The sequence below is a fragment of the Phyllobates terribilis genome, unplaced genomic scaffold (genome assembly GCF_046119375.1).
Source record: "Phyllobates terribilis strain yellow unplaced genomic scaffold, ASM4611937v1 Scaffold_7__3_contigs__length_470593459, whole genome shotgun sequence".
Taxonomy (NCBI): Eukaryota; Metazoa; Chordata; class Amphibia; order Anura; family Dendrobatidae; genus Phyllobates; species Phyllobates terribilis.
Window position 1 is genome coordinate 236,208,957 of NW_027362767.1, and position 72,089 is coordinate 236,281,045.

General features: G+C 45.0%; 1 protein-coding gene across 1 annotated transcript; it reads right to left on the minus strand.

The window, feature by feature from the left end:
• Nucleotides 1-21,373: 21,373 nt before the first annotated feature.
• Nucleotides 21,374-29,688, minus strand: TKTL1 (transketolase like 1). The gene is made up of 14 exons (XM_073637772.1): nucleotides 29,476-29,688; nucleotides 26,331-26,448; nucleotides 25,939-26,052; nucleotides 24,547-24,644; nucleotides 24,276-24,467; nucleotides 24,068-24,195; nucleotides 23,784-23,977; nucleotides 23,545-23,709; nucleotides 23,286-23,442; nucleotides 22,867-22,997; nucleotides 22,653-22,736; nucleotides 22,465-22,561; nucleotides 22,143-22,262; nucleotides 21,374-21,776 (listed from the first exon to the last, which is right to left on the minus strand). Exons 1-14 carry the CDS (start codon nucleotides 29,580-29,582, stop codon nucleotides 21,604-21,606), a joined length of 1,878 nt encoding a protein of 625 aa, XP_073493873.1. The 5' UTR covers nucleotides 29,583-29,688; the 3' UTR covers nucleotides 21,374-21,603.
• Between the last annotated feature and the right edge of the window lie 42,401 nt (nucleotides 29,689-72,089).

Here is a 72,089-nt window from a genome sequence, read left to right on the forward strand (position 1 = left end):
TCCCATCTAATCCTTTATCTCTCAGATAACTCTCTTCTCGACCCTTTACAATCCGGTGTCCGCTCCTCACACTCTACTGAAACTGCTCTCACTAAAGTCTCTAATGATCTACTAACAACTAAATCTAATGGTCACTACTCCCTGCTGCTTCTCCTGGATCTCTCTGCCACTTTTGACACTGTGGATCACCAGCTCCTCCTCACTATGCACTGCTCTATAGGTCTCAAGGACACTGCTCTCTCCTGGTTCTCCTCCTATCTCTCTGACTGCTCCATCACGGTACATTTTGCCGACTCTTCTTCCTCTAATCTTCCCCTTACTATTGGGGTTCCGCAAGGATCAGTACTAGGTCCCCTCCTCTTCTCCTTGTATACTGCCCCTATCAGACAAACCATCAGCTGATTTAGTTTCCAGTATCATCTCTATGCTGATGACACCCAACTATACACCTCTTCACCTGACATCACTCCCACTCTAATACAAAATACCAGTGATTGTTTGTCCGCTGTCTCTAACATCATGTCCTCCCTCTATCTGAAACTGAATCTCTCCAAAACTGAACTTGTTTATCCTCCCTCTACTAACCTACCTATACCTGAATTTTCAATTTCCTTAGGTGGCGCGATCATAACCCCCAAGCAGCAAGCTCGCTGTCTTGGAGTCATATTTGACACACAACTTTCCTTTATTCCCCATATACAATCACTCACTCGCTCATGTCACCTGCACCTTAAAGACATCTCCAGAATCTGACCTTTTATCACCTTTGATACTGCAAAAACTCTCACTGTCACTCTTATTCACTCTCGTCTGGACTACTGCAACTCTGTTCAAATTTGTCTCCCTCTTACCAAACTTTGTCCTCTCCAATCCATTCTGAATGCAACAGCCAATGTCGTATTTCTATCAGGCCGCTTCACCAACGCCTCTGCCCTGTGCCAGTCATTGCACTGGTTACCTATTCACTACAGAATACAATACAAACTCATCTCTCTCACCCACAAAGCTCTCCACAGTTCTGCACGGCCCTATATCTCCTCTACCATCTCTGTCTATCGCCCTACATGTGCCCTCCTTTATGCAACTGATCTAAGACTAACATCCTCCTTAATCTGAACCTCACACCGCCGTCTCCAAGACTTCTCTCGTGACGTGCCAGTTTTCTGGAATGCACCGCCCCAAACTATCCAACTAATATCTATCCCCCATGTCTTCAAACACGCTTTAAAAACACATCTGTTTAGACAAGCCTATCACCTCAACTCACCAACCTACAATGGGTACGGAAAGTATTCAGACCCCTTTACATTTTTCACTCTTTGTTTCATTGCAGCCATTTGATAAATTCTAAAAAGTTCACTTTTTTTCTCATTTAAGTACACTCTGCACCCCATCTTGACTGGAGAAAAACAGAAATGTAGAAATTTTTGCAAATTTATTAAAAAAGAAAAACTGAAATATCACATGGTCATAAGTATTCAGACCATTTGCTCAGACACTCATATTTAAGTCACATGCTGTCCATTTCCTTGAGATCCTCCTTGAGATGGTTCTACTCCTTCATTGGAGTCCAGCTGTGTTTAATTAAACTGATAGGACTTGTTTTGGAAAGGCACACACCTGTCTATATAAGACCTCACAGCTCACATCGCAGGTCAGACCAAGCGAGAATCAGGAGCTCAATGACAGAATTGTGGCAAGGCACAGATCTGGAAAAGGTTACAAAAGAATTTCTGCATTACTCAAGGTTCCTAAGAGCACAGTGGCCTCCATAATCCTTAAATGGAAGAAGTTTGGGACCACCAGAAGTCTTCTTAGACCTGGCCGTCCAGCCAAACTGAGCAATCATGGGAGAAGAGCCTTGTGAGAGAGGTAAAGAAGAACCCCAAGATCACTGTGGCTGAGTTCCAGAGATGCAGTAGGGAGATGGGAGAAAGTTCCACAAAGTCAACTATCACTGCAGCCCTCCACCAGTCGGGCCTTTATGGCAGAATGGCCCAATGGAAGCCTCTCCTCAGCGCAAGACATATGAAAGCCAGCATAGAGTTTGCTCAAAAACACATGAAGGACTCCCAGACTATGAGAAATAAGACTCTCTGGTCTGATGAAATGAAGATAGAACTTTTCGGTTATAATTCTAAGTGGTATGTGTGGAGAAAACCAGGCTCTGCTCATCACCTGCCCAATACAATCCCAACAGTGAAACATGGTGGTGGCAGCATCATGCCATGGGGGTGTTTTTCAGCTGCAGGGACAGGACGACTGGTTGCACTTGAAGGAAACAAGAATGCGGCCAAGTACCGATATATCCTGGATGAAAACCTCTTCCAGAGTGCTCTGGACCCCAGACTTGGCCGAAGGTTCACCTTCCAACAAGACAATGACCCTAAGTACACAGCTAAAATAACAAAGGAGTTGCTTCAGAACAACTCTGTGACCATTCTTGACTGGCCCAGCCAGAGCCCTGACCTAAACCCAATTGAGCATCTCTGGAGAGACCTGAAAATGGCTGTCCACCAACGCTCACCATCCAACCTGACGGAAATGGAGAGGATCATCAGGGAAGAATGGCAGAGCATCCCCAAATCCAGGTGTGAAAAACTTGTTGCATCATTCCCAAGAAGACTCATGGCTGTACTAGCTCAAAAGGGGGCTTCTACTCAATACTCAGCAAAGGGTCTGAATACTCATGACCATGTGATATTTCAGTTTTTCTTTTTTAATAAATTTGCAAAAATTTCTACATTTCTGTTTTTTTTTCAGTCAAGATGGGGTGCGGCCTCCTGCTCTATCTGGGGAGGGGGGTGGGCGCCGTGCGGCCTCCGGCTGTGTCTTGGAGGGTGGGCGCCATGTGGCCTCCGACTGTATCAGGGGGGAGTGGGCGCCGTGCGGCCTCCGGCTGTATCTGGGGGGGGCGCTGTGCGGCCTCTGGCTGTATCTGGGGGGGGCGCCGTGCGGCCTCCGGCTGTATCTGGGGTGGGAAGGGGGGGCGCCGTGCGGCCTCCGGCTGTATCTGGGGGGGGCGCCATGCGGCCTCCAGCTGTATCTGGGGGGGTGCCATGCGGCCTCTGACTGTATCGGGGGGGACTGCCGTGCGGCCTCCGGCTGTATCGGGGGGGCTGCCGTGCTTCCTCCGGCTGTACCTGGGGGGGTGGGCGCCATGCAGCCTCCGGCTGTAACTGGGGAGAGGGTGGCGCCGTGCGGCCTCCGGCTGTATCTGGGGTGGGAAGCGGGGGCGCCGTGCGGCCTCCGGCTGTATCTGGGGGGGGGCGCCATGCAGTCTCCGGCTGTATCTGGGGGGGGCTGCCGTGCGGCCTCCGGCTGTATAGGGGGGGCTGCCGTGCGGCCTCCGGCTTTATCTGGGGGGGTGGGCGCCGTGCGGCCTCCGGCTGTATCTGGGGAGAGGGTGGCGCCGTGCGGCCTCCGGCTGTATCTGGTGGGGGGGGGCGCCGTACGGCCTCCGGCTGTGTATAGGAGGATTATGTGGAAGCTCATATTATACAGTATGAGACCCTACATACATAGGGGGATGTCAGCATACTTAATTGTGCTCAATATTAAGTCATGCAATTAATTATAAAAAATAATTATTAATATATTAATATTGTGCAGAATTAATTTCACATGAACTATCACATGATCTGGCTGTATCTGGGGGGGGCGCCGTGTGGCCTCCGGCTGTATCTGGGGTGGGAAGGGGGGGCGCTGTGCGGCCTCCGGCTGTATCTGGGGGGGGGCGCCATACGGCCTCCAGCTGTATCTGGGGGGGGCGCCATGCGGCCTCTGACTGTATCTGGGGGGGGGGGCTGCTGTGCGGCCTCCGGCTGTATCGGGGGGGGGCTGCCGTGCTTCCTCCAGCTGTACCTGGGGGGGTGGGCGCCGTGCGGCCTCCGGCTGTATCTGGGGAGAGGGTGGCGCCGTGAGGCCTCCGGCTGTATCTGGTGGGGGGGGCGCCGTGCGGCCTCCGGCTGTGTGTAGGAGGATTATGTGGAAGCTCATATTATACAGTATGAGACCCTACATACATAGGGGGATGTCAGCATACTTAATTGTGCTCAATATTAAGTCATGCAATTAATTATAAAAAATAATTATTAATATATTAATATTGTGCAGAATTAATTTCACATGAACTGTCACATGATCTATCAAAGGGGGATCATGTGACAAGTCACATGATACATCAGGGGTGTGTGTGTGAAGGGGGGCCCACGCCTTCTAAACTGCCCGGGGCCCTTGCTACTCTTAATCCACCCCTGGATATATTGTATTGTTTATATTGTCTGTATATGTCCCTACTTAAATGTAAAGTGCTGCGGAATATGTTGGCGCTATATAAATAAAAATTATTATTATTATTATTAATAAAGTAATGATGATAGAGGGAGAATCAGCTGACGCTCCCTTTCCCATAATTTCCCCTCAGCGTCTGACGTCTCAGCGCAGTGGGCACGATGACGTCTCTACATGGTGCCCGCTGCCCTGAGATGTGGGGCACTTCAGAACGCTCGCTGTCGAGACCGGAGCAGTGGGGGAACGAGGAGGAGAGGTGAATATTGTTTTTTTTTTTAAATCAATGAGAACATTGTGGTGGCCATAATACTGTATGGAGGACTATGGGGTGCATTAATCTAGTTGGAGGACTATGGGGAGTGCATTATACAGTATGGAGGTATGGAGGACTATTCACTGTGGGGGTATCAAACTGAGTTTGGGGGGCACATTGGTTGGCATCATAATTTATACAGGTGCTTCTCACAAAATTAGAATATCATCAAAAAGTTAATTTATTTCAGTTCTTCAAAACAAAAAGTGAAACTCATCTATTATATAGAGTCATTACAGACAGAGTGATCTATTCCGAGTGTTTATTTCTGTTAATGTTGATGATTATGGCTTACAGCCAATGAAAACACAAAAGTCATTATCTCAGTAAATTAGAATACTTTATAACAACAGCTTGAAAAAATGATTTTAAAATCATTGTTGTTTTAAATCCCTGGTTTAAAACAACAGTATCACTGTGCTTGATTGGCAGCAAACTCGCCTGACCATAACCCCATAGAGAATCTGTTATAGAGAATCTATGGGGTAATGTCAAGAGGAAGATGAGACCCCAGACACAACAATGCAGACGAGCTGAAGGCTGCTATCAAAGCAACCTGGGCGTCCATAACACCTCAGCAGTGCCACAGGCTGATCGCCTCCATGCCACATTGCCGCATTGATGCAGTAATTGATGCAAAAGGAGCCCGACCAAGTATTGAGGGCATTTACTGAACATACATTTCAGTGGGACATTTCAGATTTTAAAATCATTTTTCAAGCTGGTGAAATAAGTATTCTAATTTACTGAGATAATGACTTTTGTGTTTTCATTGGCTGTAAGCCATAATCATCAACATTAACAGAAATAAACACTTGGAATAGATCACTCTGTGTGTAATGACTCTATATAATATAGGAGTTTCACTTTTTGTATTGAAGAACTGAAATAAATTAACTTTTTGATGATATTCTAATTTTGTCAGAAGCACCTGTATGTGCAATGAAAGGAGAATCTAGGGCTTCAGTAGGAGAAAAAATACTTTGTAAGGACTGCAAGGTTGTGACATGCTCCTCTGTGACCTCGCCAAACATTGATTTTTTTTTTTTTTGGTGGGAAGGGGAGTAAACGCCCCATTTAAAACTTGTTTGACAGCTTTATTACATGTGAGGAATGTGTAAGAAATAGACATTCCTCACATGTAATAAAGCTGTCAAACAGTTGCAAATCATGCACACGGGAGCGATTCAACCATATCACCGAGCAGCTATAAATACTCGGAGCTCGGCCCAAGCATACTCGAACAGAACATACTCGCTCATCACTACTAATGATGTTTCCAGTCATGAGAACCAAGTATCATGCAAGGTGGTGATTTGGTTTTCTTCAGTATTAACTCCATCTGCCCTGAAGGTTAATTGATTCTTTTATGACCAAATTCAGACATCCATATATTACGGTCTGAGTGCGGACTGTGATGCTCGGACTGGCTGCTTGCCTCCTGACCTTAATTAGACAGCCTCATAGACATATACTGTATATTAGACAGTTAAGTTCAGATTAGGGGACCCGCGGCCAGTCCGTGCATCGTGATCTATACAAAGACCATGATACTCTGAATTCTGCCTTAGTTTAAGTAGACAGATGTTTTTTGCATAGCTGTTTTTTTTGTTTTATTTTTTTTAATAAGTGCTGTTTAGAATTTAAAAATCTTGTTATGCATGTTTTCAAGTCTATTATTAACAAATTTGCAAGAATATGGGGGTAAATTTTACCATCCATACTGATGATCGCATTTTAAATACATATCAACCATGGGGCACAGTTCATAGTATGGTACGGCCATATATTTTACAACCTTTCACTGTTTCTGCTGACTCCAAATGTAATACAGCAGCTGTTCTCCGCCAGGAAAAAAAACAATACAGCTTTAAGTTTGCAGTGAGGAGGACTGTACAGAGAGGAAGGTTTATATCTGCTGCTTGTATGAATTGGAGCACTGTGTGAGGATGTCCCTGTTGTGCCCTATATTCCTCAATGTGTTTCACTAAACATATAATGCACAGTTTGACACTATTTTTACAATTTTTATGGAAACAAAACAGTCCATCTGTCAGGAGAATACACCATACTGTACAATGGTAATTCACTCCTTTGTTCGCTCACAGTTCCTTTATATGTAATAAACTTTATAAAATGATTTCCTGGAGTCTTCTGAATTCTTCTTACTGTCGATAGAGTGACTCCTCTTCACACTATTCTTTTGGCCTGGAGTGGACCGATAGCAGCAGCAATAAGCCTTACCATGTGTTGTGCTCAGTAAGGTCAGCACCCACTTATAGGGGATCATTTTATCCTCTTTTACCCAAGTGCCCTATGAAGTGCCTTTTCCTTGTTTTAGTTTGTGATCTGTTCTGCTTGACCGAAGCATTTCCCTTTCTTTCTAGTGTCGCTCCATCAGAGCAAAGCTCATCATGCACTTTAGACGCTGGCTGAACAGTTATTCTTGACAGTTAAACAGACATGCAGACTTGGCCAAACCAAGCATGCATGTTGTCTCAAGGGAGAGTAAACTGCTGCCAGACACTTCTGGTCGCAGTTTATCTCCTTAAAGAAAAAAAGGCTCAGGCATATTGAACTTCATTTCGGATTGGGCAGTATGGTGGCTCAGTGGTCAGCAATGTTGCTTAGTTGTTGGGCAGCGCAGTGGCTCAGTGGTTAGCACAGTTGCTTTGCAGCGCTGGGGTCCTGAGTTAAAATCCCACCAAGAATGACATCTGAAAGGAGTTTGTATGTTCTTCATGTGTTTGTGTGGGTTTCCTCAGGGTTCTCCGGTTTCCTCCCACACTCCAAAGACATACTGATAGGGATTACTACTAGATTGTGAGACCCAATGGGGACAGTGATGATAATGTCTTTAAAGCAATGAGGAATTAATGGCACTATATAAGCAAAGCATAATATAATACATTTTGAACACTACTATACACATTAGATGGTTGTCGGGTCGGGCCAACATTCACCTAATGAGTATGGCCAATTTAAGTCTACATTTTTACCTGCCAGTGAAGTTAGGAAGCATGAATATATAAAAATGGAGAATGTCAGAGCTGTCTGAAGTTAACTCAGGAAAAAAAAGTTAATACAAACTTTCAAGTTCTTATTTTTTGGCCAATTTGTTACCATTGACATTTGGGGAATAGTTGGCAAAAAAATTCTAAGCCAACTGTGGTTGTATCAATGCAGAACTGAATAAAGATTGATGGAGGTTCCTCCCTAGTATCAGATAATGGACACATTTAAAGGGGCTTCTTTACTAGGATCATCCCTCTAATAGAGCATATGGACATTATAATGGTACATCAGATCTCCAAGCAAGGAGGACACAGCTCTGAAGGCACCACACATATTAGACTAACGTCAGCTGAACCTGCCGTTATAGATGGGTTCATCTCCTTGTCTAATGTGGATGGGAGACCCCGACGGATGACTGTCAGGAGACATAAGAATCCAGCATGTCCGATTTCGGATCATCTATTGTTTTGTTCTCTAGAAATAAGCTGACGTCAAAGATGACTGGCATCGGTTCCCCCATATAAAACACAAGAGCGCTCAAGAGAGTCGGGAGACATAGCTGCTGGTCGAACGATTGGCTGTACAAACAGCTATCTAAAGGTGTTATCATGTGTAATGCAGACATGATCCCAGCTCAACAAGGCCTCTACTAACGCAGATGTGAACACAGTCATCAGATTTCCATCATGGTATCCATAATTTTTCCTAAAAAATTGCAGCATGTTCTGTTATTTTTTTTCCGATATAAATTACATTAACCTGATGAATGTGAACAGGCGAAGATGTGAATTCAGTTCTTCTGTTCCTATAATGGATTTTAAAAAATGGAAATCCCAGTGCTGGATATGGACGAGCATCTGAAAAATCTTTTACCTGTGTGCTGTCTTGTATGTTAATATTCCAAGCGTGTATGTCATCCATGTGTCCCTTTTTGACACCCTCACGACATCTAATATTTACAAGCACAATTAAAAAAAAAAGTTTCCGATCAATTTCCAATGTAACCTGCACAATGATCTTGTAAAAGTGGGATGCCACATAGATAGTGTCAGTGGGTTCCATATTCTATCTGATTTGTGCCATCCACTTTGCACACAGGCCGAAAACATGGTGGTCTGAACGCAGCCTTATGCAGAAGTGAATAAAGCTTGGTACTTATTAGTATTATTAGTAGAAGTTGCACAATTGTGTCTTCTGCCGCATGGCTGATTAATCTTCCATGTTGTGCAGGTGAAAGTGTTTGGATTTTCGACCCATGGGATGCCTTTCCTACAGTCCGGCACGTTCATTGCTCCTTTTCCCCCTTCCCACTTTTTTTTTCCTAACAAGACTGACATCTATGCCTTCCATTTACTATGTGATCCTTAGCCCTAAATAAAAGAAAGGGATCTGTCTGCAGGGGCAGAATTGATGGTCGTCCTCTTGTTTACGCAGTTGGACGTGTCTCTCAATGTCATAGCTAGAGCTATTTATGACATTTCCACATGCCTGGTTAATTTGTCCTGACCGCTTGTGAATTCTTGAATTATCACATTCAGAGAGTGAAATCCATTTACAAGCTGAAAGGAGCAGGCATGTACTTAATATTTCTATACTCAGTCCCTTTAAAGAGTCGCCACCTAACTGTACTGACTTACAATTTCATGTGGTCATTATTAAGAGGCATGTTACTTTGAGTCGATAGATAAATGAGCAAAATACAATATATAGTGTGAAATCTACATTACACAGATGCAGATTTCCCTTTAAAGGGAACCTGTCAAATGAAAAAAACACTATTAACCTACAGATATGGGGTTGCGCTGCTCGTCCTTCGTAGATGACCATGGCTTCAGGATTTAGAGGAGGATCAGTGGCTGTGGGTCCGGAGGTCACTGATGAGGCCAATCCTGGCCCATATGTGACTGTTCTTGAGAACGGAGAGGACTTTTAATAAGAGGTAAATTGCAAAGTTGTCTGTTTTTACTTAAAGGATGTAAATACTTTTATGCCCGAATATGACAAAAGTATTCTAGGAGTGATACTTTATTTTTACTTACAATTTTACCTATTTATGATGAAGAGACACCTCCTTTAAGGATTAATTTCTGATGATTTCACCTTATATTTTTTTTATTTTTATCTTTTACATGATAGTACATGGCTGGTTATTTGTAACAATTAATATTAACAGGATACATTGTTATCAGGTGCTATATACATTGATTACATGTGCTTCATTGCAATATGTATGTAAATTCCTATGTAATTATCTTCAATTATAAATAAAAAAGATTAGGGAAAGATGGATTTCACATGGGAAAAAAACAGAAATGTATTAGGAAAAATAGCTTTGGACGTGATCACCCTGTGTATACAGGCTCTGAATTTAATAGAGGTCTGTATTTCGGTAAATGCCGTTCAGGGTATGTAGAAAGCTTAGTGACATCCCCTATGGGCACGGCGTCTGGTCGACACCTGGCATATGTTAGCAGACACCAAGATATCTGAAAACAGCTGAACAGGACATAAATGAAAGGAGAAAACTCAAGGAGTTGGATCCATAGGTTCTGTAGAAACGGTCATCTAATAATACTGATATCAGCCCTGCAGAGTCTATGGCTGGTACACACGGGTGTATTATAATCTGGGGTCAGTCTAAGTCCTTTTCTGTAGAGCCTCCTGCTGCTTCATCTTCATGTAGTCCACTTACTTGTCACCCCCCACACAGCTGAAATCAGACAGGTGAAAAGTGTCCTAAATTTCCTGGGAAAACATCTAATTATGGACCTAAAGGGCAATCAGAAGTGATACTTGATCTCCGCATGTCAGTCCTTGCTACGCTTTCTCCCCTGACTGTCTCAGCCCTTTTAGGACAGGGAACGTCTAATGTCTGAAGACTGTGACTTAATTAATAGTAACTTAATTTAAAACTAGGAAAAGCAATCAGTGCTTTACAAAGTTGAGGAAAGACAACAGGCGTGCCATGCCATCAGCATCCATTTATTGTATTTGTCATATAATATCAAGTGTTTATATGTCTGGTTAGTAGTAGTTGGTGGCAATTCAAATGAATAGAATGCAGAAGTCTCATAGGGATTGGCCCATTATTATTATGCTTGCTTATATAGCGCCAACATATTCCATGGCACTTTACAAACATCATCATCACTGTCCACATTAGGGCTCGTAATCTAAATTCCACTTTGTCTTTGGAGTGTGAGAAAAAAATGGAGGAAACCCACACAAACACGGGGAGAAGATACAAACTCATTGCAGATGTCATCCTTGGTGTGGTTTGATCTCTGAACCCCGGCCATGCAAAGCAATAGCGCTACCCACAGAGCCACCGTCCATAATTCTCACTGTGTGATGTCCATGTATCTCTGCATTCAGTTCTTTTTTGTTCTCAACGCATTGCGATGTTTTATTTTTTTGATCTTCACCTTTTGAAGCCCATAACTTTTTTTTTAATTTTCATTTGATGCAGCCATTAAAGGGCTTTTTTTATGCAGCATGTGCAATTTTAATGACATTAGTTTGGAGTAGATATAATGAATTTAAAAACTTTGAGTGTTGTTTTTTGGAGTTTGTTTTTATGGCATTCACTCTGCAGTATAACTGACACGTTCTCTTTCCTTGTCATCCTACAGCAGCAGCACCAATGGGGATTTTATCTTCCTGGAACAAAGGAGGACAGGTGATAGTAATTAATTTAAATAGTCTTCCATCTATATATATATACACCTACTAGTTCCCCTCCTTCCCTTGTGTTTTTTTCTTCCCATACCTGGACGATTGGCTTATAAAGGCCTCATCAGAAGTGACCCTCTTTATTAATCTGGATTTGATATTCATACATATCCAGACACTAGGATGGATAATCAATAGGGGAAAAATCTCATATCTCCATCCTAAGAGAATATTCCTGGGGTTCATTCTGGACACCAGAAGTATGTCCCTGTCTCTTCCTGTGCAAAGACTCCGAGCACTCAAGGCTGCAGTCGAATTATTGAGACAAACCAGACCGGTGTCCCTTCGACAAGGGATGAGGACATTTGGACTGATGGTAGTAGCCAGTGAGGAAATCAAATGGGCCAGATGGCACATGCAACCTTTATAGCTGGAGAAACTGCAAAAAGTGGACAGAAACTTACGTTCTCTGGATGAGTTGACGTTCCGCTCCAGAGAAACGAGATCCTCCGAGAGATGGTGGCTTCACTTCAAGAACAGTATACTCTTTGCTCCCCCAGTATGGACAGCGATAGCAACGGATGCATCTCTAACAGGATGAAGTGCCCACATGAAGGGCAAGAGAGTGAGTGGGACAGGGTCTCCGAGAGAGAAACTCCTGTCATCCAACCTCAGAGAGATGACAGCAGTTCAGAGAGCTCTTTCACTTTTATCCAACCATTCAAGGGAAAGAGGTAAGGATCAGGTTCAACAATTAGATGACAGTATCCTATATAAACCACCATGGAGGCACAAGATCTGGGCAGAGACTCGACTGAAACGGTTGACAGCTGTACATATCAAGGCTCACTGAAATGCCTTAGCAGACAGGCTAAGTTGCAATCTACCCCTTCCAAAAGAATGGTCTTCGGACCAAAGCATTTTCCATCAAATTATGGAATCATGGGGGAGCCCTCAGATCGACTTGATGGCTACTCAAGAGAATTTGAAGGAAGATCATTTTTTGCTCCCTCTACAAGAGCGACAGACCTGGGGCACTGGACGCTCTATCAATACCATGCACGTTCCGGTTATCATATGTATATCAACCTATACCGATGATTACCAGAGTCCTGCAGAAGATCAAGAGAGAGCAGCCCTCGATAATATGCCCTTATTGGCCCAAAAGGGCATGGTTCACACCTCTGATGGTTGAGTAGGGGAATGTATTGGAGACCTCCCATCATCCCTCATCTGGTGACTCAGGACTGCCGATGTTGTCCTCACCTGGACCACCTTCATCTGACAGCTTGGAGGTTGATGGCCCCCTTTTAGATAAGATGGGGCTACCAGAGGCTGTAGTCAATGCCTTCCTCCATTCCAGAGGTGCAAGCACCAACAAAACCTATCCTTGAATCAGAATTTTTTTTCGGGAACCAGGTGCCCTCTCATTCTTCTACTTTGCAGAATGTCCTGGAATTCTTGCAAGACAGTTTTGAAAAAGGTCTCAAGCCTTATACTATTAGAGTCCAGATATCTTCTGCCATGTCAGCAGTACTGGGGAAAAGCTTGTCCCAGAAACCACTTATCTAGAGGTTTATGGAAGAGGTCCAAAGAATCCAACCTACTATCACAGATCCAGTTCCCAAATGGTACCTAGGGACTGGTCATGGAGCAACTCGATAAGGTTCCTTTTGAACCTCTGGAGTTGGCAGATGTAAAGTATCTATCCCTCAAGACTTGGTTTCTTATGGGTATGAGACATGCAAGGAAAGTAAGTGAGATCCAGGCTCTGGTTTCCAGAGAACCTTATATTTCTACAGGATCAAGTCCTGTTAAGAATACTACCACCTTTTACCCCTAAAGTGCCTTTCTTCCCTAATATAAACCAACAAATAGAGCTGCCAGTTTTTTATCTGGATTTCTTTTCCGATGAAGAGAGAATCCTGCATGCCCTGGACGTTGGTAGGGCTCTAAAGGCATATGTGAGCCGCACAAAACAGCACCGGAACATCTCCTCCTTTCCTTCTCAGAGAAGAAAAAGGGTCAGAAGGTATCAAAAGTCTCCTTATCCAGAAGGTTGAGGCAGACTATTACTATTTACTATGAGCAAGCAGGCTGCGGTCAGGCTCCACAGGCTATAAAAGCCCACTCAACTAGAGCTACAGTATGTCCACATCATGGGCGGAAAGAAGCTGCATAACAATTGAGCAGATCTGTAGCACAGCCTCTTGGAGTTTGGGCCTTACCTTAGTGGAACATTATAGGCTGGACATCCAAGGTTTAGGAGAGTCAGCATTTGGCACAGCTGATCTACTGTCCGCGGTTAACACTATCCACCCAAAGGATGGTTAATTGCTATATTCCCATTGGTGCTGCTGTTGTAGGACGACAAGGAAAGCATAATTTCTTACAGTAAATTCTCTTTCCTTTAGTCCAAAGCAGCAGCAGGAACTTTCCCTCCCAATAAAGTTGTGTGTTTTCTGCAGTTTTTCTATGCCTAAGGCATTTTGATTATACGTGATAACTATACAAGGGAAGGAGGGGAACTAGTAGGTGTATATATAGACAGAAGACCATTTAAACTAATAGCTATCACCTGTACTTTGTTCCAGGAGGATAAAAACCTCATTGGTGCTGCTGCTTTGGACTAAAGGAAAGAGAATTTACGGTAAGAAATTACACTTTATTTTGCAGGTAGAATGATTTTTTTTCTCTTTTTCTTCCCTTAAGATGGCAACCATGGGGACCATTGTTTGACTGCTATGAAAACACAATGGTTGCTGTATGTCTCAAGTAAATTCTGCTGAAAGCTGAAATCTGCAATAGTAACTTTGTAGATGCTGTGGTCGTGGTTGGCCAAGGTATTTATTAAACGATCAGGATCAGCAATGCCTGCGATCCCTGCTGTTACAACTGGGTGTGAGCTGCAAATTGCAGCTGACACCTGCTGCAGATGGCATGGGTTCAGCTCCTTAGCAGGTACCATCTGTAGGTATTATATGGCAGATTGCAGTCCAGATGTACAGTCACATCCTATTGTAGGCATGTGTCAAATCAGACTCAGTTAAGACAAAGAATTTTACATATTTTTGTATATTAGGCATTTCATTCCACTTCTATTTAGTTTAGTTAATTTATCGCAGTTCGTATGCAGAAAGCGCACAAGAAATGGAATTGCTTAGGTTAAATTCCAGTCAATATGTCATGCTCTTTCTTGCACCCAGGAGACAAATGAGTGATCAACAATACAAACCATTGGCACAGCTTTAGTGCACAGTGTTGCATTTAGGTAACGGCTCCTTTCCTACTAAGCCACATCAAGGTCACACTACCCTTGCCCAGCAAGATAGAAAAGGTGTCTATGACACATAATATATCTGATGCAAGGCATGTTCTCCAGTTTTTTTGGTGCAAATTAAGCCAAAATTTTAGCCAAATCTTCGCAATGGTTTTCACACCTGTACTGTATTTACCGTGCCAGAATTTTGACATTACTGTATTACTATCCTTGTACTACAACGTCACGGTATTGTGATATTAGAGTTTATTACCTCTGTGGCCAATGGCATAACTAGAGTCTGATGGACATCAGTGCAAGATTTGGCATCCTGGTACATACACTGTATATCCCCCATACTGGTATATGTCCCTTATCCTGGGACCTATAATGGAGGACCACGGGGGTGCAATATATTGTATGGAGGACCATGGGGGGTGCATTATATTGTATGGAGGACCATGGGGGGTGCATTATATTGTATGGGGGGTGCATTATATTGTATGGGGGACCATGGGGGGGTGGTCTTGCATTATATTGTATGGAGGACCATGGGGGTGCATTATATTGTATGGAGGACCATAGGGTGTGCATTATATTGTATAGAGGACCATGTGGTGTGCATTATATTGTAGGGAAGACCATGGGGGTGCATTATATTGTAGGGAGGATCATGGGGGTGCATTATATTGTATGGAGGACCATAGGGGTGCATTGTATTGTATGGAGGACTATGGGGGTGCATTATATTGTATGGAGGACCATGGGGGTGCATTATATTGTATGGAGGACCATGGGGTGTGCATTATATTATTTTTTTTATTATTATTTATTTATATAGCACCATTGATTCCATGGCGCTGGATTGTATGGAGGACCATGGGGGGTGCATTGTATTGTACGGAGGACCATAGGATGTGCATTAAATTGTATGGAGGAGCACCGGGGGGGGGCATTGTATTGTATAGAGGACCATGGGAGTGCATTACACTGTATGGAGGACCATGGGGAGTCCATTATACTTTATGGAGGACTATGGGGTGCATTATACTATGTGGAAGGTTATGTGGGGCCATTATAATATTTGGAGGGCTATGTGGGGGGCCATTATACTGTATGCAAGCAATTATACGGTGTGAAGGTTTGTGTGGGGTCCATCATACTGTTTGGAGGGCTAGTGCGGGCCATTATACTGCATGGAGGGCTGTGTGGGGGTCACAGTTGGGGGATCATACTATGTTGGGGTCACCATACTTTGACTTGGGAGTTGAGATAGGGTACAGGAGGGTCATTATACTGTGCTTGTGGAGGCTACTGTGGAGTAATGCACCATGTGGGTATCATACTGTGTTTGGCACTTTTGTTGGCATCATACTTTATGGGGGAAAGGAAAGAGGAATCTAGGACTTCAGCAGGAGGAAAATTAATATGTAAAGGATGGAAAGTTGTGAGATCTGCTCTTCTATGATCCCAACAAATATATATATTTTTTTTTTTTTGGGGGGGGGGGGTGATTAGTACTCCTGCTATGGGACCCCATGATTTCTATGTACCCCCCTGTCCATAGTCCTTCATGTATAATGCACAGCCCATAGTCCTCCATATAGTATAATGCACAGCCCATAGTCCTCCTTATAGTATAATGCACCCCCCATAGTCCTCAATATAGTATAATGCACCTCCATATATAATGCACAGCCCATAATGCTCCTTAATTAGTGTTGAGCGAGTATGTTCTATTAACCCTTTCGCCGAGTATGCTCGGGCCGAGCTCCGAGTACTTACAGCTGCACGGTGATATGGTTGAATCGCTCCCGTGTGCATGATTTGCAACTGTTTGACAGTTTTATTACATGTGAGGAATGTCTATTTCTTACACATTCCTCACATGTAATAAAGCTGTCAAACAGTTGCAAATCATGCTTATGACCGAGCAGCTGTAAATACTCGGAGCTCGGCCCGAGCATACTCGGACAGAACATACTCGCTCAACCCTACTCCTTATTAGTATAATATACCGCCCATATCCTTCATATAATATAATGCACAGCCCTTAGTCCTCCATATAGTATACTGCACAGCCAATATTCCTCTATATAGTATAATGCACCAAATAGTCCTCCATATATAATGCACCCCCATAGTCCTCCATATATAATGCACCCCCATAGTTCTCCATATAGTATAATGCACCTCCATATGTAATGCACAGCCCATAGTGCTCCATATTAGTATAATATACAGCCCATATTCCTCATATAATATAATGCACAGCCCATTGTCCTCCATATTATTATTATTAATTTATATAGCGCCATTGATTCCATGGTGCTGTACATAAGAAGGGGTTAAATACCAAATATAGATATCACTTACAGTAAACAAACTAACAATGATAGACTGGTGCGGAGGGAAGAGGACCCTATATATGTGTTCTCCTGAATCGGACCTCACAAACAGGATTCAGTCCTTTCATTCTTATTTTAATGGGTTCTGGAAGCAATTTAAACTAACATTTCCATTTTCAGCACAGAGATAATAATAATAATCTTATAGCGCTAACATATTCCGCAGCGCTTTACATACATTATCGTCGCTGTCCCCATCGGGGCTCACAATCTAGATTCCCTATCAGTATGTCTTTGGAGAGATAGCACAAACCAGAACTCCCAACTATCCAGAAATAAATGTCCAACTCTTAATTACCTTGACGTGCCAGAGCTGGTGTGTCACTCTCCATAAGGAGAAACGCTACCCCTTAGACCTCAGTCCAGAGCCTCTCACCTAACCAAATCAGATCTCATACTTTACACTAATGAGGGGCAATACCCCGAAATGCCGTGTCTGCAAATGGAGATTCTGATTTGGCTTTTATCCTAAGTCATATTGCACGACTCGTTAAAGGGTTGATTGTGACTTGTAGGATTGCTGCTTCCAATAGGTGGCGCTGTAGAGTACAAGTCCTCTTCTCTGAAGAGGCAATTTGCAACTCTTAATTATCATTATATTCAGTTCACAGTGAATGCTGTCGATGTGCTCATACTGATATCTGAGCAATAGACATATACTTATAATCTAGCAGTCATTTTTTGGTCTCACAAAATACATTGTGCATAGCTACAGTGCCATCCGCAGGCAGAGACCGGTACTACACAAAGAAAATAGGGGAAATAATTCTTTGCTTATAAGCTGGTGAAAATGTTTGCTTTTCTTTAGATCACTAGCACAGAACCTGCGGTCCAGCAACGCATCGTCACCATTGTTGCGGTGATTGTGTACATCAACAGCGAAGTAGCCAACCATTGTGCTCATGCGGAGATGCAGCCCTGGACCCGGAGAGGGTGAGCATCTGCGAATTTTGTTTTAAAGAATTAGCTTTCAGATAGAAAGTTGATGTAAATACTTGTATGCCAAAAATGACAAAAGTATTCTCGGAGTGATACCTTTATTGGCTAACCAGAAAATATATATATATGCAAACTTTCAGAGCACAGAGGCTCCTTCTTCAGGCAGGATTACAAATAAATTCATAAGACAAAAGGCACAGCATTTGAGAGATGTTACAACATGAGGTCTAAGTTGTGATGCCTCCTACAGATAAGTTAGGGAGAGCAAATTATTTTTTTTGTTTGTTTGTTTGTTTTTTGTTGCAAAATGAGAGGCCTTGGGAATGTTTAATTATCAGGAGGTGTGAATTGTGTCCATGTAGTGAGTCATAAAGCCAGGTGTTATATTTAGTCCTGTTGTCAGTGAATTGAACATCCTTATCAATTTGAATTCCCAAATTTTTCTCTCTCTGTCGTCCTTGAAGTGACCTTTTAGTATTAAAACTTTTAGATCTTTCATACAGTGTCCCCGGCCAGAGAAATGTTTTCCCACAGGCGTGTCCAGTTCATTCTTAATTGTGTGTCTGTGTAAATTCATTCTCGTTTGCAGCCTTTGCATCGTTTCTCCAATATACACTCCTTCCGGACACCTTGTACATTGTATCATGTCACCACATTGGAGGATGTACATGAAAAGACATCCATGCTTTTGTAGTCCTGATTTGTGTTAGGTATGCAGACTGTATTTGATGGTAATATGTGGGTACAAGTTTTGCATTTTTTGTTTTTACATGGGAATGTGCCCGTCACTGATGGTGATCAGAGGACACTTCTGACAAGGAGATTCCTTAAGTTAGGGGGCTGTTTGTAGGAGAGAAGTGGTCGTTCTGGGAATATTTCTTTCAGTTTGTGCTCTCTGTGGAATATGGGTTGGAGATCAGCACCAATTTCCCTTAGGATGTTCATGTGGGGGTTGTATGTGACCACAAGAGGTACCCTGTTGTTGTCCTCCCTTTGTCTGTAATCCAGGAGGCTACTTCTTGGTATCCTTGTAGCTCTGTGGATCTGCTCATCTATTACCTGTGGATGGGATCCTTGTTGTAGGAATGTATTCCTCAGTGAGAGCAGCTGCAGTTTTCTGTCCTTACTGTCTGAACAGACTCGAATGTACCTCAGAGCTTGACTGTAGATGATGGATTTTTTGTGTCTTGGATGAAAGCTGTTCCATCTAAGATATGCTGGACGTCCTGTGGGCTTATGGTAAATTGATGTCTGTATGGTGTTGTCTTTGATGTATATGGTCATGTCCAGAAAATGTATTTGGGATTTTGAGAAGTTGAGGGTGAGCTTGATGGTTGGGTGGAACCTGTTGAAGTTATCGTGGAAGGTGAGCAGATCATCTTTTGAGCCTGTCCAGATTATTAGCAGATCATCAATGTAGCGGAAGTATGCTAGGGGTTTAATAGAGCAAGATGACAAAAACTCCTCTTCTAGTTTAGCCATAAATAGGTTAGCATATTGTGGGGACATTTTGCTTCCCATGGCGCTACCCATACATTGTTGGTATAAATTGTTCCCAAAGGAGAAATAATTGTGATGGAGCACAAACCTGATGAATTGCAGAGTTGGTTCTGTAGCCAGATTGTTTTTTTGTAGGAAATGTTTGCTTGCTACAATCCCATCCTCATGAGGAATGTTGGAGTAGAGAGACTCTACATCCATGGTGGCGAGTATTGTGTCCTCCAGAAGTGGGCCGAGAGCTGACAGTTTGCAGAGGCTATCCGTGGTGTCCTGGATATAGCTGGGTGTGCGTCTCACCAGGGGTTTCAGAATGTTCTCTACCCAGCCTGAGATATTTTCCGTTAATGTCCCAATGCCAGTTGAACAGCGAAATCCTTTTTAGACCTTCCTAGCATCTCCACTACAGACTTCACACATTGGAGATGCTGCAGCGATTATCAGCATAGACGATACCTTATTGATCGATGGGGATCTAACCGCTGGGACACTTCTGTCCTGTTAGAATGGAGCGGCAGTGCATTGCTCTATGCATTTGCTGTGGGGCTGCAGAGCATTGCACATTGTGGCTGCAGGAAAGAGCAAAGAGTGAATAGAGCTGCATTTAGTTATGATAAGTGTCCCGTCAGGAGTATATATATATTAAAAAAATAAATAAATAAAAAAATAAAATAAAAAAAAAATGGACCATTCTGCCTATTGGTGCAAGTTCCAGCTGTTGACATCCACACTAATCAACAAGATATGACTAGTGATGATCAAGCACCAAAATGCTCCGTACTCTACTTGAGTAACCAGTATAATGGAAGCCAATGGGAAACTTGGGCATTTTTCCAGAAGACCCTACCAGGAGGGCTGGGGACTGGAAGGAGGAAAAAATTAATTATGTTTTTTGCTGAAATGGAGGGACACAGGGCTAAAATATAATGGGAACTGCATGGGGAAGACGCCTGGATGCAGGCGTCTTTCTTGCACCACACACACACATTTGGTGCATATCTGGACTGCAGCCGAGCAATCAGCGGGAAGTGCTGGCTGTCCATATAGTTTCTGGCATAGGCTAAAGTTACAGCATTAGTAAGTGTTCACATTTGAAGAATAATTTTAGTCTTGCCCATGAAGTAGTCAAAGACCCTGGATCAGGCTTAAAGCGATCAAATGCCAGTGTGTGGCATTATCCATATGCACAAGTTTTATCATCTATATTTGGTAAGTGACATTTGGCAGTCACTTGACTCATGCTGGCTGAAACACTAGGAGCACAAATCAGAGCCCGGCAGCAATCAGACAAGTAGGTTTAGTTTTACTCTGAAATGATCCAGCAATTAAGAGCATATTTTCAATCAGGTTTGATTGACAGGTCTCGTGTAAATATATATATATATATATATATATATATATATATATATATATATATATATATATATATTTTATATGATCTATTGGGAGGATGCACTGGACTAGGCATGTGTACCCTATGGCTAGCAGATAGATCTTAAAAGATGTTCTGAAATGCCAGTGTTTAAGTAAAACCCGTACATGGCTGCAATCACACAGCCAGGCTCAGACTAATGCAGTCAGTTTGGGAAACAAATTGAGCCACTGGTTCCCTTTCCCAGTCTCCATGATCTGCACCGCATTGTGTTATTTTACAGGATTTTAATAGCGAGACTCAACATTCACTTATTTGCCATCAAGTAGACAAAGGAACAGTATGACACCCAGGACTTCTACTGCCTTTTGCCCCTTTGGAGAACAAAAGTGGTGATTGACATCTCAGATCTGCAGTGTTCACTTGTCTGGGAACTTTTGAACCATTTGTTAATTCATTGTCCGCAGCTCTTGGGACGGACTGTAGCAGCACCAATTAAAAGCTGTTGACCTTATAACCCAAGATTACAGAAAGTCACGGGCTGCTGTAATTTTGTGACTCAAAAAATGGACAATTTTAGCCTTCATAAGTCACAACATTGAAAATTTAGATGAGTTTTTGCTTTATTAAGTGCACAGTGGAGGATAAACAGACATGGAATTATTGAAGAGCTGTAAGGACCAGCTCGTGCCACGTAGCGCATGGAAATGTCAGAATTGTTAAACATGTATACACTGAGGTAGCCGACATGTTATGTGGAGGCTAGTGGCACGGGCTAGTATTAGACAGTGCTTTACAGAGAAGTGCTTTTCTACGGCAGACAACTTGGGTCTGGTTAATTTGCAAATGTGGCTTTTACAGCTTCGACAATACATTTTGCACTGATGCCGAACATTTCCAACAGCTCTGTAGGTTTCCCGCTGCGAGGTACACCCTTCACAGCAAGGCTCTGAATAACGAATCCGGGTTCTCCTGCAACAGCTGCAGCCACAGCGTCCCCTATACCACCTGGAAAAAAGGCGGGAGATATTAAGATAGACTCAAGGTCATTTAATATAGCAAATCAAGGTGCGTGTGTAATGTGACTAGACATTATAGGGTGGAACCACAGCACTGTTGCTGCAGGACTTGTGTGCAGAGTTTAAGGAAGGGCAATAGTGCCACCTACTGGCTAGATGTGTGAAGGACAATTTTAAAGTTAAATCACAAAATTTGTGTTTGTGCACCCTTGGTGTGGCCGAAGTGCCTGTGCATAAACAGCTCTGAACCCCTTTAATCGGCTCAGAAAGATGGGGCATTCCCTTTCCAAGGAGGTTTGTATGGCCCAACAGGATGAATCAACCCTCCCTTTAGGAAAGCAATGCAGACGATTACCTTCTTTGTAGTGATCCTCCACGGTGATTATATGTCCACCAGTAGCTCGACCGCTGGATATAATGGTCGCTGCATCCAGAGGTTTAATGGTAAAAGGATCAATCACACAGATGTTAATACCTAAGGAGAACAGAGCCAGCCCATTAGTCAGTGCCATATTAGCATCAGTAGCTTTACAGATGTTAGAATGCTGGGAGTTGTGGTTCCCCATCAGAATAGTTGGAGGTTGCCAGTGATGCAGTTAACAGACTTGTGGGGACAACTAATTGTGTGCAGCATGGCTTCCATATAAATAGATATTTTTTTCCCCCAGAAGATTCACCTTGCTTGGCGAGCTCATCTGCTGCCGCCAGAGCCTCATGTAAAGTGACGCCAGCACCAATAACTGTGACCCTGTCTGTTTCACTTTGACGTACGACCTGTATAAAAGGGGGAAAATAAAGTTTAGTGTCCAAAAGATAAGAGTGATGGAGTAAAACACCAGGACTTGGCTTGTCTTTTTTTTCTTACCTTTGCTTGACCAATTTCAAACTTTTCTTCAGGAGAATAGATTATTGCGGTGTCTGGACGGCTGGTGCGAATGAAACAGATGCCCTACAATGTAAAAGGGACGAGACCTTACTACATTGCATGTAAAGAGCAGCTCTGACTGAAGCATTTCAGCCACTCATCCTGGTGGGAAGCAGATCTGAAGTGCAAATTAAGGGGCATGGGTAACACTTACTGGGGTATTAGCGGCCAACGTAACGGCATACTCTGTGGAAACACCATCACTGGGGTAGAAGATTGTACAGGAAGGAATAGCACGGAACATGGCGAGATCTTCCAAAGCCATCTGAGAGGGACCGTCCTCACCTAAAACACGGTAGACCGGTGAAGCATGTGCGTGCGATATAATGCAAGGTCACTAAACCTTATTAAAGGGATAGATCTGCTCCTCATGTCTGAGTTGCATAACCAGAAGGTTTTGGCAGCTGCATTAAATTATGGGACATATGCACGATTCTTGAAGAGGATGCATCCTGGCAGGTATCAGATGTGACCAGCCCTGCTCATGTCACAATGTTGGATGTGAGCAGATAAAGGGGTTCGTCTCTAAGTTTTCAGAAAAAGGAAATCTGTACAAAGATAGCAGCCACTCACCTATTGAAACACCACAGTGGGAGCCGCAAAGGTTGACGTTGGATTGGGATATGGCGCCCATACGAATATGATCATAAGCTCTGCTAAGGAAAGCAGCAAATGTGCTGGCAAAAGCTACAGTGCGATTGCGGGTAGCACAGCCCATAGCCACACTCACCTGGAAGGTAAAAATTACACAGTTAAGAAGTCATATTGTTTTTTCTTTTACAGGCAATCATTTTACCCATTAGTGAAGAGAGCCTCCTTAAAGACAACCTACCATGTTCTGTTCAGCAATGAAGCACTCAATAAAACGGTCGGGATGTTCATTCTTGAAGATTTCAGAGAAAGTGGAGTTCTTGGTGTCACCATCAAGGGCGACAACTCTGCTATTTGCGTGGCCAAGTTTAGCAAGTGCCAGCCCATATGCTTTACGTGTCGCGATCTGCAAGACATGGGTGCAGCTTAGTTAGGAGACCAATAAATACAGTGTTTACATTACACAAGACCTTCTTTTACCTTGTCACCAACTTTGTAGCTTGGTGGGGTCGGCATCTTAATGTCAGCAATGACCACTTCAGGAGCATCTTTTACTGGAGCTGCCGGAGTCAGAGCCTTAGTAGTCTGGATATTACCCTGGATCTCCTTGATGATGGACTCCACCTTGTCTTTGGGCATCGGCTTCCCGTGCCAGTTATCTTGATTTTCGACACCTTGAAAATAAAAATACTTTCTAGTCAGCCGGCTACAACTGCGTCCAGCCTGGGGGTATACTCCTGATGCCATTGCTTCCAGGTACTTACCAGAAATACCTTTCCCCTTGAAGGTTTTAGCAATGATTGCCGTGGGTTTATCTTTCACATTGGCAGCTTGCCATAGGGCACAGCACAACTCCTCTACATTATGGCCATCTACAACATAGGTGTTCCACCTGCAAGTGGATCAGAAGGTAGAATGAGGCCGTATCACGTACAGATGTACAAATAAGCAGGTGCTGTAGAAGAAATCTACCCGAAAGCTTCACATCTCTTCCTATATACATCTGTCTGATGCTGAAGAGGAGCCGCCTCGCTCTGCCCCAGACGATTGACATCAAAAATGGCTACCAGATTATCCAACTTGTAATGAGACGCAAAAGCCATGGCTTCCCACACGGCTCCTTCAGAGGATTCTCCATCACCCAGCAGACAGTAAACACGGTAACTGAGAGGGATAATACACGACAGTCAGAAGATAAGTCATTCGTGAGTTGTATCAAAAGGAAACCTTAGACAATTCTTACCTGGCTTTGTCAAAGTGCTTTCCAGTGTACGCCATGCCACATGATGCCCCCAAACCTTGTCCCAAGGAGCCAGTGGCCACATCCACAAATGGTAGCTTCTGGTAAAAAAACAAACAAACCCAGAATTAGTGATAAGATGTCACATACATGCAAACTAGTGATTTCTAGACAGATTCTTATGGTTTATTGAGCAGCTCTAAAGCCATCCATTGGGCAGGTATAACCAAGCGTGGAATCCACACATGGTGGGCAACAAGCCCATTCCTCTTTAAAAGCCAGGCTGTCATTCGATTTAGATGACAGGTTCTCTTTAAAAAATGTACCACCTTAACATTCAATTTTCAGCTTGAAGCGAACTCAGACATCTGAAATCCCCAGTCATCAGCTTTTTCTATGCAAAGTGGCACCTAGCCAAGTGAATGGGAAGCTCGGCCTGTCCACATAGTGGCTGGTTGTTTTTTGTTATGCTTTATAGCAAGGTTCTTTATTTTGAGAACTGTCTCCTTCCCCCATGAAGGATATATACTTCACAGAAAGTCACCTAGAGGGCATTATAATAAGAGTGGTATGTAAAGATACACAGGCATGAATGCTGCTCCTCCTAAAAGTTATCAGCATTAGAAGTGATCTTTGCCCATGACCCCACACCAGCACGACTGGTAGCCATCACCCAACACTAATGACCAGTGCACAATACTGGCCGGTCATATATGGGGGTCAGTCATTGGCACAGCTCACAACGACAGATCCTGAACCAGTCATGATGTCCCCACATGTTCCAGTATATGGACTCAGCCACTGCGCCCTCTAGGGGAGAGCCTGGTAACCTGCAATAGTATAAGGTTGGTGCAGGTACACCACTTTATTTTACCCATTATGCCATTGTCCCTTTACATTCAAGTTTTGTTAAGTGCACAAATTAAATGAGTAATGGAGATGGACACCACACAAACCCAGGTCTCTGGTGGATTGTGATAAAAAGAAATATTGTTGGCAGAAACCATCTTCAGTTAAGTCGAGATGAAAGCAGTCCATCTGCAAGGCTTAACTAAGCCACAAGTGTCTGATGGCAACTACTATTATGAGATTAGCAGGGGTCATTGAAAACTTATTTCTGTAGCATATATGAAAGTGCAAACTATGGTCTAAAAAAGGTGACCATATCAAGTCTGATCTCATTGAGGCATGTGCAGATGATGCAGTTGCAATATTGGCATCCCCCCCCCGCCTCAAGATACTAAAATCATGTAAAATTACCCCATTTTTATGTAATGCAAATTTGGAATCTAGAGCAAAAAGTAACACTTGTGTTAACATGAGCATGTGCCAATGTAGAAGAAGTGCCCATTGCACCCAGTATTATCTATGATTCCAGGGGATGCGGGTACATACCGGTGTAGGATGTCCTTCCAGGTCACAGTCAATCTTTCTCAAGTTGAGAAGGTCCGATTCCTTGATGTAACCAGCTTCTACCCAGGCAGCGTACAGGATGGGCGCAGCATGACCCTGAAAAGGGACAAATGATTAGAGAACTGGAGATGCTTGTGCCACTAGTAGTCTGCTCATACATGAAGGACGAGTCCTCTACACCCTTTACATAAGCCACAGTGCCATGGTACCGAGATCTGGCACCAATCTGATGCACCACAGCCCCTCCATTCTGATGACTGGGGTGCAGATTATTCACCCTCAAAACCCCACGCCAAGGACCAGTCACTGGTACGCACAAGCCCCGCACCATGTCTAGTGATCAGAGTAGTAGGTGCCGGCGTGGTCATCCTCACCTTTGACAGAACAAAGCGGTCATTGTTATAATTGCTGGGGTCAGCCGCATCGTATTTCATGGTGTTGAAGAAGAGGACAGACAGGATTTCGGCAGCGCTGCAGCAGGATGTGGGATGCCTGGCACATGGAGAAAGACGCATTAAAGTCACAAGGATAATACATAACTATAATGATGCCCAACATTGATTATAGGGGGATATCTGGTGGGAAAGGATTTACAAAATCAGACTTCACCAATGTGAAATTCAGTAAGTCAGTTGTGGAGGTTGATAAACTTCTAGTGCACAGCGCAGGGCTGTGGAGTCGGTGGCCATTTTGGTGGAGTCTGAATAAAATGGACAGACTCCTAAAATATATAATAAATTGGGTACAGTAGTTCAATGCAGTTTGTGGGGAAGTTATGAAATGTCCTATAAATGTCTGTCCTATTCTTGATCTAAGGGTCTAGACTTTTAGCTGAGATGAATCTGTGCTACAGTAAATTTATCACTTAAATATGAGCCATGTATGAGGGAGTTGGAGTCGGTGTCATGGAAATTGAGGAGTCGGAGGTTTGGCTTAACGACTCCACAGTCCTGGCGCAGAGATTGCTGACAACATATTTTAAGCTATCCAACCTGTAAATTTTTATTTTTTTTTTTGGTACAAAAGGAAAGTAGTACCCAATGTGTTTTCACAGTGACTAGCACACCTTCATTGGAGAAGTCAGTGATATTAGCTAGACTTCATTAACGGCTCATGTCAGATGCTCAAACCGGGCTAGAATCTATGAATGAGCAACATATTTAAGGTTAAGGGCATTCTGTAGAATTCATTTGTCAATAAGGCTGAGCAAGTAAATCCAGCAGGGGCTTCTCATCTTCGGCTGTAGAGGACACAGGAGCAGCGAGTATGTTCTGTCAACCCTTTTGGCGAGAGTGCTCAGGTGTTATGTTTTAGTCACTCCGTGCTCATGATTTGCGACTGTTTGACAGTTTTAATACATGTGAGGAATGCCTAAGAAACAGGCATTCCTCACATGTATTAAAGCTGTCAAACAGTCGCAAATCATGCTCAGAGTGACTAAAACATATGTGAGGAATGTCTGTTTCTTAGGCATTCCTCACATGTATTAAAACTGTCAAACAGTCGCAAATCATGAGCACGGAGTGACTAAAACATAACACCACCTGAGCACGCTGAAGATACTCGGAAAACACCCGAGCATGCTCATAAATCTCAAGTAATGAGCATGCGCGCTCATCACTACACAGGAGGAAGAAGCAAGTAGCCGCTGGTGCCGACAAGAGACCCCAACATGGCAGCTGAATGGAGAGGGACGTCTGCTGCTTCTGCACGGCTCTGGCTCCTGTGTCACTTTGTGACTTTACTCTTGGCCTGAGCATTATTCATGTTATATCAGCCATGTGTCAGTCCAAGTATGGATCACAATGCATGGACCGGCCGCCAGTCCGTACTCGGACCACGAAATATGAATGTGTGAATCCACCCTTGGGCAGTGCAACAAGGTCATTGCCAGCTCCATTTCTCCCTTCAGTGTCTTACACTCAAGTGTTTTTCTCCTGTAAAGGTGGGCGACTCCTACCTGGATCTCATCTGTCCTGTGCAGGAGGGAAAGCAAGAGTTAACCCCCTCCCTTCTGTGCCAGAACTGCAATAGAGATGGTTCCTAAATCCTGGTCCTCACATCCCCATCTACCCAATAATTTAGGACTAGGTAAATCATGTACAGGCCAAATGTCTTAGCCATAGATAAGAAGGACCCTTAACCCCTTCAGATGTTGTGACTAATGTTTGACCACAGCACTCAAGTGGTCACAGACTCTGATAATAGTTCTATACACATTTATTGCTTCTGTAGCATCATTACACAGCAGCGATGAGACAGGATGGTGGAACCATAATCACTTATGTGACCCTACATTTTGCAAAAAAAAAGTGTTTTGGCTGCATCACCCGCCCACTAGACAGCCGGCAGATCCTACAGTCACGTGGAGAAGGTTAATCCGGATGTCTAGGAAACTATTCCTGAAGGCACATAGGGAAAGTAGATCCAGAATGAGATGGGACGTGGCCAGTGATATCCCAGAGATTGGAGGCCATGAACAACCACGTAACCCATACAAATCTCACGTGTACAGCACATACACCTGACAGCCCCCCCATGCCAAACACCCTCAGCTAGCAAACAGCTTATCTACTGGGGGGAGTAAAGACTGGGGGCTTTAAGTGATCACAATACACCCCAGACCCTGCATTAGGCACAACGTCATATCAAGCTTGTTTCTACAGAAAGTGATTCAGGACCCCTTTTTCTCAGCCGCCATCCTGACCCTTGTACAGCCTCTGTTTGCCAACTATCGGTCTCCGAAGACCCCTTTTGTAGGGGGGGATTGTATTCTCTGCTCAGTTATAAAAAAAAAAAAAAAAAAAAAAGGGGGGAGAAGTTTTGAGAACATTTTCACTTTCTCTCCAGTTTCCTAACCTGTCTGATCCATAAGTCAAGGACAGAGGATAGTATTTAACCCTGTACTACCCAGAGGATCAGGCAACTTGTGAACTTTTAAAGAGAGGTCAGAGACCTCCACAGCTAACATCAGCCTGGGGGACAATGGGCCAGAGTCAAGGTGAAGCCCCCCACCCACCTGCAGACATCAGACAGACCAGGGGGCAGCCAGATGCACAGGGACCACCCAGACAATGTGACCAGGACTCTCAGGAGCCATGTGCAGCGCCACCTAGTGCAGGGTTTGGCCACGTCTCTACATACAGTCAGTGATCTGCCAGAAGTGGTGTTCCCCTTTAAGCAGGAGCCGCTACTTCACACACCGTAGAGGCCTGCGGGGATCTCACACATTAACCCTTCATATCCCAGCATTAAGACGCAGTTATGGGGTGCAGAGTAGGATTAAGGGCTACTTAACCTCTGCAATACGGCTCCGTTAAAGTCAGGAGCAGCGGCTGCGCCCCCCCACGTGTGCACAGGTCACGTGCTGCGGGGGGCTTCACCGCCACACGTGGAGGTCAGGCAGGGGGGAGTGATGGTAATGGAGGCCGCAGCAGTGATAGCGGACACCACGTGTGCAGGGGGGGCTGAAGAGATAATGCATGTGAAGACCCCGCACATAGACAGAGGGGGTCTCACCCGGAGTTGGAGGCGCATGTTGCCCGGATGGAGAGGATCCTCAGCCGGTTGGCGCCGTCTCTGAGGGCCTGCAGCTCCTTGTCCTCCGGCTTCTGGTAGGTGTCCATGCTGGGGATGGCGGCGCGATGCTTCTCCTCCAAGCTGTGCAGCAGTAATACTACTCACCCCAGGGGCCGGACTTATACGGGGCCGCCCCCAGCCCCTGCACGGAGGAAGTGAGCTCAGCTGAGGGGGGAGGAGCAGTGACCCCACTGGTGACCAGTCACCCCCACTGCTGTGTGCTTCCCCACAGTCTCCTCATACATGTGTGTGTGTGTGTATATATATATATATATATATATATATATATATATATATATGTATGTGTCCATCCTGTGATTTCCATAATTCCACATCTTTTCCTTCTTAGATACATAGATGATGTGCAGCCATGTTTGGGGTCCACTGTCCCCCATTATAGGGTCTCCTCAGTTGGGGGTGACATGTTGGCCCTTGATACCCGGAGTTTTCCTCGATGTCACCAGCATCTCTTACCCATTCATGTTCGTGGTGCCAAGCCGGAGGCCGCCACATCCCCTATTATATTTCATTCATCCCGTGCCAGTCCTGTCACTATGCTGGGAGCGCCGGCATCGCTGGCGGAGCAGCTGCAGAGCATTCCTCTGCTACTACTGAGACCGCTGGCCGGCGTCCATTGGGGTCTTCCATGTCACACACTGTGGGCAGAGATCTGTCCGTCATCCCGGGCTGCTGGGAGACTTAGGAAACCATGGAATTCATATTAGGGCGTGTTCACACTGAGTCTTTTAGCAGTGGTTTTAGAGCAGAAATTGAGCAGAACCTTCATGTTTTTGAGATTTGCAGAGGTTCCGCTCAGTATCTGCACCAAAGCCTTCTAAAAAAAACATTAGGCTGTACACAGAGTCTTACAAGATGTTTTTGGAGCGGAAAATCTCCTCCAAAACTTGGAGTTTTTACTCAGTTTCTGCTCCAAAAATCAGCAAAAAGACCCTGTGTACATAGCATTATGGTAAGCGCATACAGAGGTTTTTTTTAGGAGGTTGTAGAGCAGAAAAAAAATCTCAAAAATTCCAAACGTCCTCAAAACCTTGTTGATTCTGCTCCAAAAACTGCAAAAATTAATCAGTGTGCACAAAGCCCAATAGATCAACACAGATTTTTTTAGCCACTTTTCTTTTTTTTGTCTTGTGGTATTCAATATTGCAAACACATTCCATGAATTTTACGCACAATAAAAAATGCTCTTTACTTTTGTTTCTAACCTGTTTTGTGAATTTTTAGCCAAAATAGTTCCACATGCCGCTAAAATGTCTCAAAATTTGCAGCAAAATTAGAGGCGCACATAAAATCACTTTAGGGGAAGGGGGTTGGGGAATGGAGAACATTTGCAACAAATTTTACAATTTTTTTCAAAAAGTTGCAAATGATGAATCAGGCAAAAACATCTGGAAACACTAAACTCCATCTGCAGCGTGAATAGAAAAAAAAGACATAAAAAAGATTCAAATAATAAGATGAAGATGGTGCAACCAAAAAAAAGGCACAAAGCACCAAAAAGTCATCAAAACATAGGGGCAAATGTAATAATGAATCAAGCCCCATAGCTTTTGTATTGAAGCATCTAATGTGACGCAAGGGGGAGCAGGTGAGCTGTGATATCACCTATTGTGAATGGTGGATCCTATGTTATCTACTGTATATAGAGGTGAATCTTTTTTATGTCTTTTTTTTCTATTCACGCTGCAGATGGAGTTTAGTGTTTCCAGATGTTTTTGCCTGATTCATCATTTGCAACTTTTTGAAAAAAATTGTAAAATTTGTTGCAAATGTTCTCCATTCCCCAACCCCCTTCCCCTAAAGTGATTTTATGTGCGCCTCTAATTTTGCTGCAAATTTTGAGACATTTTAGCGGCATGTGGAACTATTTTGGCTAAAAATTCACAAAACAGGTTAGAAACAAAAGTAAAGAGCATTTTTTATTGTGCGTAAAATTCATGGAATGTGTTTGCAATATTGAATACCACAAGACAAAAAAAAGAAAAGTGGCAAAAAAAATCTTATCTACTGTATATAGAGGAGTTATCAGTCATTGTACAGGAGGAGGAGGAGATGAGCTGTAACATCACCTAATTGTGAATGGTGGATCCTGTGTTATCTATTTTATATAGAGGAGTTATCAGTCATTATACAGAAGGAGGAGGTGAGCTGTGATGACCTATTGTGAATGGTGGATCCTGTGTTATCTACTGTATATAGAGGTGTTATCAGTCATTGTACAGGAGGAGGAGGTGAGCTGTGACATCACCTATTGTGAATGGTGGATCCTGTGTTATCTACTGTATATAGAGGAGTTATCAGTCATTGTACAGGAGGAGGAGGTGAGCTGTAACATCACCTAATTGTGAATGGTGGATCCTGTGTTATCTATTTTATATAGAGGAGTTATCAGTCATTATACAGAAGGAGGAGGTGAGCTGTGATGACCTATTGTGAACGATGGATCCTGTGTTATCTACTGTATATAGAGGTGTTATCAGTCATTGTACAGGAGGAGGAGGTGAGCTGTGACATCACCTATTGTGTATGGTGAGACCAGTGTTATCAGCTGTGTATTGAGGTGTTATCAGTCGCTATGAGACTCGGTGACTCTGATGAGCGGTGTAGTTATGTCACCGCTGCTCAGAGCCGCCAGGTCTGGCGTGAGCCTGAATTTTGAATCTACTGCCACCTATGGAGCGTTGTTCTGAGAACGAGGCTTCATAGGTCGCCCAGGTCATGTCTCACGCTCGATGATGCTACTGAGTTACTGACGCCATCGCTCGTGAGACATGACCGGGGTGACCTATGAAGCCTCGTTCTCAGAACAACGCTCCATAGGTTGCTGTACAAAATCGGTGGACGTCGTGGGATTGCGATGGATTACGACAGAGGTGCAGGGATTTTTTTTTATAATAAATTGATGAATGAGGGAGTGTTTCTATTCCCTACTTATTTATTTCTCTCTTTTTATGTCTTTCAGGTTCCCACTTCTGGACTACTTCAGATTTCCAGGACTACTTTGGGTCTTAATGGATTTTTTGTTTGTTTATTTCATTACTAAATTGGTGAATGAGGTGTGGGGGAGTGTTTTTAAAAATAAACTTTTTTTCTGTGCGTGTTTTTTTGTTTTAAATTACTGGGTTAGTAATGGGGGTGTCTGATAGGCGCCTCTCCATTACTAACACCAGGGCTTGATGCCAGCTAACATGACATAGCTGATATCAAACCAATAAACCATTACCCCGATTGCCACAGTATCAGGGCAATCGGGAAGAGCCGAGGCTAAACACCAGAATTGACGCATCTAATGGATGCGCCAATTCTGGGGCGGCTGCAGGCTGGCATTTTTAGGCTGGGAAGGGCCAGATAACCATGGACCTTCCTAGCCTGATAATATCAGCTCACCGCTGTCTGCTTTGCCTTTGCTGGTTATCAAAAATGGGGGGACCCCACATATTTCTTTAGGGTCCTTCCCATTTTTTACAACTAGCAAAGCAGACAGCTGTTAGCTGATATTAATAGACTGGGAAGCTCCATGGTTATCTGGTCCTTCCCAATCTGATAATATAAGCTCATAGCTGTCTGCTTTCCCTTAGCTGGTTATTAAATATAGGAGTGACCCCATGTCATTTTTTTTTATTATTTAATAGGTTTAATAACGCTAAACACACATGAAAGGCACTAAAAGGTGCTAGTTTATTATATGTAGGGGGCTTGTGACATTCAATTTCTACATGACACCTATCTATCTATTGTATCTATCTATTCTGAGGGTTCTGGCTGTGAATATACTGTACTCAGCTGATGAAATTTTGAGTTTCCTTTGAGATACAGTACAGACCAAAAGTTTGGACACACCTCATTTAAAGATTTTTCTGTATTTTCATGACTATGAAAATTGTACATTCACACTGAAGGCATCAAAACTATGAATTAACACATGTGGAATTATATACTTAACAAAAAAAAGTGTGAAACAACTGAAAATATGTCTTATATTCTAGGTTCTTCAAAGTCTCTCTGGACTTCACAGTTTAGTACCTTTTTGATCCTTACCTATGCTTGACCTGACAGGGCTTTAAACTCTGTTTAGCCCTCATTATAGATACTTTTTATCTGATATTTTTTCAGGTTTTTGGTTGTAGCACCTTTCTATTCACGGTGTGTTTATACACCATATGGGCATCTAGCAACATACAGTTTTTATATATTAATAAAAGTTATATTTTATATGCACTTGTTTGCTACATTAATTTGCACACTCTTGGCACTCTCTTGATGAGCTTCAAGAGGTAGTCACCGGAAATGGTTTTCACTTCACAGGTGTGCCCTGTCAGGTTTAATACGTGGGATTTCTTGCCTTATAAATGGGGTTGGGACCATCAGTTGTGTTGTGCAGAAGTCAGGTGGATACACAGCTGATAGTCCTACTGAATAGACTGTTAGGATTTGTATTATGGCAAGAAAAAAGATAAGTAAAGAAAAACGAGTGGCCATCATTACTTTAAGAAATGAATGTCAGTCAGTCCGAAAAATTGGGCAAACTTTGAAAGTGTCCCCAAGTGCAGTTGCAAAAACCATCAAGCGCTACAAAGAAACTGGCTCACATGAGGACCCCCCCAGGAAAGGAAGACCAAGAGTCACCTCTGCTTCTGAGGATAAGTTTATCCGAGTCACCAGCCTCAGAAATCGCAGGTTAACAGCAGCTCAGATTAGAGACCAGGTCAATGCCACCCAGAGTTCTAGCAGCAGACACATCTCTACAACAACTGTTAAGAGGAGACTTTGTGCAGAAGTCCTTCATGGTAAAATAGCTGCTAGGAAACCACTGCTAAGGACAGGCAACAAGCAGAAGAGACTTGTTTGGGCTAAAGAACACAAGGAATGGACATTAGACCAGTGGAAATCTGTGCTTTGGTCTGAGGAGTCCAAATTTGAGATCTTTGGTTCCAACCACCGTGTCTTTGTGCGACGCAGAAAAGGTGAACGGATGGACTCTACATGCCTGGTTCCCACCGTGAAGCATGGAGGAGGAGGTGTGATGGTGTGGGGGTGCTTTGCTGGTGACACTGTTGGGGATTTATTCAAAATTGAAGGCATACTGAACCAGCATGGCTACCACAGCATCTTGCAGCGGCATGCTATTCCATCCGGTTTGCGTTTAGTTGGACCATCATTTATTTTTCAACAGGACAATGACCCCAAACACACCTCCAGGCTGTGTAAGGGGTATTTGACCAAGAGGGAGAGTGATGGGGTGCTACGCCAGATGACCTGGCCTCCACAGTCACCAGACCTGAACCCAATCGAGATGGTTTGGGGTGAGCTGGACCGCAGAGTGAAGGCAAAAGGGCCAACAAGTGCTAAGCATCTCTGGGAACTCCTTCAAGATTGTTGGAAGACCATTTCCGGTGACTACCTCTTGAAGCTCATAAAGAGAATGCCAAGAGTGCGCAAAGCAGTCATCAAAGCAAAAGGTGGCTACTGTGAAGAACCTAGAATATAAGACATATTTTCAGTTGTTTCACACTTTTTTGTTAAGTATATAATTCCACATGTGTTAATTCATAGTTTTGATGCCTTCAGTGTGAATGTACAATTTCATAGTCATGAAAATACAGAAAAATCTTTAAATGAGAAGGTGTGTCCAAACTTTTGGTCTGTACTGTATGTGCGTAGAAAACAGATGGCATACGCATGGTCCGTGTGCCGTTCGATTTTTTTTCTCACGCCCATTGACATGCATTGGCGAGTGCGATCAGATTCTGGTATCCACTCGCAGCATGCTCAGTCCGATTCGAGCTGAGAAAAAACTCACAGATGAGCACTGACTCATTGTATAACATTGGTCAGGGTGTAATATAATGTTTTCTCTCATTGCACTGCTCCGTATTATACGCCTGTGTGAACGAGGCCTAAAGAACAGAGAATTGAAGCCTATTATAGCCTCAGTGTGAAAATTATTAGATTATTAATTTTAATTAATAAAAATTATAATATGGAAAAAAAAATCACAAAAAAGCCTGATTTAAAATTTTTACTGCGCTTAGCTTTTTCCAGGCGGCCATCATATCCAGTATGTAACACCCCTTTAAAGGCTCGGTGGTCAATGACAATATTCTGTTTTATTTTATTTTTTTTCAATGCAACTTTATTTAGCAGCCAAATAAATGTTCATCCACATGAATTTCATGTTATTATAACTATGACATTGGATCTATAAGTATCACCATGTACAATACTATTTCATCAGATCATTTTTTCATGCTGAATATACATTTAGATGCCTTTTCTATATTTATATTTATTTATTTATTTTTTTATGTTTATTTCTATATTCAAACATAATCAGTAGACACATTAAGCACAAGGAAAATAATACAATTAACATCTATTTATTTCCATTTTTTTCCCTACCCTGAAACCCATTTTCTGTATGCATTTTTCATGCTGTAATATCAATCTTGTGTTGTACTGATCCATAATACGGCAACTTTAGGATTATATGGGCTAGTACATAACTTGCCAAAAGTGGGCATCTTGCGGTAATTCCAGTGGCAGTTTTTTGCTCTTTTTTTTTTATACCTGTAGCCCCTTGAATATTCCACTTTTTGCGTTTTTAATCCGCCATTTTTATGGTATTTATGAAGTGGGCATGGTTCACAGGATCCTCGGGGGCGTGTAAATTAGGATGCTCTTCAGTATTACCCTGTGAGCCACACCCTCTTGGTATACACTGCATAAAAAGACCCATATCTCTGGGACCCTATGGCATTTTTTTGTGTTTTTTTTTAAATGGTATAATCAAGGGAAGCCGTGGGAATAAAATCTGAGCAAAAACTGCCCACTTTTGACCTGGATTCTCATATTGTACCTCTGATCTAAGGCAGTGCTATGACCAGCTCTGGATAATAGCTTTTGCACATGAGGTCTAGGGCTCAGACAGGTCATTTTTGGGACAAATCTATGTTGGATTGTGCCCTTTTCGGCAATTTTTCGGCCCCTGGGTTGCACCATGTTGTGCCAAACATTGCAGTCAGACAGAAAACACAACGCTGCCCAATTAATAAACTAGAGATTGAAGCTGCAGCCTGTGCAGCTGCCTTTGCATAGGTTCAAGCTAAGTGCAAGGACAGGGTGGCTGTGCTATCGGAGCCGGTGGTGCTCCATTCAGTACCCACCGGTGATACACACCTGTGCGCCCGCACTGGTAGCATACGCCTAAGATCAGATTCACTTATCTGTATGCCGTCGTCCTTGATGCCATGGTCCTGACCCGAACCTGACCGCCTCATATATGCCTATCAAGCTGTTGAGTTTAGGCCAGGAGACCCGCGACCCGTCCGTGCATCGCGGACCATGACATACGGATGTGTGCATGCAGCGTCAGGCCTACCCTGCATCTTAAAATAGGTTTTTACGCAATTGAAAGTAATGTAAAGAAAGGTAAAAGTAATCATGCACATATCTCACCATAACTCACAACATTAATGTCACTGCACCGGACGAGCACCAAGTATTACGCACATGCATTGTTACAGAGCTACCGGCTCTAGCGACATGCCGAAAAGATCCTAAACGGGGCTGCAGGTTATATCAGACCCCTCCCCCCGGTACAGGGTAAGGTAATGCGTGCCCCGGCCCCCCAAGGTGAGCTTGAGATCAGGAGACAAATAATTCATACAAAGCAAATATGCTCGTGGGAAGAAACTTGTAAGCGACAGCTTGTTAAATCCATCCCTGTCGCATGTCATCACAATATAATGGTTTTACAAGCAAACCTGTATACATTTTTTTTTTTTTTATTCATACATATTTTTAGAAACCTTTAGGGTTTGTTCACACACAGCTGGTTTAGCTCCTTTTTTTTCCCATGCGGAAAAAAACGCAGTGTTTTACATTAACAGCAAAATAAATTTGTTTTCTAAAACCCCATTCACATGGTGCAACTTCTTCTTTGGAATTTTTGAGCTGCAGTGCGTCTTTAACGAACGCATTTTTTCCTGTCAATACTGCGACTTTCACGCAGGAAAAAAAAAACTGCAAAAAAGGACTGCGTGAAAGTGCCTTAAAGTGCCACATGTAGCTTTTTTATTTGTTTGTTTTTTAAAAAAATGCAGAAAACCGTACCAGGAATTAGAGGCATTTTTAATTGTTTTTTTTGTTTTGTTTTATCTTTATGCATTTTTCATTTCTAAGTCATTGGGAAAGAAATTGCAGTAATATAACGGAAAGAATTGAATTGTTGCTTTTTAAACAACAAACAAACATGAAAGTATGAAAAATGTATCTTGTGAATGAGAATTTAGAAATGTCATTCATTTTGCTGTTACTGTAAAACGCTTTTTTTGCACTGAAAAAAATGTATAAAAAACGCTACATGTGAACCAGCTCTTATGGGGTAAGAATGAATTATCCAAAATTAGTGTTTCGGAGGAGATTGTAAGACTCCTTAAAGGAGATTTCCAGGTTCAGAATATTGATGACAATATTAGATCATTGGGGGACCAGCTGCTTGTTGGGGCCACGCTGCTTGGTGAGCGCTGCAGCCTCTTCTGCTTTTTACCTTCCCGCCGCTGTGCTCAGTAATGCTGCAGTGTCCCATTAACTTCAATGGAGTCATGGTGTAATTCCCAGCACAGCTGCTACTGTGTAAATGGTGTGAAAGTAGACGGAGCAGAAGAGGCTATAGAGCTCGCGCTCCTTCAAGCAGTTGATCATTAAGAGTCCCGAGAGTGGACACCCCACCGATCTGAAATAGATGACTTACCCGACACATAGGCCATACATACTACAATCCTAGAAAACCCTTTTAAGAAATAGGAATCATTTCCGCATGTCGTACAAAGCTTTGCACCCTATTGAAGTTTGAAAACATTAAGATAATCTGATATGTTCAATATGGTCATTATTAAAACCATCGTCAGAAGTAAATAGAAGTCTCTGACTTGTCCTCTTCTGTCAGAAGTTATATGGCTGCCATTACAGGTCCGTGAGGCAGAAGTGAATGTAGAGGATCGGGGCTCTATGACCAAGATAAAAATGATGATCCAACAACCTTGGGCAGGGGGTCCAGACAGCCCAACCAATTTTCAAGACTTGTGTGCTAATATTGCAGCTCCTTTCCTTCAGCATACAGTGACATGGGCCACCTCTATGGAGACTACAATTAAGCCCCCCTACACATTAGACTAATGTTGGCCAAACCCACCGATATCATCAGGTTCTGGTGCCAGTCTTAGGTGTATGGGGCTCCAGATGTGTCAAAGGAGATATCGATCTGGCATGTCCAATTTTGCCGATCCTTTCGTTCTCCCGGAGATAAGAACCACCACCAATCTTTAGAACACTGAATGGAGCAGAACGGCCAATATATGACCGCTGCTGATTTATTCATGCCAATGTGACTAAGGGAGTTAGCAAGTCGTTAGTCCTGTAAACACTGAATAGATCGGCAGCAGTCATGTGTAACCATGCCAGAAGATGAATTATTGAATACAGAAATAACGAATGGGGGATTGAGACCACTATTCACGTGATTTGAGTCCCAGTGGCGGGATTCCCAAGGTACAGAAATGTATCATCCATCCTGTCGATGGTTGAGCAAAAAGATTGTCAGGAACCTGATTCAGCATCCATATTGGTACTCCTCGGCAGCTGAACCAGGGCAGTATGAATTTCCGCAACCTACATCCTGGGCACGTCTTTATTTGGCCCTGAGACAAGAAATCGCAAGAGGATCCCAGTATACTGGAAATTGAGTGTCAGCTGAGGAAGTTCACACTGCCCTTGTCCAGCTGCCGTGGAGTACCAATTTGGATGCCAATCAAAAGTCCTACCAATGTTTTCGCTCAACTCTAGTGGATGGGTGATATATGTTTTTCTCTATAATAACCCCTTTAAGGACATGACAGTGGAGGACAATTCAGGGACATATTTACCACCCTGTATTTTTTGGGCAGGCTCATTCTGTCACCTGTCCATTGCTACTTGTTTCTTGCACAACTTGTTCTGATGTTTGCTCCTCTTCAGTAGGTTCTATATTATTGGTGGTGTCATCTGGACTCCTTGGGAGGCGATGTCTCTTTACAAGTTCAGCTGCATATATGTCCTTAAGATTGTCCATGATTCTTCTCTGTGGTCCAGGCTTTGGTGGTGAGGCGAGAAGGTCATACAAGCTGTTCACAATGTGGTCTTTATCTTGTTCTGCACCTGCCTGAACGTTCATTGGTCTATTCACTGTTAATGGGCGCTTTCCATAAGCCATTCTTCCTTCGCTCCCTCCAAAATTTTCTTCATCCCTTTTGTGAGATAGTAACCTTTTGCTCAATCCCAGCTCCTCCAACGTTGGCCAGCGGTCTTGCTCTCCTGAATCAAAATCTAAAAGAAGAATTAAATAAGGTAGGTGTATCCCATGCAATCTGATCTTAAATTGATAAGCTTAGCCATCGCCATCACAAGCACAATGACCAGTCCGATCAAAAATTACAAATATAATCTATTCTCTTGAATTTCTACTGCTCTCTGCCTGATGAAGGACCAATGAATCATTTGAAGAGGGTCTGTCACTTGCTCAAAAAATTTCAGATAAATATCATATAAAAATCTCTGTGTTTTCCTGATTCTGACGCTCTTTTCCATTTTGCAATGCGTCGCTCCATTGCAGAGATATTCATATTTCTTGTTTTTGGAGCAAAGTTTGTGAAATCTCTGCTTTCAGACCAACTAGGCGTTTCTTCACAGTCTTCTCTGGATGCATGCACTTTCACCTTTCCCTCCCAGATGCTACCAATCACAGCTCAGTAGCTGATCTTTGATTGGCAGTATCTGGGAGGGGAGAAAGCTTACGCCCCAAGAAACCCCCAGTTGGTCTGCAAGCAGAGATTTCACATATTTCCAAAAACAAGAAATATAAATATCTTTGCAATGGAGCAACGCAGCACAAAATGGAAAATAGTGTCAGAATCAAGGGTGCTCAGTTTTTTTTTACAAGGTATTGACCACAACTTTTTTTAGCAAGTGATAGTTCCTCTTTAAGTGCAGTCTCCTCTTCTATGTGAAGGTTTTCACGTGCCTGGGCCCACATTGTCAGTTTAATAAAAGGTTTCACTTCTGTAGGTTTCCTTTTGACAATATACATACTGTATATAGGAATAGATGGCAAAGTGAAGTGGCAATAGGTAGTTTAGAAGTTTCAAGTTAGATCAGGTGCCTGTTCCTGGTGGCAATATAGGTACCTCACACTTAAAATACTATGGCCTTAAAGGAAGTCTGTCAGCACAACATGACTGTTCAAATCAAGCACAGGCACTTGCTGCACCCTTGGGGTGACCAAACACTTCCATACATCTTCCCACTTACTTGTTTTGTATCTATTTCTGCCTTCCCCTTCCTTGATTGACAGTTCTAGCTTTATAGGGACCAACAAAGATGAAGTTATAGTAAATGGAAAATAAGTTTGTAGGAAGTGGCATGTCAAGGTTACAATATGCACATGTGTTTGGTTTGAACAGTCAATTTGTGCTGACAAACTCCCTTTAAGTGGCTTGATCACGGAGTAATTTAATTGGCTATTAAAAATCATCTCAATATATTAATGACTTCTATATACTTAATATAAGCTGCATGGTGTCATCACATACCTCACATCTCATACATGATGTCATTAGTGCTTAGGTAGAAGGCTTGGCAATAGCTTTTACAATTATGCCTCATCACTAATAACACACCAAAGATAGGTACTGATGCTTTACCTGGGTACTGAGGCTCTTCATCTCTTTCTTGCATGACCAGTCGATCAGCAATTGGTAGGTTGTTCCCCAAAACATTCACACCATGGGAGAAATCCAGCCCATTGAAAGTCAAGGCGACCAGCAGCAATACTGGGCTGGACACCAACAAGGTCCTCATCCTGGAATATCTGTATGGAAGAAAAAGCTCTATTGTAATATATACATTGTGTTCCAAATTATTATGCAAATTGGATTTAAGTGTCATAAACATGTAATTTATTATTTTTTTTCACATAAACCCATGGATGGTATTGTGTCTCAGAGTCTTTTGATCACTGAAATCAATCTCAAACTCCTGTGATAATTACTTTGCCTGCTGAGCTCAATTAAAGGAAAATGAATTAAGAAGGACGTTCCACATTATTAATCAGCTACAGGTTTCAAGCAATATGGGAAAGAAAAGAAGGATCTCTCTGCTGCCAAAAGGTATCAAATAGTGCAATGCCTTGGACAAGGTATGAAAACATTAGATATGTCATGTAAACATAAGCATGATCATCATACTATGAAGAGATTTGTGGCTGATACAGAGCAAAGGAGGGTTCATGCAGATAAAGGCATAATGAGGAAGCTTTATGCTAGACAAATTCATCAGATTAAACGAGCAGCTGCAAAAATACCCTTATAAAGCAGAAAACAGATATATGAAACTGCTAGTGCTCCTGGAGTCCCACAAACCTCATGGTATAGGATCCTCTAGAGGCTGTGCTTGTGCATAAACCTACTATTCAGCTACCCCTATACAGTGCTCACAAGCAGAAACGGTTGCAGTGGGCCCCGACATATATGAGGACTAATTTTGAAACAGTCTTGTTTACTGATGAGTGAGTGCAACCCTGGATGCTCTAGATCAGGGGTAAGGAATCTTTTATCTGCAAGGGGCCATTTGGAAATTTCTACCATCATTCAGGGGCCACACAAAATTATCAACTTAAAAATTACCCTACTATATTTGGTCAAACAATTCATTAACTCACCCCTAATGTGGTGGCCGGAGCTGCTTCCCTTTGGTGCGTCTTTGATGTTAGATGATATTCAGCATGTTGCTTCTCACAACTGCTTTTCCAGGTTTGCGTAGGTCTGAAGCATAGTTGACTCTTTGTGATAATACATTTTGTAAAGCATATACATCACATAGGAGATACTGGAACTGCTGTATATACTGTACATCACATAGGAGACGCTGGGACTGCTGTATATACATCACATAGGAGACGCCAGGACTGCTGTACAGGGTCGGACTGGGACACCGGAGAATCCTCCGGTGGGCCGGGGTCCTTGGCGGGCCCCCCCAGCAGGACATATGGGGGCCTGCTGGTTAACATAGCCAACGACCTATCAGTGACTGGCGGCTGACGCAGGGGCGGACATACCGCCGGATCACCTGCATCGGAGATTCAGGGCAGCAGCGGGTGCGGCGGGCAGGGATAGATGTGATCCCTCCAGCTCCACTGCTGACATGGCAGTTGAACTGAGGGATCTGTCCTCTGCTTCCTGCCCTGCGCTTCCTCCCTCACATAGGCATGCACGGCTTGATGATGTCATCATGCAGCACGCGCCTGTATCAGGGAGAAAGTTGCAGACAACAAGGATGCTGCGGCCTGCGGGGGAACAGGCGGAGAGGTAAGTTGTTGTTTTTTTAACTAATACACTGGGAAGACAATGATGGAGAGGGGGAGAGCAGTGATGCAGAGGGGAAGAGCAATGGTGGAAAGCGGGAGAGCAATGATGTGGATGGGGAGAGCAATAATGGGAATGGGGGGAGCAATGATGGGGATGGGGAGAGCAATGATGGGGATGGGGAGAGCAATGATGGGGATGGGGGAGAGCAGTTATGGGGATGGGGAGAGCAATGATGGGAATGGGGAGAGCAATGATGGGGATAGGGGAGAGCAACAATGGGGATGGGGAGAGCAATGATGGGGAGAGTGGGGATGGGGAGAGCAATGATGGTGATGGGGAGAGCAATGATGGGGATGGGGAGAGCAATGATGTGGATGGGGAGAGCAATGATGTGGATGGGGAGAGCAATGATGGGGAAAGCAATGATGGGAATGGGGAGAGCAATGATGGGGAGAGCCATGATGGAGAGGGGGAGAGCAATGAAGGGAGGGAGCAATGATGGGGAGAGCAATGATGGGGATGAGGAGAGCAATGATGGTGATAGGGATAGCAATGATGGGGATGGTGAGAGCAATGATGGGGATGGGGAGAACAATGATGAAGATGGGGAGAAAAATGATGGGGCTGGGGGAGAGCAATGATAGAGGTGGGGGAGATGTCAATGATGGAGGAGGTGGGGGAGAGCAATGGTGGGGATGGGGGAGAGCAGTGATGGGGATGGAGGAGAGCAATGATGGGGATGGGGAGAGCAATGATGGGGATGGGGGAGAGCAATGATGGGGAGAGTGGGGATGGGCAGAGCATTGATGGTGATGGGGAGAGCAATAATGGGGATGGGGAGAGCAATGATGGGGATGGGGAGAGCAATGATGGTGATGGGGAGAGCAATAATGGGGATGGGGGGAGCAATGATGGGGATGGGGAGAGCAATGATCGGGATGGGGAGAGCAATGATGGGGATGGGGGAGAACAATGATGGAGATGGGGAGAAAAATGATGGGGATGGGGAGAGCAATGATAGAGGTGGGGGACATGTCAATGATGGAGAAGGTGGGGGAGAGCAATGATGGGGATTGGGGAGAGCAGTGATGGGGATGGGGAAGAACAATGATGGAGATGGGGAGAAAAATGATGGGGATGGAGGAGAGCAATGATAGATGTGAGGGAGATGTTAATAATGGAGGAGGTGGGGGAGAGCAATGATGGGGACGGGGGAGAGCAGTGATGGGGATGGAGGAGAGCAATGATGGGGTTGGGGAGAGCAATGATGGGGATGGGGGAGAACAATGATGGAGGTGGGGTAGACATGACAATGATGGCGATGGGGGAGAACAATGATAGAGGTGGGGGAGATATGACAATTATAGAGATGGGGGAGATATGACAATGATGGCGGTGGGGGAGAGCAATGATGGGATGGGGTAGAACAATGATGGAGAAGGTGGGGGAGAGCAATGACTGGGATGGGAGAGCACAATGATGGAGGAGATGAGGGAGAACAATGATGGAGGAGGTGGGGGAGAGCAATGATGGGGAATTATTTCAACACTATATGCTGTTCATATCTGGTCTGGTCATGGTGTTGTGGTATTTCTCCCTTCTACAGTATGTGGCATTATTCAGTCACTATGTGGTGGTAATATGTGGTCTGGTCATGGTGTGATGGCATTTGTCCCTTGTATGTGGTATTACTCGGTCACTATGTGGTGGTAATATGTGATTTGGTCATGGTGGCGGTATTTGTCCCTTGTATGTAGTAGTATTCGGTCACTATGTGGTGGTAATATGTAGTCTTGTCATGATGTGGCAGTATTTCTCCCTAGTATGTGGAATTATTTGGTTCCTATATGCTGGTAATATCTGGTCTGGCCACAGTGTGGCGGTATTTCTCCCTTATATGTGGTACTGTTGGTGTTGGTATAGTGAATTGTGTTGTGTATGGCCGTCATTTGTTCTCTCTAATATTAATTAGGAGAAGACTCTTTATTTCCCTTAGTGATTAAATACTTGGAACAGGGGAAAACAAGTAATCACCTCTCCACAGGATAAGTGATAAATCATTGATTGGTGGGCGTCTGACTGCTGAGACCTGCACCGATTGGTAGAATGTGGAGTTTTTATCCCCATTAGACTGGAGCTCATGTGCGACTTGACCACTGATCCATTCATTCCCTCAGTGGCTGTTCTTTTTTTCTGGAAGACCCAAAAAGTATGAAAGAGAATGAATGGAGACGTCCCACCTGCTGCTGCATTTTAAAATGGGGATCAGTGTCCTGTCAGAGATAAAAGTTCCCCATTCTTCAGATAGGTGCGTTTTCCAATGTTTGGACCCAAACGATCAATACGTTATCAGCTATCCTGTGGAGCCCATGGATCGGTGATAACTTGTTTTAACCAAAGAACCCCTTTAATGCAAACTACCGTAATTGTACATCCCAGTTATAGTGTGTGCACAGTAGTTGTGCAGGAGCCTCCTGTGATTTACAGTCGACGCTTCACTATAACAGGGATAACGGCTAACAGGTATTTGCATATAGCTGTAGGGTGGGCCCTGAGGATCAATTCCTCCTGTGGGCCCCAGACACCCCAGTCCGACACTGCTGCTCTATATACATCACATAGGAGACGTCGGGACTGCTGTATATACTGTACATCACATGGGAGATGCTAGGGGCATGTACATCACAGGAGACACTGGGACTACAGTATATACATCACAGGAGGCGCTGAGGTCATATACATCACTGAGCAGGGCTGGAGGCATAGACATCACTGGGGAGAGCTGGGGGCATAGACATCATTGGGGAGGGCCAGGGCTGGGAGGCATATGCATCACTGGGAATTGCTGGGGGGCATATACATCACTGGGGAGGACTGGGAAGCATATACATCACTGGGGGCATATACATCACTGGGAAGGCGGGGGGGCATATACATCACCGGGAACGACTGGGGGACTTAGACAACACTGGGGAGGCTGTGCACATGGACATCACTGGGGAGGCTGTGGGCATAGACATCTTTGGGAGCCCTGTGTGGCATAGACATCACTGGGGAGGACTGGGAGGCATATACATCACTGGGGAGGGATAGGGGCATATACATCACTGGGGAGAGCTGGGAGGCATAGACATCACTGGGGAAGGCTGGGGGCATAGATGTCATTGGGGGGCATAGACATCACTGGGGAGGGCTGGGAGGCATAGACATCACTGGTGAGGGGCATAGACATCACTGGGGAGGTCTGGGGGGCATAGACATCACTGGGGAGGGCTGGGGACATAGACATCACTGGGGAAGGCTGAGGGCATAGACATCACTGGGGAAGGCTGAGGGCATAGACATCACTGGGGAGGGCTGGGGGCATATACATCACTGGGGGGCATAGACATCACTGGGGAGGGCTGGGAGGCATACACATCACTGAGGAGGGGCATAGACATCACTGGGGAGTTCTGGGGGGCATATACATCACTGGGGAGGGCTGGGGACATAGACATCACTGGGGAGGGCTGGGGGCATAGATATCACTGGGATGGCTGAGGGCATAGACATCACTGGGGAGGGCTGGGGGCATATACATCACTTGGGAGGTCTGGGAGGCATAGACAATGCTGGGGGGCATAAACATCACTGAAGAGGGCTGGGGGGCATAGATATCACTGGGGGGCATAGACATCACTGAAGAAGGCTGGGAGGCATAGACATCACTGGGAAGGCCTGGGGGTATAGACATCACTGGGGAGGGCTGGGGCATAGACATCACTGGGGAGGGCTGGGGCATAGACATCACGGGGAGGGCTGGGGGAGGCATAGATATCACTCAGGGGGGCATAGACATCACTGGGGAGGGATGGGGGGCATAGACATCACTGGGGAGGGCATAGACATCACTCGGGAGGGCTGGGGGCATAGACATCACTGGTGAGGGCTGGGGGCATAGATATCACTGGGAGGGCTGAGGGCATAGACATCACTGGGGAGGGCTGGGGGCATATACATCACTGGGGAGGTCTGGGAGGCATAGACAATGCTGGGGGGCATAAACATCACTGAAGAGGGCTGGGGGGCATAGATATCACTGGGGGTATAGACATCACTGAAGAGGGCTGGGAGGCATAGACATCACTGGGGAGGCCTGGGGGTATAGACATCACTGGGGAGGGCTGGGGCATAGACATCACTGGGGGAGGCATAGATATCACTCGGGGGGCATAGACATCACTGGGGAGGGATGGGGGGCATAGACATCACTGGGGAGGGCATAGACATCACTGGGGAGGGCTGGGGGCATAGATATCACTGGGAGGGCTGAGGGCATAGACATCACTGGGGAGGGCTGGGGGCATATACATTACTGGGGAGGTCTGGGAGGCATAGACAATGCTGGGGGGCATAAACATCATTGAAGAGGCCTGGGGTGCATAGATATCACTGGGGGGCATAGACATCACTGAAGAGGGCTGGGAGGCATAGACATCACTGGGGAGGCCTGGGGGTATAGACATCACTGGGGAGGGCTGGGGCATAGACATCACTGGGGAGGGCTGGGGCATAGACATCACTGGGGAGGGCTGGGGGAGGCATATATATCACTCGGGGGGCATAGACATCAGTGGGGAGGGATGGGGGGCATAGACATCACTGGGGAGGGCATAGACATCACTGGGGAGGGCTGGGGGCATAGACATCATTGGGGACAGTGGTGTTGCCGCTGCTCTCTTCAGCGTATTGCGTGCTAACTCCGCCCACAAGGTACGTCCTCATGCTGGCACTGGCCAGCGTAAGGACGTAATCCTTCAATGCATGCGCACATAGTATTCAGTGGTGAACGCTGTGTGCGTGTGCTCGCAGTGCAAGTGGGGGTTTAGAGGGCCAGCAGCTAGCAAAACGCGGCTACCGGCCCAAGCACTGTGATCCCTGGGAATCTGGCAGGGGGCCGCAGAAAAGGTCATCATCATGCAGTCCGCGGGCCGGAGGTTGCCCACCGCTGGCTAGTCTAGATGGATGAAGTAGTGGATGGTTGGTGGATGACCACCATGTCCCAACAAGCCTGTTACGTCAACAAGGAGGTGGCAGAGTCATGTTTTGGGCTGGAATCATGGGGAGAGAGCTGTTCACCCTTTTAGGGTCCCTGGAGGTCTGAAAATGACCACAGCAAAGTCTATAGAGTTTCTGACACACCACTTTCTTCCATGGTACAAAAAGAAGAACCGTATCATCTGTAGCAAAATCATCTTCATGCTGACAATGCTCCATCTCATGCTGCAAAGAAAGCTCCAAGTCATTGACTGCTATGGGTATAAAAGGAGAGAAACTCAAGGTGTGGCCACCATCTTCCCCTGACCTCGACCTTATTGTGAATCTTTGCAGTATCCTCAAGTAAAAGACCTATGAGAGTGGGAGGCCGATCACATTAGAACAGCAGCTCTGGGGGCGATTCTGACATCCTGCAGAGAAATTCAAGAAGAAACTATCCAAAAACTTACAAGTTCAATGGATGAAAAACTTGTGAAGGTGACCACACAAGGCTTGGAAGATACATGTAACTTAGCTTGTTAAGATGTTTTTGATGGAAAAAGCTTTTGATTTCAGTAAATGTGACCTCTTAATGCTGCAAATTCAACAAATTACCATTTTCAGTTCTTTACAACCTATAAAATGTTTGGAAACTCTGTTGTGCATAATAATTTCGAACAGTGCATTGTGAGTTTTTTTAGTTTTGAATTAAAAATTCTGTTATCATTGGGAGGTTCGTCCAATAAAATGTGATTTATCCTCTAACAGTCGATCATTTGAATATTATACTGACTCATTTGCATCGAACATTTGGGAAAATCAGAGGAAAAATAGCATTTGCATAATAATTTGGAACGCAGTGAAATTGGCAATTGATACCGTAGACATTGTGCTAATAACCTGACATCCAACATGGAGGATAAGATTGACATGGCGAATGATTTTGCTGGAATTATCCAGTTTGTCAGATGATGAAATATCTACGTCCATTCAGTTCAGACCTCGGCTCAGCGTGCTCCGACACCACAAGGAAGTTCATGATAAAGTTCAGTCTGAGGCGGCGTATACGCTTGGAAGTCACTTACAGCGAGCGGCACAGTCGGGGGACACCTATATGAATTGTCTGATATGACAGCAAATGAAACTAGTGATTTGATTATGTGACGGCTCCCTGAGATTTCTCTGCACCACAGAAACGATTAGATATCTCGCTGCTCATCCACCTTGAGTAATAAGATGTGAATTCCCCATTCCGTTCTCAGGCTTGTAACTTGTATTCACATCAAATCTTTCTCGGCTGAGTGTCCTCACGACTCTAAAAGACGCAAGATATTTCATGTAAAGTGTAAAATTTGGTTGTGAGAATTAGACTGTTTATAACTGGTAAAAACTTATTTGGGATCCCCTGGAAGGTCATTACAGAGGCCATGTCGAGAAGTGTAGACTATGATACAGGCTGCTGGGTAACTCAGCTTGGACATACCTGCAAGTAGTTTCCAAGATATGGCATCTTCTATAGAGCCTACATTACAACTTATCTACAATCCAAGATGTCTAGCTCTGACACTTATCCTTGTGCCAAATGCCAAGACCTCACCCATGCAATCACTCCTAGATGCCGGAGCAGTCCAAAATGCTGCACCTCTTACATCTCTCCCATCATCTGCCTCCCACCCTATCCATGATTTACGTTCCAGCAACGAACTGACTAAGACCCTCTATAATCCAAATCTTCCTTGTACAGGATTTCTCTTGTGCTGCACCAGTTCTCTGGAAAGTGCTTCCCAAATTATTACCAATTTTAGGAGTGCCCTTTTATTACATCTTTTCCTAAATTCTTATCACATCACCTAATTTTACTTATTTTCTTGTAACCCTCCCTTACTTCTTTTTCAGATTTTTCACTTTTTTTTATAACACCATGTGAAGCTTAGTCACTAGACTTCATCCGACATCACAACGTTATGGGTGCCTAGTAAGTGCAGAGGTGCCCAGGATGCCGAGCACAGAATTCCCGGAACAGAAGGGAACACTGCCCTAGTCCAGCGTCCAGTTCAGTCTTCTGTAGTAAAGAATCGCTGGTGCAAAAGAGAACGCTTCCCTGGTGTGGCTGCTATGGAAGACTGAACTGGACGCCAGACCAGAGCAGTGTTCTCTTCTGTTCCGGCAATTCTCTGCCCGGCATCCTGGGCACCTCTGCTGCTTACCAGGCACCTTTGATATCATTATGTCGAGTGACGCCTAATGACTAGGTTTTACATGGTGTTATAAAGCGAAAGGCTTGGTAAGCTGCAGAAGCGTCCAGGATTCTGGGGAGAGAATTGCCGGTGCAGGAGTAAACATTCAGGACCAGGGTAGTGTTCGCTTCCGCTCCGGCAATTCTCTGCCCGGCATCCTGGGCACCTCTGCTACTTACCAGGCACCTTTGATATCATTATGTCGAGTGACGCCTAATGACTAGGTTTTACATGGTGTTATAAAGCGAAAGGCTTGGTAAGCTGCAGAGGCGTCCAGGATTCTGGGGAGAGAATTGCCGGTGCAGGAGTGAACATTCTGGACCAGGGTAGTGTTCGCTTCCGCTCCGGCAATTCTCTTCCCGGCATCCTGGGCACCTCTGCTACTTACCAGGCACCTTTGATATCATTATGTCGAGTGAAGCCTAATGACTAGGTTTTACATGGTGTCATAAAGCGAAAGGCTTGGTAATCTGCAGAAGTGTCCAGGATTCTGGGGAGAGAATTGCCGGTGCAGGAGTGAACATTCAGGACCAGGGTAGTGTTCTCTTCCGCTCCGGCAATTCTCTGCCCGGCATCCTGGGCACCTCTTTGGGTGCTTTCACATTGTGTTTAGGCACCCGTTCAGTGACTCCGTCTCGGCTTATGTCAGAACTCCCCACAAAAAAGGATTTGGACCTATGCGCCGACGTGGCAATAGACTGTAATGGTGCCAACAGAGCGAATGTATGCCCTGCCGTGCATCATTTTCAGGGGTGTACGCCTACTGGAGACGGACACTCGTATGGGCCTCTGAACAGGTGTCTAAACGCAATGTGAAAGCACCCTAAGCCTACTGTGTCATGTGAAGCCTAGTCATTAGGCTTACCTCAGCATCATGACGTCACTGGTGTCTAGTAAGCGGCAGAGAATTGACTATGTAAAAGTAAACACTACCATGGGTACGACTATCACATAGGCCTGAACTGAACATCTGACCCAGGTAGTTTGCTCATTTTAGTATTTTAGTATCTACCCAAATTTTGTACAAAATATGGCTGGACCGTTCAACAAATCAAGCACTTTTGCAACCCCAATTTGCTTTTAGATTTGTGAGTGGGGTCCTCACTCCTCTGGGTGTCACTTGTCCCTGTATCACTTTATCCCTCTCAGTCATTCATTTTGTGAGATAAAAAAAAAAACATCTGCTTCCAGAATTAGCACCACTTTTGTTCACAGGTTGTGTCTGGTATTACAGCTCAGGTTCACTCATTTTAATAATTTTTTTAAGGAATTATTTGCCTTGCACATATTATCCAGATTTCCGGACATCAACAAAGGAGGATTTGTGCTGCAGGAATTGATTTTCCTTGCTATTTAATTTGCAGCTGTTGTCACATTGCATGTATTTCCTTAAGGAGGATGTGATACGTGATCTTTATGAGTTCAGCTGCCTTCACTTTTTCTCTCTCAGGAATATTTGGAAAGGTGTCAAACAGTATGTATGCATCATACGATACAGAACATATATACAGGATGGTCCAAAAGTAGGTGGCCAGAAAATAATAACATTTATTTTGATTTATATATAAAATTATATTTACTAGCACAAGCATAACATTGACAATTACATTTTATTCTGAACAATAATACAAAAGCCCTTAAATTTTATCAGCGCAGGGGCTCAAACTGTTTTCCATTACAATTTGCACAGCTTTGAAGTCGCCTCTTACGCTTCCACAAACTTTTTTGCACAAGTCTCTTTGGGTATTAATTTCTTGAAATGCATCTCTTATGTAACTTTTCAAATCACTGACACTTTTTGGTTTTCGACTATAAACTTTGTCCTTGAGTGCTCCCCAAAAGAAAAAATCCATTGGGGTCAAGTCTGGTGAACGTGCCGGCCAATCAAGTGGGCCTCTTCGGCCAATCCATTTATTAGGAAATGTTTCATCAAGATACTCGCGGACCACTCTTGAATAATGTGGAGGGGCCCCATCTTGTTAGAAATAAAGGTCATTTGAATTAGGCTGTTGCTGTAACTGGGGAACAACTTGATTCATTAAAATTTCGATATATTTATCTGCTGTGACTGTTCCATCAAAAAATACTGGTCCTAAAACACCAAAACTTGAAATACCACCCCAAACATTGACACCGGGCTCATTTAGTTGTTGCTCTAATGTTAAATGCATGTTCTCATTATACCAGTAAATACAATTATATCTGTTAATATGGCCGGAGAATTTGAAAGAAGCTTCATCACTCCACATAATGTTATCTAAAATTACTGGATTTTCTTCAGTTTCGTTAAGCATAATCTGACTAAATTGCAGCTGCCTGTCTGGATCATCCTCCAATAAACCATGAATTAGACGTGGACGATAAGCTTTCCACCCAATAGATTTCAGGATTCGCATGATAGAAGCTCGTGAAATTCCCAATTCCACAGAGGCTCTTCTGATGACTTTTTTGGACTCTGAGCAAATGTTTCAGCAACAAGTTGTTTATTATTTTCTGTACATACTGTTTTGGGTCGACCAGTTTTTGGAGCATTAAGGATTGAGCCAGTGGCATTGAATTTGTCACGAATGCGGTAAATGGTTTGTCTCTTTGGGGCTTGAGTACCAAATGTTTACACCCAATTTGCTCTAACGGTTTCAGCATTTTGAGATTTCCAGTACTCTGTTAAAATCCATTTTCTTTGATCTGTATTAAAATTATTTGCCATTATGTGTTATCTGAATTATCTGAAAAGAAAACAGATTTGGGGGAGATCTATCTGTGAAAACTAGATCTGTGAAACTGGTTCAGTTGCCCTTAGCAACCAATCAGATTCCACCTTTCATTTTTCAAAGAGTCTGTGAGGAATGAAAAGTGGAATCTGTTTGGTTGCTAAGGGCAACTAAGCCAGTTTCACTTTACACCATGTTTGATAAATCTCCCCCTTCATAACCTTATTACACTTTCTGTCCACCTACTTTTGGACAACCCTGTATATATACAGTACAGTCCAAAAGTTTGGACACACCTCATTTAAAGATTTTTCTGTATTTTCATGACTTTGAAAATTGTACATTCACACTGAAGGCATCAAAACTATCAATTAACACATGTGGAATTATATACTTAACAAAAAAGTGTGAAACAACTGAAAATATGTCTTATATTCTAGGTTCTTCAAAGTAGCCACCTTTTGCTTTTGTAGCGTCGGCGTCCCTGCCTCCTGCTAGGCAGGGACGCTGTTCCCCTCACCTCTCCGCTCCGTGCCCGGCGTCTTCCTCCCGCTCTGCTGGCAGCGCGCGCTGCTTCCCGGCCACTGTGCTTAGGGCGCGCGCGCTCCCCCTCTCTTAAAGGGGCCGCGCGCGCCGTCCTAAGGAGTCCCCGGCCAATGGCCGGAGGACCTCACCATATATAAGGCACCTCCTCCAAAATGGAGGTGCCCGAGCAATGTTGTTGCATAGCCTATCACTCTGCTTCAGCCCTTAGGTCCCGTTACCAGATACCTGCCAGTTACCTGCCAGTTACCTGCCAGTTACCTGCCAGAATCCTGCTTGATACCTGCCTGATACTTGTCTATCTACTTGCATTCCTGCGGTCCGACAGTCTGCCTACCAGCCCTGCCAGTCTGTCTATGGATCTGATTGCCCGCTCACCTGGGAGCGCTCATCTGCTACCTGCCTGCTAGCCTACCTGGAGGCTCTGCCGTCACGTGCTGTGACCACCTGCCTGTCCAGAGACTCTTACCCGCTCACCTGGGAGCATCCGCCTGCTACCTGCCTGCTAGCCTACCTGGAGGCTCTGCCGTCACCTGCTGTGACCACCTGCCTGTCCAGAGACTCTTGCCCGCTCACCTGGGAGCGTCCACCTGCTACCTGCCTGCTAGTCTACCTGGAGGCTTAGCCATCACTTGCTGTGACCACCTGCCTGTCCAGAGACTCTTGCCCGCTCACCTGGGAGCGTCCACCTGCTACCCGCCTGCTAACCTATCTGGAGGCTTAGCCGTCACTTGCCGTGACCACCCGCCTGTCAAGAGACTGTTCCCGTCACTTGCCGTGACCTCCTGCCCTTCTACCCAGAGACTGTCCCCGTCACTTGCCGTGACCTCCTGCCCTTCTACCCAGAGACTGTCCCCGTCACTTGCCGTGACCTCCTGCCCTTCTACCCAGAGACTGTCCCCGTCACTTGCCGTGACCTCCTGCCCTTCTACCCAGAGACTGTCCCCGTCACTTGCCGTGACTACCTGCCCGCCTACCCTGGGAGCCACCCGCTTCCTTACAAGGACTGCCCCTTTGTATCGTTGCTCAGAGGTTCCACCTCCCAGACCCGTTACAGTTTGCTCGGGCCATGGAACCTGGTGACACCCAAGCTCCCTCGCTCTCGGACTTGTGTCATGAACTTTCCCGTCAGAGGTCCCAACAGGAGTCCATCCTGAGTCATCTGCGTAGTGTTAACTCCCGCCTGGACACATTGTCTACCTCTTCGGGAGCTGCCTCCACACGCACACTTACTACCCCGGCACCGCCGCAGCCCTCCTCGTTTTGGTGGAGATCCCAGCCAGGCACGGGGCTTCATTAACCAGTGCACTCTGCACTTTGAGCTGTTGGCACACCAGTTTTCCACCAATCGAGCCAAAGTAGCCTTCATCATGTCCCATCTCACGGGATAGGCACTGGCTTGGCTAAATCCTCTATGGGAGAGAGGAGACCCCCTGGTGTCCAACCTGCCAGCCTTTCTCACGGCTTTCCGGAAAGTCTTCGACGAACCAGGACGGAAGACCTCATCCGCATCATCTCTGCTACGCCTCCGTCAAGGAAATCTCACCGTGGGCCAATATGCCATACGGTTCCGTACCCTTGCTTCGGAGCTGGCCTGGGATAACGACGCCCTGGTGTCTGTCTTTTGGGAGGGTCTGTCCGGCCGTATTAGAGATGAACTCGCCGGTCGGGACATTCCTACCACTCTCGACGACTTAATAACTCTTGCCACCCGGATAGACATCCGGTTCCAGGAGCGCGCCAAAGAGGTCACCTGTGAGAGGAGGTTTCCACGTCTAGCCCCTACCTTCCAGAAACCCGTCACTTCTCCCGTTACTCCCCAGGCGCACTCACCCGAGCCTATGCAGGTCGACCAGACCAAGATGGTCAAGACCCGTCAAGAGTTACGCCGAGCCGAGGGGAGCTGCTTCTACTGTGGCAGTAAGGAGCACCGGATCCGTTCCTGCCCGGAGAGGTCGGGAAACGCCTGTGTCTAGGATCGCTCAGAGAGGTCGTCCGAGAGAAGAGTAAACCCTCTCCATCTCTGTTGCTGTCGGTCTCTATCTTCTGCGGGGAGAACCGTTATTTTGAACTAGCCCAACTTGACTCTGGAGCTGCCGGAAATCTCATTTCTCAGTCCCTGGTAGAGAAATACCGCATTCCCACCAAACCTCTAGCTGTACCCTTGTCTGTCGCTGCCGTAGATGGGGGTCTCTTGCCACATCCCATCCAACTCATCACCGAATCCATAACCCTGCAGGTGGGAATGCTGCACTCAGAGAGCATCTTCTTTCATGTTCTGCCTGGACTCTCTCACGCCCTCTTGCTAGGCCTACCTTGGCTTCAGAAACATGCACCCGTGCTTGATTGGCAGACCGGAGAAGTCCTTCGCTGGGGACAGGACTGCCATAAGACTTGTTTAGTTCCCGTCCATCCTGTCCGTCCTTCTCCTACCCCAGCCAATCTACCTGGTCTTCCGGTTCCCTATTGGTCTTATGCGGACATCTTTAATAAAAAGGAGGCAGAGACATTACCCCCTCATAGACCATAAGACTGCCCAATCGACCTGATGCTCGGCGCTACTCCTCCCCGTGGGCGTATTTACCCTTTGTCCGCTGCTGAGACCCGGTCCATGTCTGAATATATTGAGGAGAATCTGGCCCGAGGTTTTATCCGGAAATCGACCTCCCCGGCGGGAGCAGGCTTCTTCTTCGTCAAAAAGAAGGACGGCTCACTCCGTCCCTGTATAGACTATAGAGGCCTTAACCAGATCATGGTGAAGAATAAATACCCCCTTCCGCTCATTCCGGAATTATTTGACCGTCTGAGGGGGGCTAGAATCTTCACCAAGCTGGACCTCCGTGGGGCGTATAACCTGGTCCGTATCCGTCAGGGGGATGAATGGAAGACGGCATTCAACACCCGGGACGGCCACTATGAATACCTGGTAATGCCCTTCGGTCTCTGTAACGCTCCCGCCATCTTTCAAGAGTTGGTCAATGACATCTTCCGGGACCTTCTCTACTCCTGCGTAGTGGTGTACCTGGACGACATCTTGGTCTTCTCTCCGGATCTTCTCACTCACCGGAGGGATGTTCGTCAGGTCCTGCTCAGGCTCAGGCAGAACCACCTCTACGCTAAATATGAGAAGTGCCTCTTTGAGCAGACCTCGCTTCAGTTTTTGGGCTACATAATCTCTCAGACCGGCCTACGAATGGATCCTGAGAAACTGTCTGCCATCCAGAAGTGGCCCCGACCAGAGGGGTTGAAGGCTATTCAGAGGTTCCTGGGCTTCGCCAACTGCTACCGCCTCTTCATTCCGCACTTCTCTTCCCGGACTGCCCCAATCTCTGCGCTCACCCGTAAGGGCACTAATCCCAGAGAATGGCCGCCCGAAGCAGAGGAAGCCTTTCTTTCCTTAAAACAGGCTTTCTCTTCCGCCCCGGTGCTGCATCGTCCGGACGGCAACAAACAATTCTTCCTGGAAGTGGATGCCTCCTCCTCTGGAGCCGGAGCGGTACTTACCCAAAAGTCGTCTTCCGGAAGAATGGTAACTTGCGGCTTCTTCTCCAAACTCTTCTCCCCTTCTGAGCGCAATTATTCTATAGGAGACCGAGAGTTATTGGCCATTAAGCTGGCACTGGAGGAGTGGCGTTACCTGCTCGAGGGGGCTCTTCACCCGGTAATTATTTACACGGACCACAAGAACTTGGCTTACCTCCAGAGCGCCCAGAGACTTAACCCGCGCCAAGCCCGGTGGTCCTTGTTTTTTGCCCGCTTTGATTTCGTTCTTCATTTTCGCCCAGCAGACAAAAACATCAAAGCTGACGCCTTGTCCCGATCCTTCCTGGTGTCTGATCTAGAGGAGGAGCCTAAGCACATCATTGATCCCGCCAGAGTAATGCAGGTGGCCCCCGTGAATCTAAATCGTCTCCCTCCCGGTAAGACGTTCGTAACAGTACCTGATCGGAAGAAGATCCTACACTGGGGTCACTCGTCTAAGCTAGCTGGCCACGCCGGTCAGAAAAAGACCCTCCAGCTTATTACCCGGTATTACTGGTGGCCTACCCTGCACAAGGACGTAATAGACTTTGTTTCAACCTGTGTGTCCTGCGCCCGCAACAAGGTTCCGAGACATCTGCCAGCCGGTCGCCTCCTTCCTCTTCCAGTACCTGCTGCCCCGTGGCAGCATATAGCTATGGACTTTATAACGGATCTCCCTGTCTCTGCTGGTTGTACGGTCATTTGGGTAGTCGCTGACCGCTTTTCCAAGATGGCTCACTTCATTCCCCTGCCGGGCTTCCCGTCTGCACCCGAGCTGGCTAAAGACTTTATCCGCCACATCTTCCGTCTCCATGGCCTGCCCCTCCACATCGTGTCGGATCGTGGGGTTCAGTTCACCTCACGCTTCTGGAGAGCTACATGTAAGCTGCTGGACGTCACCCTGGACTTCTCCTCTGCCTACCACCCACAGTCCAATGGTCAAGTGGAGCGGATCAATCAGATCCTGACCAGTTATCTCCGGCACTTCGTTAATGCCCACCATTCGGACTGGGTGGATCTCCTACCATGGGCTGAGTTCTCTTACAATAATCACGAGAGCGAATCTTCCTCCAAATCCCCGTTTTTTGTAGTCTTCGGTCAGCATCCTCGGATCCCATTTCCCGTCTCCACCTCGGTGGACAATCCGGCTGCGGAATCTCTCGTTAGCGAATTCTCCTCCATTTGGGAGAGTACCCGATCCGCACTCCTTCAGTCGTTCGAGCGGATGAAAAGACACGCTGACAAAAAACGCCTGGATCCTCCACAATTCCGTCCTGGAGATAAAATCTGGCTCTCGTCCAAGTATGTCCGGCTCAAGATTCCTTCCTACAAGTTAGGGCCTCGGTTCATCGGCCCACTGGAAGTTATCAAACAAATCAACCCAGTGGCCTATAAATTGAAACTCCCGGCCAACTTGCGGATCCCTAACTCCTTCCATGTATCTCTCCTCAAACCAGTGGTACTTAACTCTTTTTCCAAGTCTACAGGTACGCCTCCTGCTCCGGTTTCCGCTGAAAACGAGTTTGAGGTAGAGAACATTCTGGCCACCAAAAGGGTAAGAGGAAAGACCTTTTTTCTAGTGGATTGGAAGGGGTTTGGTCCTGAGGAGAGAACGTGGGAGCCCCGGGAGAACATCCATGCCCCTCTCATCCTTGATAAATTTCTGTCTGGCCTAAAAAAGGGGGGGCCTAAAGGGGGGGGTACTGTAGCGTCGGCGTCCCTGCCTCCTGCTAGGCAGGGACGCTGTTCCCCTCACCTCTCCGCTCCGTGCCCGGCGTCTTCCTCCCGCTCTGCTGGCAGTGTGAAACAACTGAAAATATGTCTTATATTCTAGGTTCTTCAAAGTAGCCACCTTTTGCTTTGATGACTGCTTTGCACACTCTTGGCATTCGCTTGATGAGCTTCAAGAGGTAGTCACCGGAAATGGTCTTCCAACAATCTTGAAGGAGTTCCCAGAGATGGTTAGCACTTGTTGGCCCTTTTGCCTTCAATCTGTGGTCCAGCTAACCCCAAACCATTTCGATTGGGTTGAGGTCTGGTGACTGTGGAGGCCAGATCATCTGGCGTAGCACCCCATCACTCTCCTTCTTGGTCAAATAGCCCTTACACAGCCTGGAAGTGTGTTTGGGGTCATTGTCCTGTTGAAAAATAAATGATGGTCCAACTAAACGCAAACCGGATGGAATAGCATGCCGCTGCAAGATACTGTGGTAGCTATGCTGGTTCAGTATGCCTTCAATTTTGAATAAATCCCCAACAGTGTCACCAGCAAAGCACCCCCACACCATCACACCTCCTCCTCCATGCTTCATGGTGGGAACCAGGCATGTAGAATCCATCCGTTCACCTTTTCTGCGTCGCACAAAGACACGGTGGTTGGAACCAAAGATCTCAAATTTGGACTCATCAGACCAAAGCACAGATTTCCACTGGTGTAATGTCCATTCGTTGTGTTCTTTAGCCCAAACAAGTCTCTTCTGCTTGTTGCCTGTCCTTAGCAGTGGTTTCCTAGCAGCTATTTTACCATGAAGGCCTTATGCACAAAGTCTCCTCATAATAGTTGCTGAAGAGATGTGTCTGCTGCTAAGACATCTGTGTGGCATTGACCTGGTCTCTAATCTGAGCTGCTGTTAACCTGCGATTTCTGAGGCTGGTGACTCGGATAAACTTATCCTCAGAAGTAGATGTGATTCTTGGTCTTCCTTTCCTGGGGCGGTCCTCATGTGAGCCAGTTTCTTTGTAGTGCTTGATGGTTTTTGCAACTGCACTTGGGGACACTTTCAAAGTTTTCCCAATTTTTCGGACTGACTGACCTTCATTTCTTAAAGTAATGATGGCCACTCGTTTTTCTTTACTTAGCTGCTTTTTTCTTGCCATAATACAAATTCTAACAGTCTATTCAGTAGGACTATCAGCTATGTATCCACCTGACTTCTGCACAACACAACTGATGGTCCCAATCCCATTTATAAGGCAAGAAATCCCACTTATTAAACCTGACAGGGCACACCTGTGAAGTGAAAACCATTTCTGTTGACTACCTCTTGAAGCTCATCAAGAGAATGCCAAGAGTGTGCAAAGCAGTCATCAAAGCAAAACGTGGCTTCTTTGAAGAACCTAGAATATAAGACATATTTTCAGTTGTTTCACACTTTTTTGTTAACTATATAATTCCACATGTGTTAATTCATAGTTTTGATGCCTTCAGTGTGAATGTACAATTTTCATAGTCATGAAAATACAGAAAAATCTTTAAATGAGAAGGTGTGTCCAAACTTTTGGTCTGTACTGTATATATATATAGTTCTATTTTAAGAGCACCTTTAAAACCCTTTGGTGCTCTCTTATAACTTGGGGAATACTAAATACATTATTAAATAGTTATTTAGACCTAATGAGACTGGTATACTTACTATCCTTTGTGAATGTTTTTGATTGACAGCTCCTCCTTCCTGCTACTGAAATCTCTGCTCAGTACAGGCTGCAGCTGTCAGTTAGGCTGGGTGGGTGGGCAGAGATTGCATAGACTTGAACTCATAGGCTCGTAAGTACATCATCAGGTCTATTTCATAATTTATGCTGTGTGTTTTGTGAAATCTGGCTACAGATTGGCTTTCAATCTGAGTGGTATCAAGTCTGTGTCCTGAGCTCCCTCTAGTGGTGGCTGCAGGCTGTCACAATTTTATTATTTAACTATTGCTGTTTAAGCGGAAAAAAAGTGAATTTGGAACTCTGTAGCAGAAAACACAGCTCTGTTTCCTATGAAACATTAAAGGGATTTTTATATTGATAGCCTATCCTTAGAATAGGTCATCAATATCTGATCGTGGGGGTGCGACACCTTGCACCCTGACGATCATTCCTTCCCCTTTCCTACGATCAGTTGTGGCGCTGCAAATCACAGCTCCGTCAACCATATACTGGTCATGGCCAGGTACTGCACATCTGTCCCCTATTGATCAGAACTGCAGTACCCGGCTGCAGCCACTATGCAGTTGACGGAATAATGCAGCTCCACCGCCGGCACGGGGACCAGATGGTCATTGGAGGTGCCAGGTGTTGCACCCCATACCGATTAGATATTGATGACCTCTTCTAAGGATAGGCCATCAATGAAAGTCCTGGACAACCTCTTTAAACAGCAATATACTTTCTTTCATAGCTGATCCATAACTTAATGCTCCATTATTTTATTACATTATATTATGGTCCAGGAAAATCAATATTAACCATGATACCACCTTAAAAGGGCTGTCCGACTTCTAAAAAAGACATAATACAATAGGCATACTGACCTGCCATGACACTTGCGGTTCCAGTGCTGGCTGCTCTTCAGCGGGACAGGAAACTACAATGTCCCGTTCTTCAGTCTCTTGACTGCCGTAGCTTGTGATGGGCTGCGCTAGTCATGTGGCTAGATTGGGACATCATACGTTGTGCCTCAGATGACGTCTTCTTTCCGTTACTTGACCGCTGCAGCCAATCAGTTGACTTAAGAACAGGACATCATCATTATCTACTCCGGTGCACATCACCAGCCAGTGCTGTGTCCACAAGGGTTAGAGAGGGTGAGTATGCATCATTGTATTATGGCAGGAGTGGGCAATTAATTTTCCCGAGGGGCCACATGAGAGACCTTGGCTGCTGTGGAGGCCGAACCAATAGGCTGAAATGAATTCTGCTCAATATTAATATATTCATTATAATTATTTATATTATTTGTATCACTTAATACTGAGCAGAATTAAAGAGGTTGTCCACTACTTTATCACTGCTCCCAATCAAATCAATAGGGGTCAGATGTGCAGTACCCTGCCACGGCCACTATCAGAAGATGGAGCAGATGCGCAATTGAGCATTTCCGGCCTCGACTGACACCAGGAGCAGCTGATCGGTGGGGTTGCTGGGTGTAGGACCCTGATCGATCAGACACTGATGACCTATTCTAAGGATAGGTCATCAATAATAAAGTATTGTACAACCTCTTTAAGTATGTTGACATCCCCCTATATATTGTATGAGCCCATACACATCCCCCTTATATACCATATGAGGCCACACACAGCCCCCTATATACCCTAAGAGCCCACACACAGCCCCCTATATACAGTATGAGCCCTGATATAGCCCCCAATATACAGTATGAACCCCCACATAGCCTCTCTATATACAATATGAGCCTCCAAAACACAATATGAGCCCCCACATAGCCTCTCTATATACAGTATGAGCCCCCACAAAGCCTCCTACATTCAGTATGAGTCACCACATAGCCTCCTACTTACAATGTGAGCCCCCACAGCCTCCTATATACAGTATGAGCCCCGTATAGTCTCCCTATATATAGTATGAGCTCCTACATATCCTCCTATATACAGTATGAGCCCCCACATAGCTTCTTATATACAGCATGTGCCCCACATAGCCTCTGATATACAGCATGTGCCCCATATAGCATCTTATATATAGCATGTGCTCCACATAGCCTCTCTATATACAGAATGATGCCCACATAGCCTCTCTATATACAGAATTAGCTCCATATAGCCTCCCTATATACAGAATTAGCCCCATATAGCCTCCCTATATACAGTATGAGCTCCTACATAACCTCCTATATACAGCATGAGCCCCCCACATAGCCTCCTATATACAGTATGAGCCCCCACATAGCCTCCATATATACAATATGAGCCCTGCATAGCCCCTATGTATAGTATGAGCCCCTGCATAAACTGCTATATACAGTACGAGCCCCACATAGCTTCCAATATACAGTCTGAGTCCCCACATAGCCTCCTATATACAGTATGATCCCCACATAGCTTCCAATATACAGTCTGAGTCCCCACATAGCCTCCCATATGCAGTGTGAGCCCCTCATAGCCTCCTATATACAATATGAGCCCCACATAGCTTCCAGTATACAGTATGAGCCCCACATAGCCTCCATATATACAGTATGAGCCCCGCATAGCCCCCTATATACAGTATGAGCCCCTGCATAGACTCCTATATACAGTATGAGCCCCCACATAGCCTCCTATATACAGTATTAGCCCCCACATAGCCTCCTATATAGAGTATGAGCGCCCACATAGCCTCAATATATAGTGTGAGCCCCACATAGCTTCAATATATAGTGTGAGCCCCACATAGCCTACTATATACAGTGTGAGCCCCACATAGCCTCAATATATATTGTGAGCCCCACATAGCCTCAATATATAGTGTGAGCCCCACATAGCCTCCTATATACAGTATGAGCCCAATATAGCCTCCATTTATACAGTATGAGCCCCACATAGCCCCTTATATACAGTATGAGCCCCTGCATAGCCACCTATATAGAGTATGAGCCCCCCACATAGCCTCATATATACAGTATGAGCCCCCCACATAGCCTCCTATATACAGTATGAGCCCCCACAAAACTTCCAATATACAGTATGAGCCCCCACATAGCCTCCTATATACAGTATGAGCCCCCACATAGCCTCCATATATACAGTATGAGCCCTGGATAGCCCCTATATACAGTATGAGCCCCTGCATAAATTCCTATATACAGTATGAGCCCCACATAGCTTCCAATATACAGTATGAGTCCCCACATAGCCTCCTATATACAGTGTGAGCCCGACATAGCCTCCTATATACAATATGAGCCCCACATAGCCTCCATATATACAGTATGAGCCCCGCATAGCCTCCTATATACAGTATGAGCCCCTGCATAGACTCCTATATACAGTATGAGCCCCCACATAGCCTCAATATATAGTGTGAGCCCCACATAGCCTCCTATATACAGTATGAGCCCCCCACATAGCCTTCTATATACAGTGTAAACCCTCAGATAGCCCCCTATATACATACAAATATCACATACACAAGGAAAAAAAAACACCACGTACTCACCTCGCTCCTGTTCCCCCAGCGCTCTGCTCCTGTCTCCTGTGCATATACAGTATGAGCCCCTGCATAGACTCCTATATACAGTATGAGCCCCCACATAGCTTCCTATATACAGTATGAGCCCCCACATAGCCTCCTATATAGAGTATGAGCCCCCACATAGCCTCAATATATAGTGTGAGCCCCACATAGCTTCAATATATAGTGTGAGCCCCACATAGCCTACTATATACAGTGTGAGCCCCACATAGCCTCAATATATAGTGTGAGCCCCACATAGCTTCAATATATAGTGTGAGCCCCACATAGCCTCCTATATACAGTATGAGCCCAATATAGCCTCCATTTATACAGTATGAGCCCCACATAGCCCCTTATATACAGTATGAGCCCCTGCATAGCCACCTATATAGAGTATGAGCCCCCCACATAGCCTCATATATACAGTATGAGCCCCCCACATAGCCTCCTATATACAGTATGAGCCCCCACAAAACTTCCAATATACAGTATGAGCCCCCACATAGCGTCCTATATACAGTATGAGCCCCCACATAGCCTCCATATATACAGTATGAGCCCTGGATAGCCCCTATATACAGTATGAGCCCCTGCATAAATTCCTATATACAGTATGAGCCCCACATAGCTTCCAATATACAGTATGAGTCCCCACATAGCCTCCTATATACAGTGTGAGCCCGACATAGCCTCCTATATACAGTATGAGCCCCCACATAGCCTCCTATATACAGTATGAGCCCCCACATAGCCTCCATATATACAGTATGAGCCCCTGCATAGACTCCTATATACAGTATGAGCCCCCACATAGCCTCCTATGTACAGTATGAGCCCCCACATAGCCTCAATATATAGTGTGAGCCCCACATAGCCTCCTATATACAGTATGAGCCCCCCACATAGCCTTCTATATACAGTGTAAACCCTCAGATAGCCCCCTATATACATACAAATATCACATACACAAGGAAAAAAACAACACCACGTACTCACCTCGCTCCTGTTCCCCCAGCGCTCTGCTCCTGTCTCCTGTGCACTGAGTCTCAGCAGTAGTGCAATGAACTGACATCATCACATCTGCTGTCTCTCACGCTGATTAGTGGAAGATGGAGGTGGCGGCCCTATACTCAACTAATGTATTCACCGCTGTCTGCATCCTGAGGATGCAGATAGTGGTGATAGTGGGCGGTGACAGGAGACAGCAGGCAGGGGAGTGCATGGTGCGGCCCGTGGGCTACTGTTTCAGCCCTTCATCTGTCTCGATCCGAGGGCCGGGCTAGAGCAGCCAGGGGGCCGGATGTGGACCGCGGGCAGCAGTTGGCAAAGGTCTGTATTATGGTATAATGTTCTTTTCCATTTGAAAATGTTTTAGTTGGACAACCTCGTTACACCACATTCCAAATTATTATGCAATTTGGATTGAAGTGTCATAAAGATGTAACATATTTTTCGGACTATAAGACGCACCAGACCATAAGACGCACCTAGGTTTTAGTGGAGGAAAATAAAATAAAAAAAAAAAGCAAAAAATGTGTTCATGATGCACTTTTAAGGGGGAGGGGGTTTCTGCTGACACTGGTATAGGGATAATGTCCCCTAATTCTGACAATATCCCCCATCCTGGTATATATGCCCCCCCCTTCCTTTTATACGTGGTCCCCATCCCCATCCTGGTATGCCTGGCATCCCTCCATCCTGGTATGCATGGAAGCCCTCCATCCTGGCATGCATGGCACCCCTCATCCCTATCCAGGTATGCATGGCACCCCTCATCCCTATCCTGGTATGCATGGCACCCCTCATCCCTGTCCTGGTATGCATGGCACCCCTCATCCCTGTCCTGGTATGAATGGCACCCCTCATACCTGTCCTGGTATGCATGGCATCCCTCATCCCTGTCCTGGTATGCATGGCACCCCTAATCCCTATCCTGGTATGCATGGCACAGCAATCCCCATCCTGGTATGCATGGCACAGCAATCCCCATCCTCGTATGCATGGCACCCCTCATCCCTGTCCTGGTATGCATGGCACCCCTCATCCCTGTCCTGGTATGCCTGGCACCCCTCATCCCCGTCCTGGTATGCATGGCACCCCTAATCCCCATCCTGGTATGCATGGCACCCCTAATCCCTATCCTGGTATTCATGGCACCCCTAATCCCTATCCTGGTATGCATGGCACCCCTCATCCTTATCCTGGTATGTATGGCCCCTCATCCTAATCCTGGTATGTATGGCCCCCTCATCTTTGTCCTGTTATGTATGCCCCCCTCAGCGTTATCCTGGTATGTATGGCCCCCTAATCTTTATCTTGTTATGTATGGTCCCCTCATCTTTATCCTGTTATGTATGCCCCCCTCAGCATTACCCTGGTATGTATAGCCCCCTCATCCTTACCCTGGTATGTATGGCCCCCTCATCCTTACTCTGGTATGTATGGCCCCCTCATCCTTACCCTGGTATGTATGGCCCCCTCTTCCTTACCCTGGTATGTATGGCACCCCTCATCCTTATCCTAGTATGCATGGTCCCCCTAATCCCCATCATGCTGCACAAAAAAAAAAAAAATAAACACTCCTACTCACCTTTCTTCTCTCCTCCAGCGCTGCGTCCGGTCTGCCCGCACTGATCTCTCCATGTGAGCCGTGTATAACGTCACTGCCATACGCGGCTCACAAGGAGACATCTGCTGCCGGAAGTCACTGCTCCCCACGCCGGGATTGTGTGCGCCGGGAGCAGTGACTTCACTCTCCTTCATAGCCGGCACACAGCGTAGACGCGCTGCGGCTCCTGCTGCTGCCGGGCTATGAGCTTTATTCCCCCCCGCAACGTTTCCATTTCAGTCACGGGCGCGGGTTCACAAGTGTATATAAATACACACACTCACACGCATGTATATATACACAAACACACACGTATATATATATATATATATATATATATATATATATATATATACACACACACATATATATATATATACACACACACAGACACATATATACACATATTTCTATATATTCACACACACGTATATATACACTCACACGTGTATACACTGTGTGCAGAATTATTAGGCAATTAGTATTTTGATCACATGATACTTTTTCTACATGTTGTCCTACTCCAAGCTGCATAGGCTTGAGAGTCAACTACCAATTAAGTAAATCTGGGGATGTGCATCTCTGTAATGAGGAGGGGTGTTGATTAATGACATCAACACCCTATATAAGGTGTGCTTAATTAGGCAACTTCCATTCCTTTGGCAAAATGGGTCAGAAGAGAGATTTGACAGGCTCTGAAAAGTCAAAAATTGTGAGATGTCTTGCAGAGGGATGCAGCAGTCTTCAAATTTCCAAACTTTTGAAGCGTGATCACCGAACAATCAAGCGTTTCATGGCAAATAGCCAACAGGGTCGCAAGAAGCGTGTTGGCCAAAAAAGGCGCAAAATAACTGCCCACGAATTGAGGAAAATCAAGCGTGAAGCTGCCAAGATGCCATTCGCCACCAGTTTTGCCATATTTCAGAGCTGCAACGTTACTGGAGTATCAAAAAGCACAAGGTGTGCGATACTCAGGGACATGGCCAAGGTAAGAAAGGCTGAAAAATGACCACCTATGAACAAGAAACATAAGATAAAACTTCAAGAATGGTTCAAGAAATATCTTAAGACTGATTTTTCAAAGGTTTTATGGACTGATGAAATGAGAGTGACTCTTGATGGGCCAGATGGATGGGCCAGAGGCTGGATCAGTAAAGGGCAGAGAGCTCCACTCAGACTCCAGCAAGGTGGAGGTGGGGTACTGGTATGGGCTGTTATCATCAAAGACGAACTTGTGGTACCTTTTCGGGTTGAGGATGGAGTGAAGCTCAACTCCCAGACCTACTGACAGTTTCTGGAAGACAACTTCTTCAAGCAGTGGTACAGGAAGAAGTCGGTATCGTTCAAGAAAAACATGATTTTCATGCAGGACAATGCTCCATCACATGCATCCAACTACTCCACAGCGTGGCTGGCCAGTGAAGGTCTAAAAGAAGAAAAAATAATGATATGGCCCCCTTGCTCACCTGTTCTGAACCCCATAGAGAACCTGTGGTCCATCATAAAATGTGAGATCCACAGGGAGGGAAAACAGTACATCTCTCGGAACAGTGTCTGGGAGGCTGTGGTGGCTGCTACATGCAATGTTGATCGAAAACAGATCAAGCAACTGACAGAATCTATGGATGGAAGGCTGTTGAGTGTCATCATAAAGAAAGTTGGCTATATTGATCACTAATTTTTTTGGTTTTTGTTTTTACGTGTCAGAAATGTTTATCTCTAAATTTTGTGCACTGATGTTGGTTTACCGGGTGAAAATAAACAAGTGAGATGGGATTATATTTGGTTTTTATTAAGTTGCCTAATAATTCTACACAGTAATAGTTACCTGCACAAACAGATATCCTCCTAAGATAGCCAAATCTAAAAAAACCCACTCCAGCTTCCAAAAATATTAAGCTTGGATATTTATGAGTCTTTTGGGTTGATTGAGAACATAGTTGTTGATCAATAATAAAAATAATCCTCTAAAATACAACTTGCCTAATAATTCTGCACACAGTGTATATACACACACACGTACATATACACGCACACATGTATATATACACAAACACACATATAGATACAGTACAGACCAAAAATTTGGACACACCTTCTCATTTAAAGATTTTTCTGTATTTTCATGACTATGAAAATTGTACATTCACACTGAAGGCATCAAAACTATGAATTAACACATGTGGAATTATATACTTAACAAAAAAGTGTGAAACAACTGAAAATATGTCTTATATTCTAGGTTCTTCAAAGTAGCCACCTTTTGCTTTGATGACTGCTTTGCGCACTCTTGGCATTCTCTTGATGAGCTTCAAGAGGTAGTCACCGGAAATGGTCTTCCAATAATCTTGAAGGAGTTCCCAGAGATGCTTAGCACCTGTTGGCCCTTTTGCCTTCACTCTGCGGTCCAGCTCACCTCAAACCATCTCGATTGGGTTCAGGTCTGGTGACAGTGGAGGCCAGGTCATCTGGCGTAGCACCTCCTCCTCCATGCTTCACGGTAGGAACCAGGCATGTAGAGTCCATCCATTCACCTTTTCTGCGTCGTACAAAGACACGGTGGTTGGAACCAAAGATCTCAAATTTGGACTCATCAGACCAAAGCACAGATTTCCACTGGTCTAATGTCCATTCCTTGTGTTCTTTAGCCCAAACAAGTCTCTTCTGCTTGTTGCCTGTCCTTAGCAGTGGATTCCTAGCAGTTATTTTACCATGAAGGCCTGCTGCACAAAGTCTCCTCTTAGTTGTTGTAGAGATGTGTCTGCTGCTAGAACTCTGTGTGGCATTGACCTGGTCTCTAATCTGAGCTGCTGTTAACCTGCAATTTCTGAGGCTGGTGACTTGGATAAACTTATCCTCAGAAGCAGAGGTGACTCTTGGTCTTCCTTTCCTGGGGAGGTCCTCATGTGAGCCAGTTTCTTTGTAGCGCTTGATGGTTTTTGCAACTGCACTTGGGGACACTTTCAAAGTTTGCCCTATTTTTCAGACTGACTGACCTTCATTTCTTAAAGTAATGATGGCCACTCATTTTTCTTTACTTAGCTGCTTTTTTTCTTGCCATAATACAAATCCTAACAGTCTATTCAGTAGGACTATCAGCTGTGTATCCACCAGACTTCTGCACAACACAACTGATGGTCCCAACCCCATTTATAAGGCAAGAAATCCCACTTATTAAACCTGACAGGGCACACCTGTGAAGTGAAAACCATTTGCGGTGACTACCTCTTGAAGGTCATCAAGAGAATGCCAAGAGTGTGCAAAGCAGTCATCAAAGCAAAAAGTGGCTACTTTGAAGAACCTAGAATATAAGACATATTTTCAGTTGTTTCACACTTTTTTGTTAAGTATATAATTCCACATGTGTTAATTCATAGTTTTGATGCCTTCAGTGTGAATGTACAATTTTCATAGTCAGGAAAATACAGAAAAATCTTTAGATGAGAAGGTGTGTCCAAACTTTTGGTCTGTACTGTACATGCACACTCATATATATACACACACATATATATACGCGCACACACACATATATACACGCACACACGTATATATACACGCACACACGCATATATACACGCATATATACACGCACACACGTAGATCTACACGCACACACGTATATACACATGCACACACGTATATATACACGCACACACGTATATGTACACAAACACACGTATATATACATGCACACACGTATATATACACACACGTGTATATATGCACAAATGCACACACGTATATATATACACACATATATACGCACACACACATATATATACGCGCACACGCATATACACGCACCCACGTGTGTATATATATATATACGCACACACGTACTGTATATATACAGTACAGACCAAAAGTTTGGACACACCTTCTCATTTAAAGATTTTTCTGTATTTTCATGACTATGAAAATTGTACATTCACACCGAAGGCATCAAAACTATGAATTAACATGTCTTATATTCTAGGTTCTTCAAAGTAGCCACCTTTTGCTTTGATGACTGCTTTGCACACTCTTGGCATTCTCTTGATGAGCTTCAAGAGGTAGTCACCGGAAATGGTCTTCCAACAATCTTGAAGGAGTTCCCAGAGATGCTTAGCACTTGTTGGCCCTTTTGCCTTCACTCTGCGGTCCAGCTCACCCCAAACCATCTCGATTGGGTTCATGTCTGGTGACTGTGGAGGCCAGGTCATCTGGCGTAGCACCCCATCACTCACCTTCTTGGTCAAATAGCCCTTACACAGCCTGGAGGTGTGTTTGGGGTCATTGTACTGTTGAAAAATAAATGATGGTCCAACTAAACGCAAACTGGATGGAATAGCATGCCGCTGCAAGATGCTGTGGTAGCCATGCTGGTTCAGTATGCCTTCAATTTTGAATAAATCCCCAACAGTGTCACCAGCAAAGCACCCCCACACCATCGCACCTCCTCCTCTATGCTTTACGGTAGGAACCAGGCATGTAGAGTCCATCCGTTCACCTTTTCTGCGTCGCACAAAGACACAGTGGTTGGAACCAAAGATCTCAAATTTGGACTCATCAGACCAAAGCACAGATTTCCACTGGTCTAATGTCCATTCCTTGTGTTCTTTAACCCAAACAAGTCTCTTCTGCTTGTTGCCTGTCCTTAGCAGTGGTCTCTAAGAGTCTCCTCAGAAGCAGAGGTGACTCTTGGTCTTCCTTTCCTGGGGCGGTCCTCATGTGAGCTCAGATTAGAGACCAGGTCAATGCCACACAGAGTTCTAGCAGCAGACACATCTGTACAATAACTGTTAAGAGGAGACTTTGTGCAGCAGGCCTTCATGGTAAAATAGCTGCTAGGAAACCACTGCAAAAGACAGGCAACAAGCAGAAGAGACTTGTTTGGGCTAAAGAACACAAGGAATGGACATTAGACCAGTGGAAATCTGTGCTTTCGTCTGATAAGTTCAAATTTGAGATCTTTGGTTCAAACCACCGTGTCTTTGTGTGATGCAGAAAAGGTGAACGGATGGACTCTACATGCCTGGTTCCCACTGTGAAGCATGGAGGAGGTGTGATGGTGTCGGGGTGCTTTGCTGGTGACACTGTTGGGGATTTATTCAAAATTGAAGGCATACTGAACCAGCATGGCTACCACAGCATCTTGCAGCAGCATGCTATTCCATCTGGTTTGCGTTTAGTTGGACCATCATTTATTTTTCAACAGGACAATGACCCCAAACACACCTCCAGGCTGTGTAAGGGCTACTTGACCAAGAGGGAGAGTGATGGGGTACTACGCCAGATGACCTGGCCTCCACAGTCACCAGACCTGAACCCAATCGAGATGGTTTGGGGTGAGCTGGACTACAGAGTGAAGGCAAAAGGGCCAACAAGTGCTAAGCATCTCTGGGAACTCCTTCAAGATTGTTGGAAGACCATTTCCGGTGACTACCTCTTGAAGCTCATCAAGAGAATGCCAAGAGTGTGCAAAGCAGTCATCAAAGCAAAAGGTGGCTACTTTGAAGAACCTACAATATAAGACATATTTTCAGTTGTTTCACACTTTTTTGTTACGTATATAATTCCA

Bases quoted from the DNA above. Each gene is read 5' to 3' on its own strand.
- TKTL1 (XM_073637772.1), bottom strand. From the start codon at position 29,582: ATGGACACCTACCAGAAGCCGGAGGACAAGGAGCTGCAGGCCCTCAGA. The intron at 23,978-24,067 runs GTAAGTACCTGG...TTTATTTTCAAG, and splicing joins CAAGGGGAAAGGTATTTCTG to GTGTCGAAAATCAAGATAAC. The intron at 21,777-22,142 runs GTAATCGTCTGC...CCTTTTTTCCAG, and splicing joins GGAGGATCACTACAAAGAAG to GTGGTATAGGGGACGCTGTG.